Source organism: Macrotis lagotis, chromosome 4 (assembly GCF_037893015.1).
Source record: "Macrotis lagotis isolate mMagLag1 chromosome 4, bilby.v1.9.chrom.fasta, whole genome shotgun sequence".
NCBI classification, from domain to species: Eukaryota; Metazoa; Chordata; class Mammalia; order Peramelemorphia; family Peramelidae; genus Macrotis; species Macrotis lagotis.
In genome coordinates this window covers 40,743,650-40,800,919 of record NC_133661.1, presented here as the reverse complement: position 1 = coordinate 40,800,919, position 57,270 = coordinate 40,743,650, and the positions used below count along the sequence as shown (strand labels likewise).

The following is a 57,270-nucleotide window of genomic DNA, read 5'->3' as shown; positions in this document are numbered from 1 at the left end:
GAGGGACAAATATGCAAGTACTTTGATGACAGGAATTCTCCTTTGGGCCTTCACTTCTCCATCCCCTTCCAAGGTAGTACCTAGAACATTGTTGAGTAGAGAACATAGAGAAGAACACTGGAGGTAGAGCTACAGGCCTGGGAGTGAAGTTCCTGCTCTGCCCTTACTACCTGTGTGACCTAGAACGAGTCACTTCATAGATCTTAACTTCCTCACCTGTAAAATAGCTGCTCTTTGAGGCAGAGCATATTAAATAATCCTGATTGGACTAGGTGACTTGGAAACATCTCCAGGTTATGGGGGAGCATTTTCAGGCAAGCTATTGCTTATACTAATGCCTCCCCCCTCACTGATTGACAGGTAGATCTAAAAACAATGGGATCACTGAATCAGCATAGCTTTCAAAACTATATTGGGGAAGAAAAATTAGTTTGCTGGGTTTTTTTGGCTTGGGTTCAGAACTCAGAACTAGGAACAATAACTGTTCATTGTAGATTCTCACTTCATTTAACGAAAACTTTACTAAAATTCCAAAGCTGCTCCCACAGGGAAATGGACAGTCTTGAAGGGTACTAGAAGTTTTCAAGCAGAAGCTCTCTGACAGAGACATAGTAGCAAGATTTTGTGTTAGATACTGCACTAGATGATCTCAGAGGATCCTCCCAAATCTGTGAAGGTTAATTTGGCCACAGATGCCCTCCCCAGCCATAAGCACAGACCAACCAACCCCTTATCATTAGACAAAGATCATGCAGTCATTCAATTCTACAGATTTATTAAGCACCTGTTTTAGCAAGAGAACAGTCTCTGTACTCACTCAAAAGTACAGGTAATACTAAGGAATATTAGAGGGATGGAGACAAGGGCAAGATTAAACAATTTGCTCCAGGAGAATTTTAGGATCACAAGACAGACATCCACTTCATACCTCTCATTTTCCCTACATTTTTCCTATAAGAAAACCAAGGCCCCTCACCAAGAGTAAATAATTTGCTCAAGGCCTTGTTTGTATAAAAGGGTTAGATCTCAAATTCAAACTTTGGCTCTAAAAAACCAATCCTCCTTTCATTGTCCTGCACAGACTACAATGTTACCCACAAGCATGAATCAAATGTCAATACATTGACATTATAGTTCAAATCCAGCCTCAGATCCTAACCGTGTGACCATGGACAAGTCTTAACCCTGATTGTCTCAAAATAAAAAAAGGATTATAATGAATCAGAGAAGAAAGAGAGCATTAACAACCCTATGTAAGGCTTCAGGAAGGAGGACACCCCTGAGTAGCTTTAAAGGAGGATAAAAGTCCTGAAAAGGAGTGATTAGAAAAGAATATATTCCAAGTATCAGGGGGATAATTTGTTTGAATGCACCAAAGTGAGAGATAACCTCATGGGTTTGGGGAATAATCCAGTTTGGCTAGAATGTAGATTGTGCTGAATTAAATGTGAGATGAAACTGGAAAGGTAGCTATATTATAAAGGGTCTTAAATTCCAATCTGAATGGCCTAATCCTTTCCCTTCCACCTCTAGGCATTGTTGCTGTGTTGTTTCTTCCATCTCTAAGAATAAATTGATTCTGGGAAGAAGTTTAGGAGGTACTCCAAGAGAAGTGCTTGCTTGGTCTGTTTTCCACTTTCTTATGTGTTCACTAAACAATGTGGCCATTGTAAATAATGTTTTTGAATTTGAAAAGTTGTTCAGACAGAAAAGAAATTCCAGATTCAGGGTGGGGGCAAAAGTCATAGGTTTCATATTTTTGTATTTTATAGCAAAATGTCATTTTCATCCCTTTAGCTTAAGTTCCAAACTGGATCAGTCTGGGTTTTTACTTGACTGACCATTTAGAGAGTAGAAGCTGCCATGGGAGAAAAGTTAAATTGAGCCAATGAAGGAAGGAGTCAGGTGGGGATAATGGGATCAAAAACACAAGTAGAAGGGGTAGCAGTGATAAGAAGGTCTACCAGTTTTTTCTGAGATTGGAGAGAAATAATGGGTGAAGACAGAAAAGGCTGTGGAGTAGTGAAATAAGGGACGTTAGCATGGTCAACCCATATTCCATCACAGATAATGACCTCTATGAAGAGGACTGCAGGAGAAGTTGGTCTAGAGCTCTTAAAGAAGAAAGTTTGGCCCAATCATTTTGAGGAGTGTCGATCAAGATAAAGTATCAGGATTACTTAACAGCAATGAAATTGAGGTCAGAGAACCTGAATTTGGAGAGGAGTTAGTATTGGCTGGATGACTTTGTCTAACTGCATTCCTCAGTTCATGAACAGAATCAGAAAGAGGATATGGCGAGTGACCTAGAGTAGATGATTGCCAGGGCTTGACTAGCAGGAAAACAAGGAATATCAGAGCCAGAGGTAGAAACCAATACTTTGTTGTATTCTTTAATGATGAGATCAAGACCAAGGGGAGAATAGCGAGTTAAGAAGAGAGATGATGGGCTGAGAAAGTAGGGAGGAATTCAAGGACTGGAGGTTACTTTATGGATAATGAACAGATTTAAGAGAAGTGAGGTAGATAGAGGTAAAGATAGGAAATTATGATTAGAGGAGCGAATTTCAGAGTCCAAGATTGCAGAGACAGCACAGTGATGGGGTGGTGCCAAGTATGAGATGTGACTACCACATTGAATGGTCAGGTTGACTGGGGCTGAAAGTCAAGAGTTGAGGAGGTGGATTAACTGGAAGGACAGGATATTCCAGGGGATATCTGTGTATATTGAAGCTACCAAGGATAAAAGCAGGAGTTGACATGCAGTCACAATGGAAGGATGATTGAAAAGGAGAGTTAGCAAGAGTCCAGCAGATGGCAGAAGCAAGATTCAATCTACAGAATTAGCTTGAACATTGGCCATAGATGTAGAGGTGAAAGCAATCTCAAGCATTGTTTGACTTAATCCTCTCATTTTACAGATAAGAAAATTGAAGCCCATAGAGGTTAAGTGATCTAACCAAGGTTACCCAGGGATTAAGTGGCAAGGCTAGGATTTGAACTCAGGTCCTCTGATTCAAATCCAGCATTTTTTCCTATTTCAACAGAATGAAATTACTTATATACACAGAATATGCTTTTCAGCAAAATGATCCCCAAATTGAGCAAAAAGGCTGGTCCCTTATAAATGGCTACCTCTTGGCCTTCAAACAAAAGCTACAAGACCTATCCCTCTAAAATAGGGGTCTGTGTATCCACTTATTATGAGGGGGGTCAATGACCATTTAGCACTGATTTTGAAAAAATATTTACTTTGAAGGTGTAGCCAAAACAAGCATAGAAATACTTCCCAGTATATCTTGGAAGGGAACATCTTTTTTCCCTTTGATGGTGGGGGTGGAGGGATGAAGGAGGAACAAGGTTCATCTTGGCTCAATACTTGTATGGCATTGGTCCCTTTGAGTTTATGTCCAAAGGCAAGATCTCTTCCAGATGAATATTTGTCTCAGTTTCTCATGGGCAGAGAACTCAAAGGATTTCCCAAAGATTGTTCTTTGTTCCTTAGGGCAATAATGCTGGGCTGGATGCAGCATTGATTCTGGGTTCTGACTCTACCTTTCCTTTCACTCATTCTTCCAATCTTCACTGAAATACATAAGGGAAGGAATCACCAAGATCTCTTTTCCATCTGAATGTTGACTTGGCTTGTGTCAATACTAGCTTGTCAGCTTTGTAATGGCCCCAATAAATTCCTTTATCTGAGTCAATAAATCACAAGATAAGAGACTTCTTGGAAGAGAAGAGAGAAAGCCTATGTTTGTATGTAAATATTCCCTCTCCAGCCTAAATGGGATTCTTATCAAAAGGAATTTGAAGCAAATATTATAACTTATGAGAGAATCATAATGAAGAGATATGTCATCTATATGAAATCTCAGTTTTGTCTTAACTGTTTTATGCTTTTTATGTCCTTTTTGTATTAGGGTTGGTATCTTTAAGGGCACTATCCATTCATAGGTTCAGTAAGATTCTAGAAAATAAAGCTTCATGGATAAATTAACTTTTTGTTATTTCATTTTTAGCCTAAGAAAATTAAGGTTAAGAGCCTTTAAAAATGAGATAACGTGAGTCAGGTTCTTTGCAAACCTTAAAGAAGGCTTTGGAGGCAGCTAGGTTGCACAGTGGATAAAGCACTAGCCCTGGAGTCAGGAGTACCTGGGTTCAAATCCGGTCTCAGACACTTAATAATAATTATCTAGCTGTGTGACCTTGGGCAAGCCACTTAACCCCATTTGCCTTGCAAAAAAAAAAACCCTAAAAAAAAAGAAGGCTTTGCCATTGTTATTATTATTGTTGTTATTAAAAGATGCTTGTTGAATTGCACTGAAGTGAGAAGCAGGGTTTAGACCCAAGACAAAGTGAAACCTCTTCGGGAAGGGAGATTCATACCCGTCACCAACACATAGAGACAGTGTGATCCTGAGAAGGTCACTTAACATTTTGGTGCTCCTAGCTGACCTCTGGTTCTGTAAGTTAGAAGGACGTTGAGGGAACTTGTCCTGGGAATTACTCACACCGATGAACTTATAGGACTTGAACTAAAATAAAAATGTCCAAAGAAAACCCACAAACAAGAATGGTACCTGATCTCAAGAAACATGATTCTACTGGTGAATTATATGAGAGAGAGCAGATAATTTCTGTTCTAGAGAATAGACACTTCAGCCAGGTTCTCACGTTGCTCTTCTGGAGCACATTCACATTTGGAAAATCTATCTGGTCAGTCCTCTTGTGTTTATTTACCCTTAGGTCATCTAATACTGGAATCTATTCTCAAAGATTTAGGATGATGGGAAACAAAAGATAAATCTGCAACCATCATTTTGCATATCACTCTTATCAAGAGTGTGTCTTCTCTTACAGAATGTTTTTTTCTGTTACATTTGTGAAAGAAATAAAGTTTCATAATAGTCCAGGGATCATTTTTACTTATTTTCTGCTTGAGTCTGCATAGCTAAAGTGGGGCATGACTGTAATCAGATCTACTCTTTTGGAAACATTATTGACCACTGGCAGCATTGTGAATTGATTTAACTGTTCTAGAAAACAATGTGGAATTATGCAAGAAAGTTACTAAATTATTTATCTCCCATGACCCAGCAATCACATGACTGGCAACCTGAATAGTCCATGGCAAAAAGAAAGAACTTATATGTACAAAAGGATGTCAGCATTATTTATAATAGCAAAGTACTGGAATTAAACAATGTGCCCAACAACTTGGGAATGACTGAATAAAATCTGACATACAGATGTAATGGAATGTTTCTATATTGCAAAGGATGACAACCATGAAGAATTCAGGGAAACATGAGAAACCTATATGAAATAATGCAGAGAAAAGAAAGTTGGAACAAAAGAACAATATTCACAGCAATTATAACAATGTAAATAAGATATAACTTATGACCCTTCACTCTAAAGACTGACCTAACAGAGATTGGATTCAATCTTGGAGGTAGTACCCCTGAAACATAACTGTTTCATTTTTGCCCTATCCAGGATTTTCACTGTAAATTTCAGAATATAGGTCATGTCTAGGACTACACAGATATGGCTAAAAGGGTCTTCAGCTCCCATGCAAGTACTCAAGGTAACAATGTGTAGCATCTTCTGTAAGATGCTCCGACTTCTCCTTGCACTTGAGGATTGAGTTCCCAGAGGGTCATCTACTCTCAGATCTCCAGAGTGTATACTATAAAAAGAGTATAACAGTACTCTTCAAAAAATATAGCCCATGAGCCCATTGTTGTTTGTCCTTCATTCTCGAAGAAGACCATGGGATCAGGGAGGTGATACCGTACTACCATGAGCCCCTACTGGTTTATTTACTATTAATAACCAACTTGTAGATTAGCTCTTTAAAAAGGTACTTGCACAAATGGCAATAAATAAAACATCGTCCCATTACCATGGGATGTATTCTCCCACAAATACATATGTATATGGGGTGAGTGACAAATACTTGAAATACAACAATGGTAGTATGACACATAAGGGAATTCACATGTACTGAACTGCAGGACCTCAGTGTCCTTTCTTTAATTAATAGAGTTTTCATTCAGCATGGGGCTGCTCATCCAGGCTTGCTCCTCACAGTATTTCTGTTGGACAGATTAAACCAGTGATTCTATGGACTTGCACAGGTATAGTCTCCATACCTTCAATTTAAGGGTCAGCTGCAATCTTTTACCTGGATACTACTATCATTTTCAGAAAGAGTAGAGATTTTTGCATTAAGGCTAGCAGTTCTCTCCAGTTCTGTTCTTAGTATCTCAGGTCTGAGATTCATCACTTCCCAGAGAGGACATAGGCAAATAGATATTTAACCTTCCTGGTTCAGAACTGGTTTCTCTCTGTGAGATACCTCACACTAACTTACATTGACCATATTTATTTCTCAATTTATTCATCTTTGCTGGTCTTATCCAGGCAACGGTCATTTGTCCAATAGTCACCAAATAATTCCAGGTTCTAGATCCCACAGTTGTTTGTAACTCTCAGGACATCCTATTGGTCTACCCAAGTGCTAGCTGTGGGGGAAAAGCACCTAAGCAAATCTATGCTCTAGGGTAAATTCATATGCAAATAATAGGCGAAAGTTTCTCTTTATGAAGTACAAATAAGTCAACTCCAAACTGTTGCATATTTTATAAGCTCTAGAGAAGTAATTTAGGGAGTTTGAGAGATCAAAACTATTTGCATAATAATACTAAGATATTTCAATTTCTAATAAGGTAAACACTGATGGATGATGGATATAATCTACATTAAAAGGGAAGGCCTTAATGATTTTTAAGGGTGAAAAATGTCCTGAATCCAAAAAATTTGAGAACTGCTAAAAAAAGATCATATATATTTTAAAAAAGGCCTCATACAAATGGCACCTGAGACATACACCTGTAAATATATGTGTGTGTACCTTGCCTCCTATGAGCTACAATTCTGTAAACTAAATATTTGCTGGTGTGAAAGGGGTATACTTTCACAAATAAATATGATTCACAGAACTGTTTTTATTTTACTCCACTTTAAAAAAAAAGCAAAAGAAAATTTAGGACTCATAAAAGGCTCAGTAAAATTGTGCTCTCTCCCTGTCTACTTCATTTTCCCTACCACTCTGCTTCTAAATACCCCTTATGGATAATCTTCTGAAATTATGATGTAAGCTCCTGGAGGGCAGAACTCTGGTGTTTCCTTATATTTATTTCCCCAGAAATAGTACTCTGCCTGATACATACTATATGCATGACCTTGGAAAGTCACTTAACCTCTCTTAGCCTCAGTTTCCTTGTCTGTAAAAAAAAGAATAATTTTAGCAGCTCTTTGTGTTATTTTAAGGATCAATTGGAATAATAAATGTAAAGCACTCTATAGATGCTAGCTATTATTACTATTAATAAATATTATATCTCTAGTTAAATTAATTTATTCAGTCCTGTTTGACTCTTTCTGATCCCATCTGGAGTTTTCTTGGCAAATATAGTGGTGTCATTTGCCATTTCCTTCTCTAGCTCATTTTACAAATGAGGAAACTGAGGTAAATAGGATTCAATGACCTGTCCAGGATGGTAGAGCCAGTGACTGAGGCTGAATTTTTAACTCAATTCTTTCTGACTCCAGGTCCCATACCATCTAGCTGCTACTTAAATTAATTACTATAAAAAGTAAAAGCATTTTTTTTTTAGCCAGTTACTTTTAACTTCCACCAGGATTCTTTGGTCCTTCTTAAAAGACTATATGGTTATCATGTAACCACTCCTTTCTCCTGATTCTCATTTTTTTACCCTTTTTTTTTAAAAAAGGTCAGATTTCTTGACTTTATTATTACATAACATGAACATATCACCATTCATTCATCTAATTTTAGACATTTTAGTTATCTCCAGTTTTTTGCAATTACTATGATGAAAATCTTTGAACAAGTAACATTCTTTAGACATCTATTCATTTAACCATCATTTATTAAATGTCCATCATGTGGGAAATGCTATTTGGTAGTGGAAAGGATACAAAGATAAATAAAACATTAGTTTTTATCCTCAGGAAGCTTATAATCTAAGCAGGGAATTGTGACTGACAGAAGTAGAGTAATTTTGTTGTTTGTCTGTCTATCTTTATTGAAGAAAACCATGCTATCAGGGAGGTGATGTCATGACAAGCACATGAATTAGATGGGGGGGGGCTGTGCTAAGTCACCAGCCTCACCCTCTCTTTTAGAGTCATCTGGTTCCAGTAGCCAGATATGAATCAGGAGGACTGGAGAGGGCCCTGGAAGGATGCAAGGCAGTCAGGGTGAAGTGACTTACCCAGGGTCACACAGCTAGTGTGTGAGTTCACATTTGAACTCAGGTCCTGCTGACTCCAGGGCTGGTGTTCAATCCACTGCAGCACCTAATGGTAAACTTTACAAGAGTGCCAGAAACAAAAGATAACTATAGTGTAAAACAATGTATTAAGATCTTAGGAAAAGGACAGAATGTTTTATAAGGGTCAGTGAAGAAAGGAGTTTGTTTCTTGGGCTCAACTTCCTTAAAAAATCTTTCATAAAATCCCCTGGTTACAGACTTCATGAGGAACAAACAGTATTAGGTCAACTTGTTTTAGCCCTCCAGAAACTGGTTTTAAGAACAAGACAAATTTTTATTAACATAGATGCTTACTGGTTCTTCCAAGCTCTGCAGCCAAAAGCATAGGTATATGGGGGGAGATGAGGAAGTTCATCTAGGAAGGGCCTCCCCCAGAATGAGAACTTAGGACACATATTTATAGTAAGTAGACAAAGGACCATAGAAGGAATAGCAGCAGCTATATCTGCCTCATTTCAGATCCCCAAGAACCCTTTCAAGGAGGGGAGAATACTTTTAACTTAAAAAGGATCAGGATGTCTGGACCTAACAGTCACAGACCTACATAAAACATGAAATTCTCCTGTCTAGAATATCCCTGCCACCCTGTCACAATAGAGAATTTACAGTTGCTATCAGAAAGATAATCATAGAAATATCTTGTTTTCCAAGGAGGACTTTGTCAGTCCCTGCTCTTGGTCAAAGTGGCACCACAAAATGTGTAGGATGTGAAGGGTGTGATGGGGAGGACAGATGTAGGGGGCAAGGAATCAAATTTATCAAACAAGATGAGTCTTATGAGCTTATTTGGAATGCATGGGAATCTCATGGGGGAAAAAGTCTACTATCCTTCTAGTAGTAAAAGTAGTCTTATCAAAAGTTAGGAGACTGAGCCACCTGTTTGGAATACAAGGGGCTTTCTTCTAAAAAAAATTTAAGAATAATAGTCTTTTTAATATTTCTTAACCCTGAGAGGACTTCACTAGGAATATTAACCCTGAAATGGTTTTATTGGGAATATTCCACTCAACCAAATAATAGAATCATATCTGGTTTCATGAATCTTTACCTCATTCATCTATCTCCGTAGCTTTGTGAGAAATTAAAGGATCCTAAATTAAACTGGAAAATATAGCTAGTAATAGATGACAAAGCTAATTACTTGGTTAGTTGTTTAGAATTCTAGGTAAAATGGCAAATATCTTATACTTCAGTATTTGCCTAGGAGATAAGGACTGCATATTGTGTTGACACTGGTCATCTGAAGTAATTATAGAAATCTGCCAAAAATAACTCCAAAAAACTAGAGACATAAGGAAAACTATTCCTATATTTTCATATCAGTTCCAAGCAAGGTTATGTAGATGGCCAATTGCAGTGAGTAAGACTTAAGTCAGCCAGGTGGGAAACTGTAAATATCATTTTTTGGGAAATTGAGGCAGAAGAATCATACTTTAGACTGTGTCAATAGTTGTTCTCCCAGTCTTTCCTACTAGAACCCCAACTGCAGTTAGTGCATGTCAAAACTCCAGGGCTTGTTGGCATCAGATATCATTGGCCCAACAGCATTCCCTTGATGATCTATCTTAACAGGAGGCAGATTCAGAACAATGTCAGTAACAATATCAGTTGTTGGTTGATCTTTCATTATCGAAGAAAACCAAAATGACATCATTACATTTGATGACAGTGTGTTCAATAGCGGCTGATCAGACCAATATGATCTTGGAATGTTCTACCACAGGTGAGACACAGATAGTTCTTGCTAACATCTGGTTGCTTATTCTAAACTTACGTAAGTCATATTTTGTTTTTCTTTTGGGGGAATGGCAAGGCAATGGGGTTAAGTGACTTACCTAAGGTCACTCAGCTAGGTAATTATTAAGCATCTGAGGCCAGCTTTGAACTCATCTTCCTGACTCCAGAGCTGGTGCTCTATCCACTGAACTAGCTCTGGCAATGGATGTGTCAACCTCATTGTCAATGTGTACCTCCTTGGAAAGGACACTGCCAATGTAATTGAACTTGTCCATAGTACTGAAAACTTTCCCATTTGCTGTGATCGATGGTTCTACAGATGGATGGTGTGTGGTGCTGGCTGATGTAGCACCTGTGTTTTCTTGGTGGTATTAACCTAAAATGAGCACAAGCATCACAGAATCGATCTAGACTTTATTGCATCTCAGCCTCAAAGGCTGCACTGATGCACAATCATCTGCAAACAGAAGATCCTGCACCAACCCTCCCTCCACTTTGGTCTTGGCTTATGGCCTTTTTCAAGTTGAAGAATTTACCATCAGTGTGATAGTTGACCTTGAGGCCATGTTCATCCTCAGTGAAAGCATTTGATGCTGAAAACATCATGCTAAAAAGCATGGGAGTGAGGACACATCCTTGATTCACTCCACTGATGCCTGGGAAATCCTCTATCTAGAACTCAGGCATGCATACTGTCATGAGACTGAAGGACAATATTGATGAACTTCTCCTGGCAACCAAATTTTGACATAATTTTCCATAAACTCTCATGATTGACTGAATCAAAGACCTTGGTCAAATCTACAAATGTTGTATATAGACCTCTGTTCTGTCCTGGAATTTCTCCTGGAGTTATTGGGCAGTAAACACCATTATCAACTATTCCTTGACTCTTTCTGAAGGGAGGTAACCATCTTCCAGGTGAAGGATCAGTCTATTGAGAAGGACTCTGGCAAAAATCTTACCAGCAATGACTAAAAAAGAAATACCCCTGTGATTGTCACAGGACAATCTATTCCCTTTATCTTTATGGACAATGGAGGCATCCTTGAATTCTTAGGGGATAACCTCTTCATGCCATATAACCTGGAAAATTTCAATCAGTTTTTGGATGAGCAATGGACCCCCCCCCCCCCATAGATCTCAGGTGGAATAGTTCTTCTACATGATGATCCTCTCATAAGTTATAATATTTGCTTCAAATTCCTGTTGATAAGAATCCCACTCAGGCTGGAGAAGGAATATTTACAAATAACCATAGGATTGCTCTCTCCTCATCCAAGATCAATTTGTTGGCCCAGGTGAAGGAATGTGTTGGTGCTATTATAAATCTGATCAAGGGAGTATTGACATAGGCCAAGTCAACATTTAGATGTAGGCAATAGGGGCAGCTAGGTGGCGCAGGTTCATAATTCTTAACTGGAGGTTGAAAAACAATTTTTGATAAGAAACATGTAATTAGACAAGTATTAACTTAAGAATTAACTGATTCAGTATTGCAAAGGCAAACTTCCACTTTTAGTACCCTGAAAATAGAAATTTTGCCATGAGAGCTATGATCAGGGACATGGTTAATCAGATGGACAGATTTTTTTTCTATAGGAATGTCCAATATTTTCCAAGATAACTTGCATACTTTATTTTCAAGTATTCATTAACCTTAGATTTTAGATGTTGCTTTTGAGTTGCTGATGTTTCTTTTAAATTGTCCATTTAAGGACACAGTAAACCTAAGAATGAAACTTCCAAAAGAACATTCAAAGTCCCACAGTCTCATTCATCACAATAAGGTGGATCAAAGGAGTTTTCTGTTATGTTTTGAGTCATGCCCATCCAGAGAAGAATGATCGTTACCAATATTTCCATTAACTTCAGAAAAGGCCTTTCTTTCCTTCTGACCTAGGGATTTATCAGTTATGATTAACAATCTTTTTTTTTTTAGTTTATTTTTTGCAAGGCAATGGAGTTAAGTGGCTTGCCCAAGGCCACACAGCTAGGTAATTATTAAGTGTCTGAGGCCAGATTTGAACTCAGGTACTCCTGACTCCAGGGCCGGTGCTCTATCCACTGTACCACCTAGCCACCCCAAAATTTTCTTTTTAAATGTCTATGTAAACACTTGATCTAAATGATAACTTCAGTTAACTATCTCATAGTTTTCATAAGCAAAAGCCAAATAACTTTAAGTCAGTTTTTTTAATAGTGTAGGCAAAAGTTAGAAGTTTATAATTTCTTAAAATTATAATATTTTAGAATAATACAGCACATGGTCAGTAAGAACAATCTAGCTAAGTTTCTTGAATTTCTTAATCCATGCATTCTCTCCTTCTGTTTTCAATAGTACAATTTCTAATATCAAACTGTTTAATTTGCCAAAAAAGTTGTCCTTACTAATAATCACAGTTGATACAATTATTTACTATCCTTTACAATTAGGAATAAAACAATACCATAAACAATATTATGCATTTGAAATTTGAAATAAAACTCCTTAATTTAAATACATTCCCAGATTACCTTACACAAAAAATTCAATCAAGTTTCCTTACACACAAAAAAGTAATCTAGTATGAAACAAATACTTCTGATTAAAGTGATAATCAAAAGTAAACAATAGAATTTGCTTTATGCCAAAATTTTACAGTCATATGAACCACAGATATAGGTCTTATTTTCCCCTTATAGAACAATAAACCAAAGTAGATAGACTCTTCTGTCATCAGAAAGGAATGCCAAATAACAAATATCAGGGGACACTGTTCTTATTTCCTTCAGGACTGAATTTTGCTTAAATTAAACCAAATCTGGATTTATAACAACTTATTTTCTAATATAGTCTCTTCTCTCCTGTATAAACACATGCTGAAATACAAATAAAGTTTTATAAAGCTATTTTTGACTCAGAGACCTGGGGAGTTGTTTTACTGTTGGCAGGGTATGGTCAGCTCCCCAAGCAAAAATTCCAAGAGAATCAGTGGAGCTTCCTGTGGATTTTAACCTGAAAATTTGGTTATCTTTTACTCCTAGTTCAAAGCTGATTACACACATGACTTAAAAGGAAAACTATTTTCTTCTGCAGTTTCTGGCTAACATCAAATTACTGCACATTTTTAATCATTCTAGCATGGGTGCTAGACCCTTCTTAAAATAATGACAGGACAGCTGACTGGCAACATAGATTGACCACTGGTCTTGGAGTCAGGGGGATGGGAGTTTGAATCTACTTGACTCTTCTTAGCTGTGTGCCCCTGGGCAAGTCACTTAACCCTGACTGCCTTGAATCCAGGGACATCTCTAGTCATCCTGATTCACATCTGGCCATTGGACCCAGATGACCCTGGAGGAGAAAGTGAGGCTGCAGCCTTAGCACAGTACCCCCTCACTCAAATCCAATTCATGCCCTAGTTATGGCATCACCTCCCCTGATGCTGTGGTTGATTAGAAAATGAAGGACAAACATTAAAGTAATGATGCCCTAAATTAGACAATAATCTACTGCTGATCATTATTTTTACATCAGTCATTTTTTATTTTATTTTATTTAGTTTTTGGAAGGCAAATGGGGTTAAGTGGCTTGCCCAAGGCCACACAGTTAGGTAATTAAGTGTCTGAGGCTAAATTTGAACTCAGATCCTCCTGACTCCAAGGCCAGTGCTCTATCCACTGCGCCACCTAGCGGCCCCTTACATCAGTCTTTAACAAAGTCAAAACCCAAAAGGATAAAAGGAAAATTCTCATTTTAAAGCCTCCATTTCACTTAGAATGGGGCTAGGATAAATTCAGTATCATCTGGATCTATTTCCAAAATGTTATCAATCAAAGTTTCAATTTATAATTTCAATTATTTAGCATTATGTTACACTTATTCCAAGCAGTTAATACTAGAATAGGATTCACTGTTTCCAGTTTCTATTCTGGAATCTTTATAAATTAACAAAGGTTTGACTACCCCTTAAGAATATCCCCAATTTTTTTTGGCAAGGCAATAGGGTTAAGTGACTTGCCCAAGGTCACACAATTAGGTCATTATTAAGTCTCTCTGAGACCAAATTTGAACTCAGGTTCTCCTGACCCTGGGGTCAGTGCTCTTTCCACTATGCCACCTAGCTGTCTCTAGAATTTCTCAAATTAAAAAAAAAAGTATCTCATTCAGAAACCCTTCCTTAAGACCTAGCAAAGACCCTCCAATTTCTCAGGGTTAAAACTGAAAAGTGTTTTGTTTTTTGTTGTTTTTTTTTCCAGAAAATCAACAAGAGGGGAAAAGGGAAAGGGGGGGGAGTGGGAGAGAGGGAGGGAGGGAGGAAGAGAGAGAGAGAGAGAGAGAGAGAGAGAGAGAGAGAGAGAGAGAGAGAGAGAAGTTATTAAAAGGAAAAACTTTTGCAAACCTGATATAAACTTTCTCACCTGTGTTTGTATGTCAGCTTCTCTTAGTTTTTAGGCTTAATTCTGTTTTGAGATAAGCCAGTCAGGACTGGTCAAAAGTAAAAGCTCAAGAAGGGTCAACTAACTTTAGGGGTGATCTCATTTTTTATCACACTAGGGATGTTAATCCTATTGACCCTTGCCTACCTAATTACAGGTATCTCTAGAGAAACCCTGTCCACAGAAAATCTATGAGGTCTTTGCCATTGGAGCAGAGTCTAGAGAGGCAGGGGCCATCAGTCCTGGTTCATGTTTGAGCAAATGAATCTATAACTAATCCCATCATTTGCCTCTCTTCCCCTGACCTTACCACTTCCTAACTTTTCTACTTCTTTTAATGACAGTATCTCAGATTTGTAGTCATAATTTTTGACTATTCCTTCTTTTTCACCCACATAGCCAATCTTGTCAAATCTTTTCTTTTCTAAAAGATCATAGGATCATAGATTTAGAGTGATAAAGTCTTACAGCCTTCCTTCATTAATTGTAAGCAAGCTAGTTTCAACCCTTCTCTCTCCAAGACTTCTGAAATACTCTTCTAATTGGGTGTTTTTTGGTTAATTTTGCCTCTAGCTTATCTCCCCTTTCCCAATTCATCTCCCATTCTAGGGCCAAAGTAATCTTCTCAGTGCTTCTCTATAATCATACCTTGTCTATTAAATCTCTCTTCCTTCAGGAAGTAACCTGGATGCTACCTCCTCTCCATCCTCTCAGGTTAAAGTGATCTCCATGTCTTCTTCCTCATATTTCTCATAGCCACACGGACACATCACATTTTGCCAGGATCATACTCATCTCTTGAAACACAGCTATTTTTCTAGGTGATTCTCCCTTTGCTTCAATTAGACTGTCAGTTCCTTGAAGGTGAGATCTGAGACAATTTAGCCAACAGAAGTCAAGGACACTAATTAATCATTAAACTCAATTCAACAAGCACTAATTACACTTATCTTGTTCATAGCAATGGGGAAACAAAAGAAAATTTCCTGGCCCTCAAGGAGCTCACATTCCATCCTAGCCTTTCTATACAATGCCAGCTCTGAGCCCAAGCAAGACAGGTAGATAGAAACAACAGTTAGGTCATGAAGTCTTGAGTTCAAAATTGGCCTTGGACACTTTCTTGCCTTATCACATCACCCTGGACAAGTAACTTAACCTCTGTATCATTTTCCTCATCTCTAAAACACCTACGTCTCTGGATGGTTGTGAGAATCAAATGAGAGAGCAGTGCCAACCTCAATAATGGCAAACTTTGTGAACCTTATGAAATCCAGCTGTTATTAATATTAGAAAGGGGCTTGTAAGTTCTTAAAGTTAAGGGAAAACATCAAGGAATGCTACATATTCTGCAATGGTACAGATCCAAGTACTGACGCCTCGATAAGTGAGGTACAAATTGAACTGGATTCGGGGTGATGTGAAAGTTATGTTTCTGATCCCAAAGCTGGTCCGGGTTCATAAATCCGAATGTTGGCTTCTGCCTTCCTCGGGCTCTGCACTTCATCACCGCTCTGCCTCTGCCTGTGCCTACAACCCGGCTTTCTCCGCTGGGCCAACACTCAGAGGCCATCCTGAGGCTGCAAGCAGCCGCATGCCTGTGTCAGGAACCCACCCGAGCTCTGCGCTTAGGCTATTTGGGGAGGGGACAAGTCCCGGGGTCCTGCCCGTCTCCGACACAGCACACTGTCAGGGCTGACCTCGTGGGGGTCGTGACGTCACCTGACGGGTGCCCCCCCCCCCCAAGACCATGACCTTTGGGTCTTTTCTACAAATGCCCCATGTTGCTCAGGTCAGACTCTTCTCACCATGTCCGGCCACGGTCAATCTTGGAGAATAAAGCTTTCCTGCATAACCTCAAATTTCTACCGCTTCATTTTAAACCTAAAAGTTAAGAATTTACAGCAAAAATCCCTAGCCGGACACTATCTGAGCCGTTAGCGCTCCGTGCCTCAGTTTCCCCAAACGCCTTTGCCCTCCCGGGTTTCTCCCCTCCCCCAGCCTTTGCACTGGACCGCAAGCGCCTTGCGGGCAAGGAGCCGCGTCGGACCCGCGTCCGCCGTGCGGGCTTAGTAACTACATTTCCCAGAGTGCTTCACGCACTTTTCAGTCACTCAGCTGACTCGACAGCCGGTCCTGCCAGTGGAAAGGGAGAGTTTCTCGAGGTGAGGCCGGGCGGCCAATGGCCGGAGGGCAGGGGCGGGCGTTCCGGACCGCAACCTGCGTACGGCTCCCGGTCTCCGGACCGTGGCCTGGCCCGAGCGGGGCGGGGCTGCCAGGACATCCCTCGGCTCCGGGGAATTTCCCTTCCTTCTCCATCCCGGGTCGGGCCTGGCCCTGCCCCGGGGGTGGTGAGTGGATCCGGGGTCCGGAGACGGGGCTCGGGGATGGGAAGAGGCGCTGAGGCGGCCTCGGGCCTCGGGGTGGGAGCCGGAGAGGAACGGAAACGGAGGGGGGTGCCTGCGCATGCGTGAGCTCGGAGCGGAGCCGGCCCCCGCCCGCCGCCTGGCGGCCCCGGGCCCGGCTGCGGCGGCTCGTCCCCGCGGGGCGGCCTCGGCGCGGCCCCGGAGCCCGGCCTGGGCTCCCCGGTCCGCACTTTCTGGCTCCTCCGCGTCGTGGGCCCGCCCCCGAGCCGCCCTGGCAGCCGCCTGGACCAATGAAGAAAGGAAGCTCTTAAGACGCGCAGCCGTTGAACCAATGGCACGAGGGCGGGGGCGGGCGCTCGACGTCAGCCGCTCTGCCCGGTCCCCGCGGGCTCGCCCCAAACCGGGCGGAGGCCGGCCGGACCCTGGGCTCCGGCCCCGGCTGTAGCCCTTCCTCTGGCCGGGCCGGCCCGGGGGCGGTGAGTGGACAGCGGCGGGCAGGCCCGCGGAGGGCAGCGCCGGGGAGGGGGGCTGGTGGCTCGGGCCGGAACACTGGGGAGCCGGGGGGGGGGGGGGGGAGGGCAGAGGACGCCCCCAGCCCCGCCCGAGCGCCCGGAGCGGGGGCGGGGCGGCCCCAAGGTCAAGTGTCCGGCCCGGGCTCCTTCCTCTAGCCGCGTGTGCACAGGTGCGCAAGGAGCCCCCTCCCCAGGGGTCTGGGGGCAGGGGCGCGGCGGGACTGGGAGCTGCCCTGTGAGAGCGCTTTAAGGTTTGCAGACACCCACCTGGCAGAGAGGGTGCGAAGCAGCCCTGGGGCTGTAGGGCGTGCAGGTGCATACGCCGATCCGCATGTGCAAGTCAAGAGTAGGAGCATTCTGATGGGGCTGTAAAACGGGCGGCCACATACCTTCATATAGACTATGAAAATAAAAAGAGCATTCCAACAGCGCTTTAAGGTGTGAATAAAAATGATATCAGCTAGCAGGCTTCTAGTGTTGTAGGGTTGGCAGGCGCATACATTAATCCAGATGTACAAATAAAGACAAGAATAGGAGCATTCTAAGGGTGCTGTAAAGTGTGCAGTCACATGTCTTCATATAGACTATAAAAATGAAAAGAGCATTCCAACAGCGCTTTAAGGTTTGCAAATACATTTATTAATATAGATGGTCTGAATAAAAAGTGTTGTAATAGCGCTTTAAGGTTTGCAGATACTTATATTAGTATAGACAATATGAATAAAAATACTATCAGCGAGCAGTCATAGTATTGTAGGGTTTGCAGGTGCATATATTAATCCACATGTACAAATAAAAATATGAATCGTAGCATTCTAATGGTGCTGTAAAGTGTGCAGATACATATCCTCATATAGATTATAAAAATAAAAATAGCAGCATTCTAATAGCGCTTTAAGGTTTGCAGAAACTTATATTAGTTTAGGCGGTTTGAATAAAAATAATACCAGCTAGCAGGCTTCTAGTGTTGTAGGGTTTGCAGGTGCATGTATTAATCCAGATGTACAAATAAAGATAAGAATGGTAGCATTCTAATGGGGCTTTAAAGTTTGCAGAGATATATATATATATATCTTAATATAGAGTATAAAAAATAAAAATAGCAGCATTCTAATAGCTCTTTAAGGTTTGCTGACACATATATTAATCTAGATGGTATGAATAAAAATAATAGCATTCTGATGGGGCTGTAAGGTTTGCAGATACATAGCTTAATTTACAGGGTATAAGTAAAAATAATTCTAGCATTCTAATTGGACTGTAAAGTTTGCAGATACATATATGAAGATGGACAGTCTGAATAAAAATAATAGCAGTCATTCTAATGATACTGTTAGATTTGCAGATGCATAGTTTAACAAAGACTATATAAATAAAATTAAGAATAGCAGCATTCTAATGGCACTGTAAGGTTTGCAGATGTATATATTAATATAGACAGTATGAATAAAAATAGTCACTAGCCTTATAGCACTATAAGGTTTGAAAAGAATATATATATAATATGTATATTATATATGTATATTATATATACATACATATATATATATGTATAGTACGTGTGGATGGGTATGTATGTAAATATGTACTCTTACTTGATCCCCACAACTCTGGGGAATAGATGCTATTTTTACTCCCATTTATAGTTGAGGAAACTGAGGCTGATGATGATTATGCATTGATGCTATTATTGAAGCAGTAGTTGAACTTAGAGATTTCTGACTCCACTCCAGTGCTCTCTCCACTGTGCTCTCTAACTATAAAGTGAATAAACATAAATATATACTAAGTCATTAAAGAGAAGGTGAGAAAGAGCATGAGTTGTTGGTGGTTGGGGTGGGTTGAAGGAGATGGAGCTTGAGTTGTATCTTTGTTTTTTTTGGGGGGGGAAGGCAAGACAATAGGGTTAAGTGGCTTGCCCAAGGTCACACAGCTAGGTAATTATTAAGTGTCTGAGGCCTAATTTGAACTCAGGTCCTCCTGACTCCAGGACTGGTGCTCTATCCACTGCGCTACCTAGCTGCCTTTGAGTTGTATCTTAAAGGAAGAATGGGATTGAGGTTGGGGTGAGGAAGGAATGCTGTCTGAGCACTGGGGATGGCCTCTGAAGTCAGGGACTGGGGAAAGAGAATGTCCTGTGTGTCTGTGGTGGGAAGGAGAGTAATGTCCATTGAAGTTGGCCAGGTATGTTGAAGCCAGGTTGTGAAGGACTTTAAAATCACACAGAAGAGTTTGTCGTCTAAGCAACAGGAGGTCACTGGAATTGTCCTGAGACAGGTAGTTTTGCTGCAGTAGTCTAAGAAAAAGGTGAATCACCAAAACTGAGGCTGGAAAGAAAGGACCTGGGTGTCAAGATACAAAGGACAAGATTTGATAAGCCCTGATTGACCACTTAGAGAGAAGGAGGATAATGCTATGCACATGAACCTGGGAGACTAGAAGGCTGGTGACACCTTCAGCAGGAAGAATAAAGTTCAGGGAAGAGATTTGGGGGAAAGAACAAGGTCAGATTTGGACACCTTTTGATAGTTAATATCCTGTTGCTTCCCGGAAAGCTGTGGCCTCCAATTTTCTAAAACCACCTCTGTTTCTTTAATGTTTCTCTTATCCTTTCAGGCATGTACACTATATATGCAATCTTTGTAATTTAAAAGTCTGAAACTAATTCAGGACTCAGAACAAGGGGATGTCTAAGGGTAAAGACCTTGCATGCTGTACTCCCATTCACGCTTTAGGAATAGAATGTCATAGCTGGAAGCTTCTGGAGAGATCAGTTCAATTCAACAATATTTGTTCACCACCTACTCTGGGCAATATTCTGTACTAGGAACTAGGGACACAGAGGTAAACGTGACAAGACTCTGCTTTTCATCTTAGAGAGGGCAGGAGCTGACAGCTATCCAAATGACTTCTCTGAGAATAGAGATATGGGCAAATTACTAGGAGACATCTGAGCAGAGGATGGAAGATCATGACAGGGGTATAGAGTGGTACAGGGAGGGTCATTGGCCTGTTTATACATGAGGTAATTGAGGTCTAGAAGTGTGAAGTAACCTGCCCAAGCTCACACATTTAAGGAGTTTTCAGCAATTGAACTCAGGTTTCCTTGCTCCCTGGGCCTGTTGTATGTTAGAGATCATCATCCTTTTAAGGCAGAAGAGCCCCTTCAGGTAATAGTCTTAAAACATTTACATATGCACATATGGGTGTGTATGTATATAAATATATAGGTATATAGTTAGGTATGCCTGTATTTATCTACTTTTTTATTTTATGTAATTTATAGTAATTTCATCCCACAAAAAGAACAAGTGGCAAAAAAAAAAAGAACAAGTGGTAGTTTATCTTCAGAAGACTTTGGTTATAATGTACATGTGGTCTGGAAATTGGAGAGAGAATCCTGAAGTTATGTGTGGGTATATCCACACGGAGAGACACACAAATATGTACTGACATACATGACTATATGAGAAAAAAAACTCACAATATCAAAGTGAATTTCTTGGAATAACCATTAGTCACCTTTAAAGCCAGGCTGGTTCCAAGGATTGAAATCTGGGAACAAAGATTAGAGTGGGGAGGAGCAGGAAAGTATACCATAACAGGGATGAAGGAGAAAATGATCAGGGAGGACCTCTGTGAAACGTGTTGGAGAAGAGAAGGTTTAGTCTGGAAGTATTTTGAGTGCCGGGTGATTGATATGCAGAGACAAAACCAAGATTGTCCTTGTTCTTAAGGAACCTAAATTCTACAGGGGAATCCAAATATTCACAAATAAGTAAATGCATGATATCGACAAAATACTGTGCCTGGGTATGATGATGAGGGGAGGATGACTTGTCCAAAAAGGCCTCTTGAAGGTTGTTGTGCTTGGGCTGAGTCTTGGAAGGAACCCAGGGTTCTAAGAAGTAGAGGAAAGGAGGGAGTCTATTCTAAGGCTTTGAGGGAGGGGGGAGACAGCCTGTCCACCAGCATTATATGCTCGCTGTGAACCTGACCAGGCTTTAGGTACAAAGAAATGCAAAAACCTCTCTGCCCTCTGACATTCTAAATAGAAGAGGCCCCATACAAATATCTATTTAATTTCCAGGTTCTGTGTGAGTGCAAGGAAGCTGATCTCCTGTGGGAAACTCCCAGTGTGAGGGGGAGCTGGGCTGAAGGTGGGCTTGGAGCTGAGATTGACTTGGAAGAAGGCCCCTGAGCCTTCCAGGGATGGGGACAGCTGTTGAAAAGGCAATGTGGAGTACCAGGGATGGCAAGGATGCCTATGTGTAGCCAAAGAAGGACACAGATGGGAGGAAAGTCCAAGAAGACTAGAAAGATGAGAAGGACTTGGACTGCCAAACACTATTTTATGCTTGATCCCTGAGGTAAAAGCCACCAGAATTTATTGAGCAGGGGAATGACCCAGTCAAAACTGTGTTTTAGGAAAATCACATTGGCAGCCCCAAAGAGAATGGATTAGAGTAAGAGATACCCAACCAGGCAGACAGAATGAGAGGGGTGTGAGACAGCTTGAGAGTGTCCCAGTGTGGTGGCTGCAAGAGTGGAGAGAGAGACAGGGACACTAGCTATGTGGGGTTCTTTGGGGTTTTTGTTTTTGTTTGCTTTTATTTATTTTTCCATTTATTTGCAAAGATAGTTTTTAACAATTATTTTTTAGTAAAGTTTTTAAGTGTCACTCTTTTCTCCCTATTTTCTGTACCCCCCTCCTCCTGTGAGAAAGCAATCTAATATAGGTTATTCATATATAACTGTGTTAAACATACATCCATATTAATCATGTTGTGAAAGAAGAATCAAATTAAAAAGGGAAAAAACCTACAATACATAAAACAAATTTTAAAAATTGAAAATAGTAACCTTTGGTCTGCATTTTGTTGCCTTCACAGTTCCTTCACGGACCGGATACATGAGTTTGTGAGCCTTACCTGGGCAGGTGATGCTCCCAATACTGAGGGAGGTTCAGAAGAGGGGAGCGTTGGGGGGAAAGGAGTGTTGTGCTAAGCAATTTGAATTCACAGTGAGTCTGTTTGGGCAGAGGAAGGAAGTGGGTTATAGATAAGGAAGAGCAAGTGAGGTCATTTTTGGGGAGCCTATGTATAGTGGGTCAGGGAAGAGGAGTGATGTATGGAGCCAGATTGCAATGGGCTTCAAATGCCAGAGGAACTGGTGTCTTATCCTAAAGCTGATGGGCACTGACGCTTCTTGAGTGGAGGAGGGATGTGGGCAGGCCTGTGCTGTGGTGTCATAACTTGTTCTAAGTGAAGAATGGATTGAGAGGAAAGGACCTGAATGCAGGAAATCTAATGGGGAGAATGTTGGAAGAGTCCCCATGAGGTAATGAGAGCATGTACTGGCCTCTTTGAGATAGAAGAAAGATGAGAATGTGATGGAGAAGCTGAAGAAGCAGATCTGGCAACCAATTGGATAAGGATAGTGAGTGAGAATGGACAGTGAAATCCCTGGAAATGACCCCTGGGTTCCAACCAAACCTAGTTAACTAGGAGGGCTGTGTGTGTGTCTGTGTGTGTGTGTGTGTGTGTGTGTGTGTGTGTGTGTGTGACTGTGTGTGTATGTCTGTGTGTGTGTGTGACTGTGTGTGTATGTCTGCAGATGTGGCCTAGGGGTTAACTTGTTGACCTGACTGTCCTTACCCATGAGGCTCTTATAGCAGTGCACCTGCCAGACTCTTAATAGACTCCCACTGATGGATTGCAAGGAAAGGGCTCTTAAGGAAAGTGAATGTGACAAAGGTGGTTTAAAAAAAAGGAGCAACTATAAAAGAGTTTTTGAGTTTACAGGGGAAAAAATTGAGAAGGGTACCCAGAAACAATTCAAAATGTTGTTCCTACTTAAATTTAATATGCATTTTTTTAAACTACACAGAACGAGTTATTGTTTTCTATAACAAAAGTTATTGTTTTATGTACAATATTTTATTTCTGATTTTCTGTATTTTTTATTTTTCTGTATTTTTTGTTCAATGATTAAGCTAATAATAAAAATTAAAAATTTTGAAAAAAGAATAGTGGTACTCTTGATAAAAATAGGTAAATTGGGAAGGGTTGGGATTACAAGGAAAGATAATGAGTTCTGTTTGGATCATGTTGACTTTAAGATGCCTATGGGATATTTAGGGGGAGATGTCAAGTAGGCGATCAGGAAGATCTGGAACCTTCTACATAGAGGTCCATGGGAGCTAAAAAAAAGCACAGTATGAAACCTTGAAGTAGACTTATACACTAGACTCTGAGCTTCACCTTGTTTTGTGTCCTGGATTCCTTGGGCAGTCAGGTGAAACCTATGAACACCTTCTCAGAATAATGATTTTATAAATGCATAAAATAAAATTTATTCAATTACAAAGGAAACAATTTACATGCACTGAAATAAAGATGTTATTTTTCCTAATCCAAGTTCCTGGCCTCCTTAAAAAAATCTATCCACTGATCCTTTGGGGGGAGAGGGTTTATAATATCAAGTTAAAAACTGCTCTAAAACATCTAGGCAAGAAAACAATGTATCAATTTATGGATTGATTAGATACAATTATATCTACTGGATAGCAGAATAAGAGATCTAGGGCCAGGAAGGACTTTAGACCAGCTAATACAGCTCCCTCCTTTTTAAAATGGAGGTCTAGAGGAAGTACAAGGTCACACAGGAAAATAGAAAGAGGATTCACACCCAGGTCCTCGTCCTGCACCATGCTGCCTCCTTGTGGTTCCATTGACCACGTTCATATGTAAACCCTTGGAAGGCAGGGACCATCTTTTACACTCCTTTCAGTCTTCTAGGTAATTCCATAAATATTTGTTACTTTGAATGATCTAGTGAACTGATAGACAGCCGTGATTCCCTAAAGCATTTTATTCTCCCTAAAATAACATTTGCTTTCTATATCTCTTCTAGTCTTGTTCCCTTTATTATCAAGACCCTAATTGCACAATTTCTAGTTTCCCTCCATTGAATTTCACTATTTTCTTTTTTTCTTCCTTTTTTTTTTTTTTTTTTAAAAGATCAGTTCCCCAGTGTATAAAGATGACTTCAAATTCCTGATTTCATAAAGCTATAGAATAGAATGGTCCTCTGGGGAAATTCCTTTGGAATATCACTGGATCTGTTCCTAGGGATTGATACTAAACCATTGATGACCCTTTAGAGTCACATTTAGAATGAGCTTGTATATAAATCACCCTTACATAATAGTGGATAATACAGTTAAAAATAGCTTGTTGCCTATGTAGTGAGATAGAATAAAAAGTTTACTTGAAGTGAAGATTTTCCCCTTGAACAAATGAGTGAAAAAACATATAAGTCTTTACTATGCTAAAAACTGAAGATTCAAATAAGAAGGTTAAGGTAGTCCCTGATTTAAAATATCTTAACATGTTTTGTTCCTTACAGAATTCTTCTTAACAATTGCCCAAATTCTGCACTAGGAGAAAGATTGGAGCCCTTTGCACTGATGGGGAAGTTGGGCAAGGAAAAATTTATGGTGAAAAGTTTCTACTGATTAAGACTAGGAAACTTCAAGTCCTATCTTTAACAGAATAAATATTTGAGAATTTATCAATTTATTAATAAATCTCTACCCTGAAAGGTAGCTGATGCTATTACCATCAGATCCATGGCATGAGTAGCACTGATTGTCAGAAAACAACTTATAGAATATGTTGGAAAATAATAATATTTTTAACAAGAATGTTTAAATATGAATAAAACTATTGATTAAAATATTAGTAAATGATTAATTTTAAATATTAGTGACATTAATATTAGTGATAGTTAACATTTATGTAACACCTACTGTGCTAAGCAGCTTACAAATATTACCCCCCTGTGAAATAGGTACTATTATTGCCCCTCATTTATAGAGGAGGAAACTGAAGCAGACAGTTTAAGTGACTTGCCTAGGGTCACACAGCTAGCAATTGTCTGAGGCTGGACTTGAATTCAGGATTTTGATGCCAGGTTCCATCCACTGTGCCACTCCAACTATACAAACTGAAAAATGTGCTAGAATTGGCAGTAGAAAACCTGGGTTCTAGACCCATCTTCTTCACTTGTTTACTGTGGAATTTTGAACAAGTTGATTCTCCTCAGTTTTCTCGTCTTCAAAATGAGAGATTTAGACAAGGTGTTCTCTCAAGGTCCACTGAAACTCTTAATAGTCTGTGGCTGAGTCAGTTTCCAGGAAGAAGCAGATACTAAGTTAAAATCTCTTGTTTTAGGGATTGATGACACTGGATGATGTGGCTGGGGACATCCGGGAGGAGTGGGTTGTCTGGACCCTCTCCAGAGAATCCTCTCCAGGGTTGCCATCCAGCAGGCATAGAAGAATGGACTCTCAATGGGTATGGATTTCTTTTTTTCCCTTTAGATTCAATTTTCCTAAGGACTTTAGGGATACTGGTCCTTGGTTCTCAGATTTTCAGTGAGTTGTCCTTCAATTTTTCCATAATTCTTCTCCTTGTAGAGAAAACCCAGCTATCAAATATAATAATCAGTGTCCAAGCCAAAGTCTTTCCTAGGGTTGACAATCATGTTATCACTTCCATGGACACAAATAGGACCTTAGTGCTAGAATTTTTCTCATACCTAAGTTCTGTTCTTTAAGAAGAAGGAATAGTGGAGCTTGTCCTTTGGATTGGAAGTCACAAACACTACCATTCTCTAGGAATTCTAGGAATTTAGTTTATCTGACAGAGACAAACAGGACCTGAGTTTGGGGCATGGAACCAATAAACATCATAAAACCAATAATTCATGTCCATTTTCATGAACAGGATTTCCAGACCCACTGTGATCTCCCACCTTGAGCAGAAAGAAGAACCGTGGGTCCTAGGTCTCCAGAGCCTGGAAGAAGGGGAGGTCCTGAGAGAAGCTCACACAGGTGAGGAATGAGCAGAAGCCCAAGACGGAGACAGTGTTCACAGGAAGGACTTAGAAAACTTCACCCCACCATCTTGGCTGGATTGCCACCAACTTAAATTTTTGTAGTAGTAGTAGATTTGTTATTTAAATGAGCAGAGTGGTTTTTTAATAGACCATTCAGTATTTAACATTGTTTTTCAGTCTGTGAAAGACAGTAGAAAATAGAAATGCTAAATTTGAAGCCAACAAGGCCTGGGATCCAGCCTCTCCACTGACACATGGTATCTATGTGAGCCTGACAATTAACTCTCAGGAGTCCTGGCACTGTAACATGCCATTGTATAGAGAACTTTCTCGCCCAGGAGGTTTTCATACTAATGGAATTGGAGGCCAAGCCTTCTCCCTTTTAGTCCATATTATAATAACTGAAGTCTGATTGATATTGCCCAGACTGGACATCTATGGATATCCTTAAAGTTTTAGTGTAGTTTTAAATTTTATAACTTAAGAAATATAAATGCTACAAACTTAGAAAAAAATTTTGAAAGATTATTTGAAATCTTAAATTGCAGGGACAACTAGGTGGCACAGTAGATAGAGCACTAGCCCTGGAGTCAGGAGTACCTGAGTTCAAATTTGGCCTCAGAGTGGCAGCTAGGTGGCACAGTGGATAGAGCACCAGTCCTGGAGTCAAGTGTACCTGAGTTCAAATCCAGCCTCCAACACTTAATAATTACCTAGCTGTGTGGCCTTGGGCAAGCCGCTTAACCCTTGCAAAACAAAAAAAGAGAATGAGTCTGACCTATATCTCCAGTTAAAAAAAAAAAGCAAGTTCTCTGACATTCAAATCTGGCCTCAGACACTTAATAATTGCTGTGTGGACTTGGGCAAGCCACTTAACCCCATTGCCTTGCAAAAAAAAAATCTAAAAAAAAATTAAAGAAAAAGAAATCTTAAACTGTATTTTATCTTACTGAAATTATTTAAAATCTTAAAGTGTATAATATCTTACTGAAATTCAAAATAATCACTGTTTTTGCTGTAAATGACATGCCAGTATTCAAACTTTGTATAAACTTATCAACTGTTGCTCAGTGACTGAAAGGATTGCATTAGTAGTGCTAGGCTTAAGATCATCCAAAGAGTGAGTTTTTTGGGGTTTTTTTTTTTGCAAGGCAATGGGGTTAAGTGGCTTGCCCAAGGCCACATAGTTAGGTAATTATTAAATGTCTGAGACCACATTTGAACTTAAGTTCTCCTGACTCTAGGGCTGGTGCTCTATCCATTGCGCCTCCTAGCTGCCCCTAAGAATGAGGTTTTAGACAAAAGAAAAAATCTATTGGAGATGGATCCAGTGACTTAGGTGGCCAAGAATAAACTCTTCTACACCAATCACTGGTCTAAGAAAATGTCACCAGTAACTGTCTCATACATAATACATGATGAAAGGGTTCCCTCTTTTGTTAAAATTAAACTTTAAAATATGATTCAAAATTTCAGAACCAGATAATTATAATAGAAATTTAAATAATTAAATGATGTGTTTTTATAAGTTTGTAGCATTTCTTCTTTTGGAGGTAATTAAAGCTTAACATTTCACTAAGACTTGGGACACCCTGTGTTATTAAAGGGACTAAACTTATATCCCAAATTACATTTTTAGTTGATTTTTTTCCTGGCCACCATCACCCCAAAAACCTGGCCATCTTAAATCAGTGTTTTCAGTGGATCATGTTCTATAGATTTAAAGTGAATTTTATTGGAATTTTCTGCAAAGATATACATGTCATAGATACAGCAGTTTTAACTTCCTTAGTGGAAAAGGAAATAGATGATTATCTATTATCTCTTTTCACTTTTTCAGACTTTGAGCACCAGGTGGAAAAACTGAACCAGGAAGTTTCTGAGGCAGCAGAACTTTTTGGGCCATCTTCGGGAAGGCCCCCAAAAGATTTTTCTCAGAATGCTGATTGGGAAAGAAAATGGGAAAGGGAATATGTATTAGAAAGACCTTTCACAGGGGAGGGACAAAGGGAACTCCTTTCAAAGGAGAGACATTTAAGTAAGCTCCTAGGTAGATATGTAGGTGAAAAACCCAATGTGTGTGCTGAATGTGGAAAAAGCTTTAACCAGACTTCTTATCTTATGAGACACCTGAGAACCCATACTGGAGAGAGGCCATATAAGTGTCTTGTATGTGGGAAAGCCTTCAAACAGAGCTCTGACCTTGTCACCCACCGTCGAACACACACTGGAGAGAAACCCTACAAATGTAACGGGTGCGAAAAAAGCTTTGGTGACAGCTCAACTCTCATCAAGCATCAGAGGACCCACACAGGCGAGAGACCCTACCAGTGCCCAGATTGTGGGAAGACCTTCAGTCGGAAGCCACACCTTATCATGCACCAAAGAACCCACACAGGAGAGAAACCCTATAAATGTCTAGAGTGTCAGAAAAGCTTTAGTCGGAGTTCAAATTTCATTACCCATCAAAGGATCCATACAGGAGAGAAACCTTATACATGTAATGACTGTGGGGAGAGGTTTAGCCAGAGCTCAGATTTGGTTAAGCACCAAAGAACCCACACAGGAGAACGACCTTATAAATGTCCTGAGTGTGGGAAAGGCTTCCGAGACAGTTCCCATTTTGTAGCGCACATGAGCACTCACTCAGGCGAGAGACCCTTTAGCTGTCCCGAATGTGATAAAAGTTTCAGTCAGAGTTCTCACCTTGTCACGCACCAGAGAACACACACTGGGGAACGACCTTATAAGTGTGACGATTGTGGGAAAGGCTTCACTGACAGTTCTGCCCTGATTAAGCACCAACGGATCCACACCGGTGAAAGACCCTATAAATGTGGGGAATGTGGCAAGAGTTTCAATCAGAGTTCACATTTTATTACCCATCAGAGAATCCACTTGGGGGAGAGACCTTATAAATGTCCCGACTGTGGCAAGAGCTTTAACCAGCGTTCACACTTCATAACACATCAGAGGACGCACACAGGTGAAAAACCATTCCAGTGCACTAAGTGTGAGAAGAGCTTTCGGCAGAAAGCACATCTTTTATCCCATCAAAACACTCATTTAACTTAAGAATTACCCATTAGTTGATCCATTTCTCTTCATCCCTCTCCGTAAACCCTTTAGTGAATAACTTCTGCTCCCCCAAATAGAAGTCCCAGAACCAGTCTATCCTGACTGCCTGCTCCTCATAGGAGAGAAGATGACTTTAATAATGCACAGAGAGGACAGGCAGGAGGGATTGGATGCTGGTAGCCAGTGTGTGACACATAGTGGTTTGATTAATGAATATTTGCTGCTTGATACTCAAAAGAGACAGGAAGCAGATGTGAATTAGCTAAATTATTCCTAGTCCAGGCCCATAGCCTTTAAAATTTCAGTGTGTATCTCAAAGGGACTTACTTGAAAGCAAATCAGAATTTGGCTAAAGCTGGGAAAGGGTATTATTGGTTTGGATATCCAGGCATCACTAGGCTAGCTGTGTCCTTTTTATGACAAGAGGAAGCAGGGTGGGCTGAAAAGACAAGGTGTAGCCTGGAAGACTTTTAGAAGCTTTTTCTAAAGCTTAACTCACACTGGTCCTTGGTGGACCCAAGTTGATCATAGTTTGCTGATCTCATTTTCTGAGGCCTATAAACTATTCAGCATACCAAAGGCACTTGCAAGAGGACTGAGGTTGGGTGGAATTTAAATCATCCAAAGGGTTAAGTGATAAAAGGACTCCAGAAGAGCCAATATTCTCAATCTGCAGGGAGGTTTGTTCCTTAACACCAATAATTATGTGTGTGTAACCCTGAGTCACTGATTCTATGCATTTTTGTCTCCCTCTACTCAACAGGAATAAATTCCTTAAGACTTAAGAATGCTTTTCTTCTGGGTTCTGATTAACACTTTAAAAGGTATCTATTTCTTTTGCAAGAAACAATTTCTTATAGATGATGAAACAAAGACTTGATTCCTTCACCGTTTCAAAGTTAGGATGGACTGAAATCATTCAAAGAGGAAGGCTACTCCTGAAAACTTCCTAAAAAGTAGCTACCCTCCACTCAGACACCTGAAACAGAGACTAATCCATCTCCCAAGGTAGGCAGTTCCTCTTTGAGACCGCTCTGATCATTAGCAAGTTTTTCCTCGGGTCAAGCCAAAATCTGCCTTTCTGTTACTTCTGTTACTCCTAATCTTAAATTCTAAGACTAAGAGGAGAACAAGTTAATTTATTTCCTGTGATTCCATAAAATGTATAAAGTTGGCTTTTATACTCAACTAAGTCTTCTCTTTTTCAGGGTAAATAGTCTTGATGCCTCCAGACCACCTTTGTATGGAATAATCCCTGATCCCAGTCATCTACCTAGTCCTCTTTCACAAGGCAAGCCCTAGCTTGTTGTTTCTAAAATAGGGAATTTTGCACAGTATTTCAGAGGGCAGAATACAGCAAGATTATGACTTCTCATTCTGCCCATGATGCTTCCCAGTGCAACCTAGAATTGCATTAAATTTTGACTGCCATGTCTCCCTTTTGACTAATTCTGCTTCTAGCCAACCAAAATCTATCTTTTTCATATGCTTTCTTCTATCTATGCTTTTCTTATATATGTGCAATTGATTTTATTAAACCCACATTGAAACTTACATTTATTTCTTATTTTCAGTGGGCTGCAAGTTGGAACCCATCCACACTTCATTCTGTGTGATTCTTGATGATATTCTTTCATAGATTCTCCATAGAGGATGTATATATCCAGCATGTTGGATGTCTTCTTCCTCTGGGTCTTTTTATTTTTTATGTGTTCTTTCCTGTAACTACATGCCTGACTTACATACATCCTCTCCCCACCATACATATGGTATTATCAAGGATGATACCCCATCATCTTTTATGACACTTGAATATGGATCATCCTTGGTAGCATGCTGCAGCTTGTTCATCCCCACCGCTTGTCTCATTTTTTCCTTTAGCTTTAACTGTGACTTTGACTAACAGACTGCAGTCTTTCAAGAGTTATATTAATATTTCATTACTAGGAGACTTTAAAAAATGGATCTTTGCTGCAGCGAACAGCATAGAATCATTGAAAGCATTACAAAAATTTTCAACTACACTTTGTCCCACTGTTTAACAGCTAGAATTGTTTAATTCTAGGCCCCTCACTGCCCTCCTGCAATATGTGTTTCACATAAGTATGAATGAACTTGCCATTCAGCTCTATCTTTGTTGGAGCAATAGACATTTTTTGTCTGTTTAATTTTTCCCATGTGGGTTGTTTTTCCTAGATTGATAAGCTGATCATGAATCTTATTGAAGAGGTCCTGAGATATTTCATAGTTTGATTCAGACAGAATAATAATCTCTTCAAATAGGGGCTTCCATAGTTTGCCATCTCTAGAGAATCCCCTTTCCATTTAGATCATGTTCATGATCTTCATGGCAAGCACTTTATGTTTTTCCATGATAGTAAGCTCCTTAACAGAACTATCTGGTTTCACCCAAAGTGTGAGAGATTCCCTAGAAGTGAGCCTTTAAGGATACTGGTTCTGTCAAGTCCAATTCTTTTTTTAATTAACTGGTAGGGGAATCTAAACATTTCTGTGCCCTTTCAGTCATTTATGTGACCTCAAGGATGGATCTACTAGCTTGACGTAAATTTAGCCCATTGTGCTAGCCTGTTGAGACTTTTATAGCTTGATTTCATCATCCAGCATATTAACTGCCCCTCCTGTCTTTCTTAAAGACTGTGACTTTGACAGCATTTGATAAGTAGGCCATCATCCAAGTCTTTCACAAAAAACATTAAACCAGGACCAAGAAATCTCACATGCTCCAAATTGACATTGTCCCATTAATAACAACAGTTATTAATTAAACTGTTTCAAATCCAGTCATTCTGTCATCAGCTTGTCCACAGATTTAGTATGAGGTTCTGTTAATACTTTGCTAAAAATATGGGCGTATTGTGTTATTCCCAGAGAGTCTTTAAAAAAAGAGCTTTGCAAGACACTAAGCAAATGTATTTTTACCAGCTCTTATTTGCTGCACTGTCTCTCTCCAAGACCCCCCATTATTCCTTTCTTAGAAACAGGTAGAGAAAATCAAATCCTAATCTTGGATTATATCTTAACCAATTTTTCACTCCTAAAATCCCTTTTGTTTCTTTTGGTCTTCAATTATCAATGGTTACTCAGCATGGAGCAACCCTAAGAGCTTTAATTTCATCCCTATGATTTCCAACTCCTGTTAATGTTTCCTCAGTTCTTTGTGAGGTAGTAGTCCCCTAGTCTAAACAAGTTTGGGGAACTTCTTCATGGCATCCTTGGGGGTATATAACCCTGAAGAAGCAATGGGTCCCTCTGTTAACATGAGATCAACAAATTTCTTTGTTGGTACTCAGAAGTCTTAGCAGTCATCACTGTAGATCTCTTCCTATAGCCACTACTGGCAGCTCTAGAGTCACGTTTTCATTTTGGGGAGCAGAAAGAGCTGTTTCCCCTTTAGAGAATTGAAGCTTACTCTTAATTATAAGAGTTTCATCCATGTTGATGAGTGCCAAATGTTCATTGGTTGTCTTTCCCTTCCTTTTACAGCACATTCCTATTTCCTTACATATTAGTCTTCCTTCTTTTTCTTTAAAAGACTTGTTGCACTCAAGGAAGATTTTTATTTCCTCTGGTAACAAGGAGAATACAGTGGCATTCCACCAACTCTCTTATCTTGCGTAATAAGGAGACCAACCTGCACTTTGTACATACATACATAGCTTGTGCTTGTTTCTGATTGAAATAAACCATATTTTGCAGGTTACTACATAATTTCCTTTGCCCTCTGTACTTGTGGGAAGTAAAGCCCTCAGTGCCATCTTTTATTTTGCTTAAGCTTCTTATTTGTTGTATTTAGATTCCTACCTTTTTCTCCTGAAGAAATAAGGCCTGCTCACCTGGTGTTGGTAGAAGCTTTCAGACAGAGCCTTGAAGTAAACAAAAATTGTCCATAGTTGATTTTTGCAAGATGTGGTTACTCTTATTCTTTGCTCATGATCAGATTTCTGATACCGCCTTGCTAGCTTTCTGTTGTCGTTCCTCTTCAGCTAACAGAGCCAGAATTTGGCTACATATTCAGTTGTCTTCCATCCTTTGGCTAAATATCACCTCTAGAATTTGGTCAAGCAGGCAGTGACCACTGGATAAAGTATTTTAAGGAGGCTTTATCGCACCCTCCATTCAGTCTGAGCTTGAACTTTATCTGGCAGTTTAACCTATTACATTCTTTGTTACCAAGCCAAGGGACTGTGACCTTCATATTAAGAACCAAGAAATATGAGTAGGTTTAAGAGGCTGGAGAAACTATGGGTGTGTCACTCCTGAAGAGAAAAAAATTTCCTGAAGGGAAAAAAAATTCAACATGGAGCTATTTTAATCCTCTGAAAACAGAGTATGAGCAGTGCCTTGGGATCTTGTGAAATCTTAAAATTGAATCACACTTTTCTATTGTTTCAATTATGTGACTGATCCTGCTGATGTTATTAAGTAGGAACATTGTTAAAGTTGAGTCTTCAGCTTCTATCCAAATTTCCAGAGCTTGAAGATTTTTTTCAGGGACGCAGTAATTTCTACCTTGAGCTTCCTGAGTGCACTATCGATATAATTTTCAGATTCCCCTTTATTTGCTTCCTTTTCCACTCCTACACTAGGAATCTGGGGGCTCAACAAGTGATTTATTGCTCAGGTGGCCATGAAGAAACTGAGAGGATTTCCATCTCAGTGCTCTAAAGAGAGAACTCTCATATTTCTGTTTGTTAGAATGGTTCCATACACCCTTTGGGGACATATAAGAGACATAAGTATACCATTTTAGGTTTATCTGTGCTTGCCCATAGATCTTTCTTTAAAAGTGTGACCCATAATGTTATACAGCAATAAGTTACAAAAGTAGAAAGGCTGGGACTGAAGAGGCTGACAGGCAATGGAAAAAATGGTTAAACTGGTTTGTTGAAATGGAGCCTGTCTGTAGATCGGTGTTGAAGGGTAGTGAAATGTGAGGCCTCACAACCCTGGGGCAATTTGAGGGGAAGGGCCAAGTCACCCCACAAGCCACAGTGCAACCCACAGAGCAAAGGCCCCCATTGGCAGAGCCTAAGTGACGCAACATACCTTGGACTCCCACAGTCAAGAATGGGTCAAGCTGAGCATATTCTTCCAAATAGATTTCCCTGTCTGCCGTGTTGCACTCAGGGTTGTGGCAAGAAGATGGAAGCCCCAAGCTTCCAAGTGGTAGAACAGCCAACTCCTCTCCCTTTCCACTCCCTTAGAGAGACACAGCCGTAGTCCAGTAGCTTGTGTCTCATGGACCATTCAGAAGAAGGCTACAGAGGACCACTCTCTTTTAATTTGCAGTTCTTCCTGCAACCACCTCATAACTAGCCTTTTCTCAAGACAGACAGGTCTCCAACACAGAATTTATACCTGGAGTCCTTGAGAGTTTGCAATTGTCTTTCAGTGTTCCTTAATCAGTATTTATGTCAGTGTATCCAACACACCTATCATGAGTATCTTAGATTGTAAGCTCTTGAAGGGCAAGGAACAGGACCAGGTGACTTGCTTTTTTTTTTTGGGACACCCAGATCAGTACTGTATTCATTGGGTACTTAAAATAAATGCTTTTGACCATGGTGGTGAAATTTACCTTAAAAAAAGTAGTATTGATATTTTTTGGTTTTTTATACCATAGACATTTCTTACTTTTCTGCTTTGGATCCTCCAAACCCAACCATCGAATCTTACCTTGACACAAAGAAAAATATTGTTGTTCAGTTGTGTCCAATCTTTGTAACCTCATTAGGGGTTTTCTTGATAAAGATACTGAAGTGCTTTGCCATTTTTCTTTTCCAGTTCATTTATAGATGAGAAAACTGAGGCAAACAAGGTGAAGTAACTTACCCAGGGTCACACAGCTAGTGAGTGTCTGAGGCCAGATTTGAACTGAGGAAGAGGAATCTTCCTGATTCCAGGTCTGGCATTCAACCTACTGTTCCACCTAGAAACTCAAAGAAAAGTAAGTATGTACTTCCAAGATAGCCACAATTTCATTTATGGTGACTTCAATCTTGATCTCCTATGTCTTTCTTTTTTGTTTTTTTGCAAGACACTGGGGCTAAGTGACTTGTTCAAGGTCACACAACTAAGTCATTATTAAGTATCTGAGGCTGAATTTGAACTCAGGTCCTCCCAACTCCAGGGTCAGTGCTCTATCCACTGCATTATCTAGCTATTTCCCCTCCTACTTCTTTCAAGAGGGGGGGAAAATTTTCATGAACTGGCCTCAAACAGTGTTTATTTACATTTACCTTTACCTTTCATTTGCTTTGTGGTAGTAACTGTTTTGCATTGTTTTGGTTTTGATTTCTTCATTCTTATTTGTTCTCATACATCTCATCTTTCTCTGAATCCTTTATTTTTTAGGTCTTTGCAAGGCAATGGGGTTAAGTGACTTGCCCAAGCCCACACAGCTGGGTAATTATTAAGTGTCCAAGGCCAGATTTGAACTCAGGTACTCCTGACTCCAGGGCTGGTGCTGTATCCACTGTGCCACCTAGCTGCCCCTGAATCCTTTTTTTAAGACCAAAAATACATCATATTCACAAACCATGATTTGTTTATCCATTTTCTAAAGCATTGATCACCTACTTGCTGTGTTGCTACCATAATACCACTGAACTTTTGATGTATATGGGATCTTTTGACTCAGGGATAGAGCCTTGGATTTGGGATCAGGATGACTTGGGTCTATACCTAGCCTCAGACATTTACTATATGTGTGACCCTGGGAAATTCACTTAATCTCTTATTTGCCTCAGTTTCCTCATCTGTAAAATGAGGATAATAATAGCTCTTAACTTCCAAGATTGTTGGGGGGATCAAGGGGGATATTATTTGTAAAATACTTTGCAAAAACCCTAAAGCGTTCTATAAATGCTAGCCATTATTAGCTATTAACTTCTTTGAAGGTATATCCTTAACTTTTTTTTAATTTGATATTTGTCTTATAGGATTTAAGATCATAACTGAGTGTGAATGGTCCAAAAGCCTTTATCCCAAGAAGAGGATGAAGAGAAATAGCTGTGTGTTGAGGGTTAGGACTCCCAAGTCTGTTTGGAACCCTAAAGGGAATGAGGGATATTAGTGGATTGGGGGTTCTGGTAATGTGACACAGTTTCCCAACTCTTTGAAGGGTTGAAGTTGATATGAGATTTCCTTCATCAGACCAGATGATTTTTTTCTGAGATCTGCTTTGAGAAAGAAAGGGAAGGGTCTCAGAAGAGATCCTTCACATTGCATCTCAAATGCCAGATCATACCTTTTGGTTCCTGGGTTCCTGACTAATCAACAAGATCCCTCAGTTCTTTAGGGAATAGGGAACATAGAAATAGGTTTACATAGTCATGGTATACCAGTTGTTAAGCAAGAACCAGTGATCTCTCCTTGCCCCAGACCCTCCTTGACAGAATAGGCTACCACTTTCAGACCTCATCTTGAGTATTGCCTTTACTTCTGGGGCTATATTTTGGGAAGGATGTTTATAAGTTGGAGCATGTCCAGAAGAAGACGTGTAGTGGTGATACATGCAACCATACAATATAATGATATTTGAAGGAACTGGAGATACTTGACCAACAGAAGAGAAGAAATAAGTGGAACATGTCTGCTAATTTCAAATATCTGAAGGGTCATTACATGGAGATATATTTATGTGCACATATATACATACATTTAAGTGTACATACATACACTTAAATTTATTATGTTTGGTATAGCAGTTGGATAGAGCATCAGTTTGGAGTTAGGAGGATTGGAGTTCAAATCTGATCTAAGACTTAACATTTACTAGCCGTGTGACTTTGGGCAAGTCACCTAACCCTGAATGCCTTGTATCCAGGGCCATTTCTAGTCATCCTCATTCATATCTGGTCACTAGACCCAGATGACTCTGGAGGAGAAAATAAGGCTGGTGAAGTTAGCACAGCACCTCCTCACTCATATCCAAGTCATTTTCTTGTCATGGCATCACTTCTCCACATCCTGGTCTTCTTCAAGAACGAAGGATAAATATCAATATCATCGTCGTCATCATTGTCATCATCATCATCATCATCATTATCATCATTCTGTTTGATCCCAGAGTTGGGGAATAGGATCCTTGAGTAGAATCTAGAGGTAGACAATTTTGGTTTTATATAAGGAAAAACTTTTAAATAGAGTTATCCCAAAGTGAAGGGCTAAATTTGGGTTTACTATTGCTGGAGACCTTCAGGTGGATACTACAGGAATTGTATAGGGTATTTGGAGTTAGAAGCTTCAGCCCTTATCTACCTTTCTGGCCTTTGATTTCATTATTTGTAAAATGAGGGGTTGGACTGTATACCTTTAAAATCTAGCTCTAAATCTATGATCCTATGATAATGGAAATTAGAGAGGAGATTACTACTACAGATTAGGGTTGAATTAGGTAGTATCCTAAATTCATTCCATTTCATACTGTGACTCTATGAGAAGTCCCTCAGCTTGGACACATCAAACTGAACTCAGAATTTGGAGAAAAGCTAGGTATCAAAGGTATAGAGTCATCCTATGGTGACTCATTTTGAGTCTTTTTCCTTTCTGTGAAAAATAAAAAGGATGCCCATGGCTTATCTGGGATCAGTGCAGAAGTCACCACTAGATACAGGATGGTAACAGCTATTTGTTCTGACATATTGGTGGTTAAAGAACTGAAGCAGACTCCATTAACATCACACACTGCAAAAAGATAGTGGGCAAGTGGAAGCTACAGGTAGAGAAAGATTTCAGCATGCAATGACCCTCTTTGCCAGATACAGGATGAAAGTAGTGATGTCAGTTCAATTTAGCGTTTCTAAAATTTTGACTATAAGCTAGGCCTTCCACTAAAATCCTTCACCCAGTTCCTTGTTATGTCAAGTGGAAACAATGTTGGGTTTTCAAAGGTAAATGCAATATAAGTTCCAGTAGATCCTAACAAGAATTGTTTTTTGGGTAGGGAGCAGATATGCCTGAGGACTGCCTGCCTAAATTTGAAGAGACTCGTTGGCCAGTTGACAATATAATGGTTAGTGTTTCAGCCCCAACAGCTCTCAGAGGTCTTCCACTACATCCCAGAGGGATTGCAGTCTTCCACTGTAGAATAAATAACCTGTACATTGGCCAAATCAAAAATCCTTAAAGTACTGAAGACAGTATTCTATCTGCTGTGGTCATTCACTCTCCTATGGCCAGGCTTAATGATGTGAGGACTACAGAAATTTATAGAGCCCAAAGATTTATAGAGCCTAGGCTCATCTAATCCATTTAACCCCTTTATTTTATGGATGAGGGAATAGGTCCCAAAGGTAAGTGACTCATGGATTTGAACTTGGATTCTTTCATATCAAATCCAATACTCTTACCTCTCTACTTGATGTGGAGTTAACTATCCCTCTTCCTAATCATCTCAGTCTTTTCTGGCATGCAGGTTCATCCTCATTTCTTCTTCTCTTTGAGTCAAAGTTATCCCCTCTACAACTCTTCTTTTCCCAAGGCAGTTTTGATCTCTCATGGAAGTTTTAGGGGAGTTTTGTGGAAGCCACAGATGACAAAGTCAGCAAACAATCATACAGAAAATGTTTAGAAACTCAGAAATGAAAAAGAAACTCAGAAATGCATAAAATACATGCATAATATTGTATAAAATTAACACATTTTATCCTTTAATACTATAATAATTCATACTGCTTTTATGGTATGAAGAGATGGCCAAAACATTTTACACAAATTTTCCAATCTGTTGGGGGCACCATGCCCCTAACCCCTGCGATGTGGAAAGGATAACTAGAAACAAGACTAGCTAAGCCATAAGGATCAGTATAGTCTCATATTGCCTTTTAAAACCATATATTGACATTATGTAGATTCTGTTGTACTTTTTTGAATTTTTCCCAAATCCATTTAAATCTGTTTGAATAGCACTCATCCTGTTTGCTACGTCTGCCCTAGAAGATGCTCAGGAAAGGTGAGAGATTTATTTGAGCATATCACTTCTCTCCTCCCCACCCCAGTTGTCTTGTCTGGACTCCTAGAAAATTCAACGACTTCATTTATTACATCATGTTCTCTGTAACCCCAATAATAAATAATAAATCATTTGTATCTTGAAATATTTGCATGTCAAGGTTGATACAGTTTTTGGTGTAGGTCCATATGGTGATGAATAGGGGCAGTTTTCTGGGAAGTTTCTTGAAGATCTAGAAAGGACAAGAATTACAAAGCATGGATTGTTAGCACTGGAAGAGACTAAGTCATCTAGGCTGACGGACTCATTTTACAAATGAGAACACTAAGTCCCACAGAGGGGAAGTGTCTTCCTCACTGAAAATGTCAATATTTGTACATTCTGTGTGGGGAAGAGAAAAATCTGTTAACTTTCCCTATTGACAACTGTGAAAATTTTTCCAACTTAAAAACCCCCAAATTTATTCTCATCGGTTCATAGATTGTTCTTTCGTACACTATAGGGGAAAAATCTATTCCATAAGGCCCACGCATTTAGAATATGCTCCTGACTGAGGCTTTAGGTATGAGTGTTCAAGAGGGTTGGACAAGTTAACAAAAGCTGGCGGGGCGGCTAGGTGGTGCAGTGGATAAAGCACCGGCCCTGGAGTCAGGAGTACCTGGGCTCAAATCCGGTCTCAGACACTTAATAATTACCTAGCTGTGTGGCCTTGAGCAAGCCACTTAACCCCATTTGCCTTGCAAAAACCTAAAAAAAAGATTCATTATCCCTACATATTCAGATCTCTCAACTCAAGATCAGGGAAGCCAAACTCACCCAAAAAGTTAACAAAAGCCCATATTTCTGCCCCCTTCAGATTCCTTTCACTTTCCAATTCTATAAAAATGAAATTGGACTGGATGAATTCATAGGGTTCCTTACAGCTTCAAATCCTCTGACTTTTGTATGAATGCACTGAGGTCCTTTAGTCAGCTGGGAGGTCAAGATGAGTCACAGTATGACATAGTGGGATGGATAGAATATTAACTGTATTTTGTTGGAAGTCTATAACTGTGTGTAGAAAGTTGTGCTTTTGTCATAATCTGGTTGTGTGAACCTGAGCAAGTAACAACTTCTCATAATCTGCAGGATTATGACTCAGAGAAGGTACTGAATGATCTGCCATGCTAAAGAGTGTTTTCTCACTGAGCCATTCCTATATCAATCAAATCACCCACTCCCCTAAAAACAGCATCTAGAATGTAGGAGATGACAGTTGCTCTGTACTCTTCCTCAATTTTATACAATGGAAGGGATTTTAAGAACCATGAATTCAGCTCCCTCATTTGCAAGCAAAGAAAATAAGTCACTGAGAAGTTCAATGACTTGCCCAGGGTCACTCAACTAGTAAGAGTTTGAGGTAGAATTTGAACTGAGGTCCACTTGATTCAAGTCCAATGGCCTCTCCATTAGAACATAGGACATAAATAACCAAGAGTATGTTCAGAGTAAGATAAATATGGTGGAAAGATTAGAAAACCTGCCATTAATGACCAGTTGATCTGAACATAGAGGAGATACGTTATGACTGCAAGTCTTTGAAGGTTTCCATGTAGAACACAGATTAGATCTGTTCTTTTTGACTTGGAAGGGCAGAATGAGGGCAACACCTGGGAGTTTCAGGAAGACAGATTCCAGTTGGAAATAAAAGAAAACTTTGTGACTTTTGGAGTTTTCTCAAAGTAAAACAAGCCGCCGCTTGCTGGATGCTTTCTCACTAGAAGTTTTCAAACACAAGGTTGGAAGATATTGTAGAGGAGAAACCTATTTGAATACCAGTTGGTGAAGGAGGCAGCCTTCCTGGGGGACCCTTTCAGCTTTGAAGTTCTTTGATTCTGTGTTTCCTTTATCGGGTTCTGTTTACAGTGTTACCTCTATACCTGTCTTAACAATAGCCCCCAGGAGGAAAGTCTAGTTTGAAGTTAATGTCATATCAGAAAGATATTTTCAAGAGTATCATATGGTAGTGCTGTAGTGATCTGGTACGTTTAGCTTTGAGTTCAGGGGCATTATGCAATCACAGAATCTTAGTATGGGAAGGGAACTAAGCATTCATTTAAACCAACTTTCTCCCATTGATAATCACCAGAGTAGTCAGGATGTGGCAGGGATCTAGTCTAATCCCTGATAAGGGCCTGGGGTCCAGAGAAGTTGTGACTTACCTAAGGTCACACAGTGGTAAATGGCAAAACCAGAATTTGAATGCAAGTTCTCCAATTTCAAATCCACTGTTCTTCCTTCTGCACCATCCCACCAGATTTGGGTTTTTGCTTTCACTTTATTGCTAACTCGCTGTGTGTCACTTCATTTCTGTTTTTTCTTCTGTGAAGAGAAAAAATCAGACTGGATGATATTCTAGTTTCCTTCTGGGAGACTGGTTCTAGAAAATTAGTGATGAGACATTTCCTACTTACCAAGGAAGCATATTCCATTTAAGAACAGCTTAGGATATGAACTTTTTTCTTATTTTAAGTTGGAATTCATCTCTCTGCAATTCCCCCAAGCCACAATGATCTTATCCCTATGTGGAATATAGACATGGCCATGGGTGCCTTTAGTGGTTGAGTTTCAGAGACTGGGGTGATTGAAGGAGTAGAAGCTTCTCAGAATAGCTCTTTTTCTCTCTGGTCTATAGAAGAGTTACCAAAAAGAACTGAAAACAAAGCAGATGTTCTCAATTTGAGAAAGTTTATTTTATGGTACATTGTTGTAATGGGATATCACTGAACTTTATTTTTATTTTTTGTTTTTTTAGGTTTTTTGCAAGGCAAATGGGGTTAAGTGGCCACACAGCTAGGTAATTATTAAGTGTCTGACCAGATTTGAACTCAGGTACTTCTGACTCCAGGGCCGGTGCTTTATCCACTGTGCCACCTAGCCGTTCCCAAATCACTGAACTTTAATAAGAAAATGATGATTAGATAAAATTCAGAAAAATGTGAGAAGAGTTCTACGAACTGATGCAGTAAAGAAAGCAAAACCAGGAAAACAATTATGTAGTAATTACAATAATGTAAATGGAAAGAACAGTAAAACAAAGTTATATAGTTGTAATGACAGCTTTATCACCCAGAAGAGATGAGGAAGTATGTCTCTATCTGTGGAAAAGGTAGAAGACTAGGGTAGGGAAGATTGCATATATTGTCAACTACAACTGATGTATTGATTGGTTTTGTTGAACTGGTTTTTCTTTAATAAATGTAGTCCTTATAAACTAAGGATTCTCATTACACTTGCACTCACAATGATGAGTCAGATCCCCAAGAGCAAATCTACATTTCTTCTTCAGAGTTCTGAGGGTATTCCTAAAGAATTGGGGCTATGTCTCTAATATTATCGGCTCATCCCCCTATTCCAATATATTCTTCCCATTATTAGCTTCCAATATTTAGTTCCCCAATTTTATTTAGTCTCAATTAGATCTTACAAAGGGATATTTCCTGAGAAGATATAACTAAAAGAGAAGCTATAAATATTTTCCTCCACCACCTGAGGCACACTCTCCCTTATACTATCTCAATCCCAGAGGACAGTGGATTCAGTTGGCTATGGCTACAAACATTCCTCACACCAAGGTCACTTCCAGATTTAGCATAGCTGTTGAATGAATCATTGGTGTTGCTTCTTGTTTACCTTTGACTTATATTGGGTCAAGCTGGTCACTTGGAACTTTACTCTTCATTGTCTGGCTTTCAGGAAATTCTCTGCATAGATTCCAGTCCTAGACATTTTATTAAGGTGTTCACTCTTCCAATCTTTTGAAGCTCATAGGATTGTAACCCTCACCCATACTTAGCCCCCTCAAACAAGAAAGAGCAAGTGCAAAGGGGCAAAGAATAGAGGGCAGGCTGCATGGCAGCCTCAGGTGGGGAGGACCTGAACTCTCTCCCCATCCAAAGGCTTACTTGCATATCTCTAGCACCAGCTAGCTAGGAAAGAGCTGGGGCCAGAGGTGGCTCTGTTTGGCTGGTTAGTGCCATTCTGGTTCAGCATTCAACCAACAATCCATCTCTTCACCACATGGTGGGGAGTAAGGTCCTAGAAACATCTAGAATCACCTTTGGCCAGGACCCCCATTACACAAGAAAGGGAAATATGTTTGGAAATTAATGTAATGTAAAAACAAAATGAAGAATAAATATATTTTAAAGGTAGGGATAGAGAAGCAAAGCTAATACCTTTTTTGGTCTCCCTTTTTGCCTTCAGAAGACAGACCATTGCATAGCAGAGCAGACTTGTATAGGGTGAGGGAAGAAGGAGGGAAGGGAATTGTGGCCATGCCATGCCCAGTTTTCTCCTTCCAGAAGCAGGAAATAGTAACTTGTGGCAGAAGCACGTCATTAGCTAAATATGTTTGCCCAGGTAGTGGTTAGAGGAGAAGGAAGAAGGCTGGAAGAGGGAAGGAGTAGGAAGGATGTAGGAGAGGAAGAAAAAGTCTTCTTTTAGTTTATTTTTAATAGAGGGGTAACTCCTTCAATCAGAATCTGTCTCCCCATCTCTCAGTCAACCAAATTATATGGGGGGAGGGGTAGCCCTAGACTCTGAAATCCAATGAGCAGAACATTTGTGGGCATGCCCTCATTTCATAGAATGACATCCTTTAGGTTACTGTATACCCTATAATCACATCAGATTGATTGGTAAACTCATCAAATCGATCAGGGTCTCCTAGATCAACTACCCTTACAAAACCATGTCTCAGATTGCTCCTTTCATGTACATTCTGATCAGACTTCAGCTGCAGCAAAAGAGGAATAATTAATCACCCCAGAAAAATAGGCCTTATTACTCACATTTCATCAAGACCCTCTGTCCCTCTGATTGGAAGACTGGCAAGAAAGCAAAGCACTCCTCTCCAAGTCTCTGTTTAAAGAGGGCTCCCAGGCTAGCCATCTCTTCATTTCCCACTAGCAGCATCCTTTGGATTAGACTCTATCATGTCCCTTTGTGAGGTAACTTCTCTCCTAGATTCTTTCTCTCCTCCATCCCTTCTTAATGCCTTTTATGTTATTATTATTATTAACTTCTTGACAGCAGGAACTTTCTTCTATCATCCTTAGAAGTTAGCACAGTCCTGGCTCCATAAAACTTGATTGAATGACCAGTCAGATATATTTAGATTATGATGTCCACTTCTCATGTGACTTGCAGAGTATTTTTGAGAAGGGCAATAAGGATGGTAAAGGATCTTGAGAACAAGTCACACGAAGATAGATTGAAGGAAGTGAGGAAGCTTAGACTGGAGAAGAGAAGACTTTCCCAATGGGACTTATCAGTCATTCAATAAACATTTATTAAAGGCCTTCTATGAGCCAGGAACTATACCAAGTGCTGGAGATACAAAGGAAGGCAAAAGATAGTCCCTCTTGGGCAAGTCACTTAACCCCATTGCCTTGCACAAACAAAAAAAAAATAGTCCCTATTCTGAAAGCACTCACTATCTATGGGGTGAGAACATGCAAACAACTATGTACAAACAAGCTATAGAGTAGAAAAGCAGGAAATAATTAAAAAAGAGAAAGCACTAGAATTAAGAGGTGTTGGGAAACATTTCCTATAGAATATGGGATTTTAGCTGAGGCTTGAAGGAAGTCAGGGAAGCCATTAGGCAGAGACAAGGAACGAACATATTCTAGGCACGGAGGACAGCCAGAGCCAAGAGATAGAGTTGTATTTGTGGAACAGCCAGACCAGAACTGACTGGGAATAAGGTCTAAGAAGACTGGAAAGGTAGGAGAGCTAAGTTATGAAGGGTTTTAAATGTCAAATATTATTGTTCCTGTAGGCAATAGGGAGGTTACTGAGTAAGGGGGGGAGACATGATCAAGCCAATCCTTTAGGAAAACCATTTTGTCACCAGAATAGAGGATGAATTGAAGTGGGAAGAGACTTGAGGCAGATAGATACCCCATAAGGCTACTGCAATAGTCCAAGCATGAGTTGACTAGGGTGGTAGTAGAGTCAGATGTCACAGAGATGAAAATGGTAGATCTTGGCAGTAGGTTGGATATGGGGAGTGAGAGGTGGTGAGGGATCCAGGATGGGGCAGATGGCATTGCCCTCTACAGTAAAAGGGAAAAAGGAGGGGAAGGACTTAGGAAGAAAAAAAATGAATTTGATTTTGGATGTGTTGAGTTGAAGACTTCCCCCTGCTTCACAAACTGTCACCTATTCTCTGGTGAGAATTAGGAGCAAGACCTTCCTCTGATCCATATTGCCACTTCTATCTCCTACATTAAATGTTCCCCAAAGGAATCCTGCTAGGGGCCACTCTGGTTAATTTTCATCTAAGTCAACATAATAAGACAACTTCCACCTACTGCCAGCCTGATCTCCTACCTGTAACTCAGAGAATATCTGGTGCAAAGAGAAGCAACCTTTCCTTTGACCTCAGGCCTTCTGTCTCATATTATACCTGTCTCCTGAAGGAGGAGGAAGAGGAAAGATGGTGGAGAGAGCAGGATGTCTAACTCTGGTGCACCGTCTCCTTCCATTGGAGGAACAAGAAGTCTTGAAATGGGGTCTCCCATCTGTCTATATGATCATGTGCCTTCCATTGTGTGCTGTTCCTGTTTTTGGCTCAGTCTTTAGTCTCTTCTGAGAAGAGGAATGTTGCCTTCTACTCAATGATAGACATTCTCACACATCCCAATGATTCTGAACCATTGGAGGTCCTCATTTGTGAGGAATGTAGGGCATTTGGCTTCCACAGAATGTAAGAGGAAATTGTTAGTTTAAAATGCATATATATATATATAAATATAATATTTTAAACTAACTATATATATGTGTGTATTTTATACATATACATATATATCTATATAGACATATATATGTATTTTAAACTAACATTACAAAGACTGGGGTCTGCCTGTGGCTATTGTGACTATATGAAGGTATGTAAGTGAAAGAAATGTCCCTGACCAATCATTAAGCTGAGTGAGATGCCCTTGTCCAACATCAAGTCACTTGAAAAGCTAGCTCCAATTAGTCAAAGGTTGACCTAGGGTCCTTGTCCTTTGTAAATGCCCTTCCTTAATGAAGTCCATACATATGACTATACACTCTCTTGTACTCATCAGTAGAATGACCAGAGCTGGGAAAACATATTAGAGAGTGCTATGGGGTGAGCATATTGATTAGATTGTCACCTTGATGATTCAGGCCAATGGCTGGCTCAGAGGAGAGGAGAAAGCCTCTCAAACTGCATAAAAACTAGACATTGGGCAGCTAGGTGGTGCAGTGGATAAAGCACCAGCCTTGGAGTCAGACTGGGTTCAAATCTGGTCTCAGACACTTAATAATTACCTAGCTGTGTGGCCTTGGGCAAGCCACTTAACACCATTTGCCTTGCAAAAACCTAAAAAAAAAAACTAAACTAAAAAAAAACCTAGACATTGTCACAAATTGAGGCCCTTCCTACTAGGGGAAATAACCCTTTTCTTCAGAATAATTTAATTAATAAAAAGATATTTTAATCTCTCTGGACTATGTTTTTATAATTATGAGCCATTTATAACATCATTCAAGCCCCATTTCCTGTCTCTAACCTACTGATTCCTTACTTCTATTCCCCTCAACCTTCCCACCCCAAAGTCTCAAATAAACTCCTTCCACCATGCCTTTTAAAATTCCTGTTCTTCAGGCAGCTCACTCCCTTTCACAGGAAATCTTTTCTTCTCCCTTTCCTTCCATCTTTTAGCAATCATGGAAATCTAGTTCGTCACAATCTCTTTAGCTACCCTTCAGCTTCACTCAGTTTCCTTGGCTTCTTGCTCCCTCCTCTTTGCCACTTCCAAGTTCTCTCTCCATGTTCTTCATATCTACTACCTAGCCAAAATCCTAGTGTCTGTTATCTACTACTGTCTGCAGATCCCTAGGTTATTTCCTTTTCTTCCTCAATGAGTTTGGTACTTAGCTCACAATTTTTCCCTTCTCCTCAACCTCTGCCCTCATACTAGGGGAATTCAAAATATGTATTCTTCCTCCTTCAATCTCCCTATCTCCTTCAATCTCCTTCAATCACCCTAACCACTTAGCTCCTCAACCTACTGATGACCCCCCCACCCATGACCCTCCACCCTACCTCTACCACACAAAAGTATGGTTATACACTCGATCCATCCACAGATTCATCATGTACCACTACAATATTCAGGAATCCCCAAATTCCTTTATTCCCCTCTGCCTCATCATTATCTATTGACTTTCCATCTCCCCCTCTGCTCTCCCTTGCCAAACCTTACCATTCCTCTATATATCTGTTTCAAATCCTTTGGACCCCTCAGTTCTCATTTAGGCCATCAACTCTATTGTTAGCAATTAATGCAAAATAAATATTTATGGACTAATTGACTGATTGAATCAGTGAGACATGATAGCTGTCTTCAAGTATTTACTTAACTGACTTATGGGAGAAGGATTCAATTTAAGGGGGGGTGGAGTAAGTAGATCAAATGGTCTCTGACATTTCATCTCTAGAGCTATGATCTATGACCATTTGGTTTGGCTACACAGAATAGAGAGTCAGGATTAATGGATGGAAGTTGCAAAGAGATAAACTGAGGCAAACTTTTTAAGGATAAACTTCCAAACAATGAGTTTTTCTCATCATGTAAATTACTTCTTGGGAATCACATAAGTTCTTTGCTTTGCAATTTTTTTTGCTTTTTTTTGTTTTGTTTTTTTAGTTTTTGCAAGGCAAATGGGGCTAAGTGGCTTGCCCAAGGCTACACAACTAGGTAATTATTAAGTGTCTGAGGTCAGATTTGAACTCAGGCACTCCTGACTCCAGGGCCGGTGATCTATCCACTGTGCCACCTAGCTGCCCCAATTTTCTTTTTTTAAAGAATATTTTATTTTTTCCTATTATATGTAAAGATAATTTTTAACATTCATTTTTACAAAATTTTGAGTTCCAATTTTTTCTCCCCCTCTCCCTCTCTTCCTTCTTCCTAAAGTGATAAGCAATTTGATATAGGTTATATATGTTTTGCACTTTCTAATGAAGTTATTATTCAGTTCTGTGATTTTTAGTTATATAGAGGCAGTTAGTTGATGCAGAGATTGAGGCTCTGGATTTTTTGTCTCCAGGTCAGAGCTCTGACATTTACTAGCTATGTGACTTTTGGCAAATTAGTTATATATCTGTGTGCCTCAATTTCCTCATCTGTAAAATGGAGGCAATAATAATGCTTACTTTCCAAAGTTCTGGTGAAAATCAAAAGAGATCGTTGTTGGGTCAGCTCAGTGGTGCAGTGGATAGACTACTAGCCCTGGAGTCAGGAGGACCTGAGTTCAAATCCAGCCTTAGAATTTAATATTTACTTAGCTGTGTGACCTTGGGCAAGTCACTTAACTCCATTTCCTTGAAAAAAAGGAAAAAAGAGATCTTTGTAAACCGTTTTATAAACCTTCAAATAAATACCAGCTAGAATTATTATTATATGTGTTAAATCCATGCATCAAACTCTAAATTCCACTGGGTCTAAAATAAACTTCATATTTCTCCTAATACTTGGCATGCTGTTCTGCACACAGAGGATGTTTAATAAAAGTTTGTTGAATCTGTTCATTGAGGAATGAATATTCATCTTGTAAATTTGTATTAGTTCTTTTAATTTTCTCACTATCTGATTGGTATCTTATAATGTGATATAAATATCTAAGAGATTTTTTACAGATTTTTTTCTCTTTTTCCCTTTCTTTCTTTACCATTGAACAATTTAGAGAAATGGATGCCCTCCTGAAGGCATGCATTCTTTTGAGGACTGCTGGAAACAACCCTGGCAATTAGCAGAGACCATTTATAACCTTGAGTCATTTGAGTAATTATAGTCCACATTTATATAGCCCTTTAAGTTTGCAAAGCACTTCCTATATATTATCTCAGTTACTCCTCAGGACAATTCTGTCTGGCAGGTGCTATTATGATTTCCATTTTACAGTCAAGGAAACTGAGGCTTGGCATTGAAAAAATATCCCTGGGGCACTCAGCTAGGAAGTATATAATCCAGGTCTTCTTGACTCCTAAATCCGTCTCTGCCTCTATCCACTAGGCTAGATTGCCTTCCAGGAGCCTAAGAATATTAACTTGGGGGCAGCTGGAATGTTTTGCTGGCTCCTGGATAAATGAGGAGGCTTCCTTGAGGAAGAAGACAGCCCTGCTGCCTGTTGGAGGGGTTGTCACATCAGAAACAGGAATCTGTTAAAGGACTTTTTCTGTGTCGAAACAGAGAAGGGGAACCCTGCTTCTAGGCAAACTATTTTCAATTTTGTGGAGGGGAGTTGTGATGAAAGGGCTTAACCGCAAGAAGAGGAAGTCCTTGGCCTCATACCACATTACAGGAGACATGACGATGTCTTCTGCCAGACTTGATAGATGACTCCTAATGACAAAGAAAGGTGTTGCCTCAATAGAGACTTTCTGGCTTCAACTGATCAGAAGACAGCTGTGTGGATTGGGGAGTTCCAGATGGGGCTACTTCCTGCAAGGGCTTCAAGAAAGCTAGGGTTCCTATGCAGCAAATGACAGTAAGCTAACTGTAAGAAATCAGCATAGTGAAACCATTTATGGGCATCTACAATAGAAAAATCTTCATTTGCCCCTTGATCAACTAAGAATCTATATGCATTGTTGGGAAAGGGACTGTCTTCCTCAGTGAACCCAGAGAACCCTTCCACTGAGTCTGTAGGACACATCATCGTTGCTCATATCCTCTCTTTAATGGTTCCTTTTTTTCTGGGTTGTTCAAGCAGCATGGGGACCAGCATAAAACCATGTAAGCTCCTTATAACCCTTCCTAGAGACTTTTCATTTAGGTCTACTCACAGACACTAAGGGATGGGAGTAGGTGGGAAATCAACCCCAGACCACCAGGGCCAAGCCTCTGCAAGCTTCTTGGAGTCAATCTCTTCCCCATTCATATATAAATAACACTGTTCCTTTACAAGGATACAAGACTGGTCTGACCGGGCTAGACTAGCATGAAAGGCAGTGTAACTCTGACTTAAGCTCCTGCTTCTCCCCACTAGGATTCATCTCCAAAGTAGGAACCTGATTGAATTTCTCCACCCTTTTGCTCATTGCTAGTGGGTTGCTCATTGAAGGGTTTCTATATTGTCATAAGATCACAGATTTTCGAAATTAAAGGGAGCTTGAAAGCCATCTGACTCAACCAACCTCCTCTTGTGACAGATGATGAAGTGAGGTTCAGAGTGGTGAACTCTGCCCAAAATCTCCTGAGTAGTAAGTGGCAGAAGTAGAATTTGAACATATATTTTTTCCTTACTCAAAACCAGAGTTGTTTTCCATTTTCTCATGCTGTTTCTCAAGTATTCTATTTTGTTTGTAATAATTATTTTATGTTTTCTTTGTTTTTTTTGAATAACATTGGCCTTCTTTCTTATTGTATAACAGGGGCAAGTCCTATGGGGTATGGGTTCAGGCTCAAGGGAGATGGACATATGCTCCCTTGGATCCCATGATGGGATTGGGGAGGGGGGATGATAAGGCTGAGCATGTGTTTGGTCCATTTCTAGGAACTCAAGTTCTGAACTAAAGATACCAGAGGCATCTGGTCTTTACCTGGGTGCCAATCCAGCCTTCACCACCCATAGCTATCAAAAATGATTGACGGTTGAGTAAAAAGGAGCAGATTTTAAGGGAGATTTTAAGGAGAAGCAGATTCCAGTACTTCTATCTCCTTTCTGTTCTGTTGAGTGTATTAGAATTCAAGCCTTCCCTTGCACTTCCAGTAAGTGGGGAGGGCAAAATCTTCTCTCCCTCTTCCCTGCTAGGAAAATGAGCACATGACAGCAAATTAACATAGGTCCAGGTGAGACTGAGACTGGACCTCAAGAATCTGGCTACCTCACCTGTTTGTGTTTTCATTTCCTGAGCATAGGTGGAAGTTCTGGGTTCTTCAGACAGTTCTGGCTGCCCCTGTTGTAAAGTGCTCCCTGAAGCCAGCTGAGATTTGTAACCAAAAGACTTTGCTAAGAGAACAAGAGATGAGTATTTGTGTTGAGGGATGGTTTGGGATCATGAATAGCAAAAATTAGTTTCCCAAAGTAATCCAACCCATGATCTTCCTCTGGTTAAATTCTGGGGCTAGCAGTGTCCACCAGCAACACTGTCCTGAGAACAGGTATTGATGTAGTAACTCAATGAACCAAGCTCTCCAACTCTATGTCACAGCCTGCCCAACAGGTATATTGATTGATTTTGTTTTTTCTATCTGGATTGCTAAATTGATCCCTTTTGAGTTAGTCAATCAATAAAAATTTATTAAACTCCTTCAAGAGAGTCAGTGAATCTTTCTTTAATGGATATTCAAGTTCCTAATATTATTATTAGACTAATATTATTAGTTTAATATCTTCTGATAATAGGAGCATCTAGAATATCTCACTTCACATTGAATGGTGAAGACCTCTTCTATTTGGATCTTGTGCAAGACAGCCTCCATTACGGGGGCAAACATCTTTGCTGTGTGTTGGGTTATTCTTCCTTGATATTAATAATCAGAGGTTCATCTAATAAAGTAATCTCTGTGGTTACTTCCAACAAAGAATCTTTTTTTTTTTTTTTAGGATTTTACAAGGCATGGGGTTAAGTGGCTTGCCCAAGGCCACACAGCTAGGTAATTATTAAGTGTCTGAGCCCAGATTTGAACCCAGGTACTCCTAACTCTGGTGCTTTATCCACGACACCTAGCCACCCTCCAACAAAGAATCTTAAATGATCTTAATATACTCTTTGAAGCCTCCTTGTTAGAGAAGAATCTTTAAGACTTTTTATTTGCTTTGTGACCCTGAGTAAGTCACTTAACCCAATTGCCTCTCTCCCAAACAAACAAAAGATTATATTTTGCTCTACAGGATCAAATGCTGTCTTGTAATCAACAAAAAATAATCATATTCAGGCCAAAAGCATATAATAAGTAACTACCATTTGCCCAGCAAATGTTGGGATAAGAAAAGAGGCAGAAGCACTGTATTGTTCTCAGGGAGCTTACATACTAATTAGGAAAACAACATACAAGCAACTATGTACCTATAGGATATGTAGAATGGCTGAATGGTAATCTTGGAAAGAAGGCAGTAGCTAGCAGGGGTGGGGGGAAGAAGAGCGGAAGGGAACTGGGAAAAATCTTCTAATTAGCAAAATGTAGGTTTTGAGCTGAATCTTGAAGGAAACCAGAGAAGCTAAGAGGAGCCAAAAGGAAGATATGGAGGCTTTCCTATCAAGGGCAACGGTCCACAAAAACTCATGGAGTCATTAGGTAAGAGAATCACGTGTGCAAAATAAATGTATGTCAATGTGGATTAGTTATAGAGATTATGGAAGGGACTAGAGTATAAGAGGACTGAACAAGTTACAAGGGTCCAAGTCAAGAATGGCTTTAAATACTAGAGGATTTTATATTTGCTTCTGGAGGTAATAGAGAGTCACAGAAAAACAGGAACAAGTGAACTTACATGGTCAATTCTGGGCTTCTGGAAAACCATTATGGAAACTTTTTTGGAGGATGGATTGGAGTGGGGAGAGGCAAGGAGACCAGTTAGAAAGCTATGGAAATGGCCTGGCATAGTGGTCATAGAGGTCTACATTAGGGTGGTGGCTGCGAGTGAAGAAAAGAGATATGAGAGGTAGAAATCACTAGATTTGACAACAACTTGGATATGTGGGTTAAATATAAGTGAAGTGAGTTTGTTATGGGGCGATAGAGATGATAGTGTCCTGGATGATAATAGGAAAGGAGACAGATTATGGAAGAGGCTGGAAATGAAGACAATTCATACTGTTTTGGACATGTTTAGCTTTAATGTTTATTGAAAGTCAAAAGCAAGATTAGGGTTAATATTTAGATTTAACATCATCTTCACAGAAATAATAACTGGAGATCATTAGATCATCAAGAAAGAAAGGATGAGAGTAAAGAAAAAAGATTGTTTTGCAGTTTGGGGTAAACAGAAAGAGAGAGAGAGAGAGAGAGAGAGAGAGAGAGAGAGAGAGAGAGAGAGAGAGAGAGAGATTGGAGAGGAGTGTGGTCAGACAGGTAGGATATAAAACAGAAGAAAGTAGTGTCACCTTAATTTTAACAATTAAGGGACCATTGGTAGCTTAGGGGAGAGTAGTTTCAGTTGAATGAGAGATTGGAAGCCATATTTCAAAGGGGTTAGAATTGAGTGAGGAGAGAGAAAATGTAAGTACTTACAGTTTAGATAGTTTTCTTATAAAGTTAGTAAGAAAGGAAGGAGAGATATAATACTAGCTAGAAGGGTTTTTAAAGGATGGAGGAGACATAGCTATGTTTGTAGGTAGCAGGAGAAAAAGAGGGAGAGATTGAAGATTAGAGAAAGAATGGAATTGATAATAGGGTCAATGTCCTGGAAAAGATGATAGGGATGGAGTTAAAGATGCCTTAATGAGAAGGGTCACTTCTTCATGCAAGACAAGAGCGAAGGAGGAGATAACGAGTGTGGAGTGGAGGATACCGCGGGATCTTCTGTTCTTTGTGTCTTTCAGCCAATTTCATGATTGTAAAATGTGGTCTAATCACTTGCAATGAAAGTAATTTTATTGCATATTCATTCAGATTGTTTTCATAAAGATATTATAAAAACGAAAAATCAGGCATGGTAATTATTGATATTCTCTCAATCACTTTTGAGGGAATTGAGGTCACTCATTGCATTTTCCATATGATATTTTTCTCTGAGATATCTTATAAAAGGTTTTCAAGATTGTGTTGCCTCCAGCCAAGACTTCCTTAGGGTCTCCTTGGTCTATTTCCACTTCTCTTCCTGACTTTGTTTTCTTAAGAGCTATTTCATCTTCCTTATATAGCTCATTGCGGACTGAGGAATTTAGGTCCAAATGTGACGTCAGTGATGTTGAAAATAGACTATTATGGGGCTACTGACAAATTTGTTCCATTCTCTTGATTGGTTGTTATGCCATGTTCAGCCATGAATACTCTTGAGATGATGTGGCTTAGTTGGATCTCCTGCCAAGCCTCCTGTAGACTTGTTTTTACTTTTTTGCCCTGTAATAGGAGGCAAACTGGCACATATTCTTTCACTACTCTCTTACACAGTATTTGACAAATGAGTTTAATAATAAATACTATTTATAGAGCACTTTAGAGTTTGAAAAATGCTTTACACATATTATGCCATTTTAACCCCCCCCCACATCCCTGGGATGTATGTGCTATTATCTCCATTTTTCAGAGGTTAAGTGACTTGTCCAAGGTCTCACAGGGTCCAAGCTCAAATTTTAACTCAAGTCTTCCTGATTCCATGTCTCCCTATCTACCTAGCTCTTGATTATATTCTGATCTGGTGCTGTCCTAAGCTGTAATATTCTTGTTTGGCAAAGTGATCAAGTGTTTACTGGCTAAGGCACTTTTTCATCTCTTGCACAGGAAATGGAGCTAAGTCAAAGTCATTATTTTTTCTTTTCCCATGTCCCATTTTTCAACTACATTTTGGCAGCTACGTGACAAAATTAACACAACACTGGGTCAGGAAGAACTAAGTTCAAAACCAGTCTCAGATACTTAGTAGCTGTGAAGTTGACCCTAGTGCCTTAGTGAGAAGGGTCATGCAAGATAAAAGTGAAGAAGGAGATAACTGGAGTGCAGAGAGGGGGGATGATACCTGAGGGATCTTCTGTTCTTTGTGTCTTTCAACCAAATGCATGATTGTAAAATGGGGTCTAGTGACCCTAGACAAGTGACTTAACATCTGTCTGCCTCAGTTTTTTCATTTGTGAAATGGGGATCATGATAACATCTACCTCCCAGGGTTGTTGTGAAGATAAAATGAGATAATAATTGTAAGCACAATGTCTGACACATAGTAAGTTCTATATAAATGTTAGTTATAATTTCTGTTATTATATTCTATATTATATTTCTATTATATATAGTTACTTTGAATTTGGTTCATTTAATGTTAATGATGTATAGATAGATCTGAGACTTCTGAGTACTGTGGAAGAAAACTGTCTCTGGGGTCAAAGGCCCTAGATTCAAATCCTATCTCTGATGACTACTACTTACGTGACTTAGGAGAAAGGTCTAAGCTCCCTGAGCCTCAGTTTCCTCACCTGTAAAATGAAGACTAGATCACCTTTGCATTGCTTTCCATCTCCAGATCTATGATCTTGTGATCCCTTGCTTTCTTTCATTTCTCAAACCTGACTCTTATTTTCCATTATATATATATTTTTTCAATCTTCTTTTCTTATGCCCATTTTGTCTTTGAACATCAGAGCATAAATTGATTTGATTTGAAGGATTTTGTCCAGAGTTTTGTTGAATTTTCCACCTCTTAGTCCTCAGTGACAGATGGTATTGCATAAGCATCCCTTACCCTTATTTTGGTCTTTTTGCTTGTACTCATCATGAACAATTCAAGACAAGAGGACAAAATATCCCTTGAAATTATGCTTCTCGTTGCCTTTCAGGGCAGGAAGAAACCAAATCTTTTCTTCTCCAAGAAACTCATCATTGGGAGTTCTCATGATTCTGTAAGACTGGTATTCATATCTCACCAGTATCCTCTGTACCTTTCAGATTGACCCCATGACTGGAGGACAGGGCCATAGGTTCCAGGGCCACTATTTAAAGGGGGGGGGATCAGTGGCATTGCTTTTTGACTTCTCTGGGACTCTCCCCTTTTCCCTCTCTGCTTTTTTTAGCTTTCTTTGGGTGCCATCTTTTCCCTTCAGACTGTAAGCTCTTTGAGGGCAGAGACTATTTTTTAAAATCTCTATTTGTATCTTAGCACATTGTGCCCCTGATAAATATATATTGACCATTAAACTCCTCTAATTTCTTTGTCTTTCCCAAGAGAACCTGTGAGTCAACTCTTCATTTGGGTGCCATTGTTTTTTGGTTTAATATATCATGAAAATATAAACATAAATATCATGATATAAATATATTATGAAAATATAAATATAAATATCATGAGAATATAAATATCAGTTCCTCCAAGAGTTTGTTAATTTGCTAGCCATTGGCACAATTAGCATAACAGCAATTAAGTTAAAGTTTATAGACAGCCCAAAGACTATGTCATTGTTAGCACCCTTTATTTCCTGTTCCACCATTTATACGATGGTTACTAGAAAAAATAGAAAAAGGTATTACACTGGATTGGCCATTTTTTAACTTTTCCTTGTTTCTTGCAGCATTATAGCTAAAGAATTCATTATTTACTGGTAATGAGTCTCTCAATATTGTTGGAGTTGGTCCTTGGCAGACTGTTGCTAGAACCATACCTGAATCCTTTCAGTGCTTCTGTTCCATTTGCATCATCTCTGAAGATCTGGGGTCACCTTATCCCGTGATGAAGCATCAGTCTCACAAGACACTGAAGCTTCTTTAAGGCAGGGACAGTTTTCAATTCTCTCTGTGTATACTCAGGGTCCAGTATGTTGCAGGTGCTTGCTGAATTAAAGTGAACTGAAATCATGGAAATCTTCTGTACACAGTAGAAACACTTTAAGGATGGTTTCCAAGTTTAGTGAGTCAGCAGACCACTTTCTCCTCTCTGGTGGGCACTCCCTTCCCTAGAGACCTGTAGAGTCCATGTGACTCACAGTAATATTCTAGGTTGGGGCCACAAGCTGTAGAAATGACTGGCATCTGAGCTCACAGAGATTGAAGAGAACCTGCCCTCTATGGGTCACTCCCCAATAAGGGACCCATATTGTCTTCATGACTTATAGTACCACCCTGGGTGGGGCCCTGGCACAGGAGGAGGACTGAAGGCTTGTTCTTCCACGTCACTGTTCTCCACTAAATTGCTCTTTCATCAACTCTCCTCTGTTCCAACTCCATGACGTTGAA

General features: G+C 39.8%; 1 protein-coding gene across 4 annotated transcripts; it reads left to right on the top strand.

The window, feature by feature from the left end:
• The first annotated feature begins 16,770 nt into the window (after positions 1 to 16,770).
• Positions 16,771 to 39,963, top strand: ZNF774 (zinc finger protein 774). Of its 4 annotated transcripts, XR_012477723.1 has the most exons (5): positions 16,771 to 16,876; positions 25,641 to 25,763; positions 26,196 to 26,302; positions 28,148 to 30,393; positions 30,594 to 39,963. XR_012477723.1 is itself a non-coding variant. In XM_074232605.1 (4 exons), the coding sequence occupies exons 2-4, from the start codon at positions 25,657 to 25,659 to the stop codon at positions 29,380 to 29,382; spliced, it is 1,449 nt and encodes a 482-aa protein (XP_074088706.1). In that variant the 5' UTR covers positions 16,771 to 16,876; positions 25,641 to 25,656; the 3' UTR covers positions 29,383 to 39,963. The 4 variants fall into 4 exon arrangements, 3 of the variants coding, with proteins under 3 accessions (XP_074088706.1, XP_074088707.1, XP_074088708.1); XM_074232605.1 differs by having other exon boundaries at positions 28,148 to 39,963; XM_074232606.1 differs by lacking the exon at positions 16,771 to 16,876 and adding an exon at positions 17,269 to 17,367 and having other exon boundaries at positions 28,148 to 39,963.
• The last annotated feature ends 17,307 nt before the right edge of the window (positions 39,964 to 57,270 follow it).

Coding starts and splice junctions, on each gene's coding strand:
- ZNF774 (XM_074232605.1), top strand. CDS start 25,657: ATGATGTGGCTGGGGACATCCGGGAGGAGTGGGTTGTCTGGACCCTCT. Junction 25,764..26,195: donor GAAGAATGGACTCTCAATGG/GTATGGATTTCT, acceptor TTTCATGAACAG/GATTTCCAGACCCACTGTGA. Junction 26,303..28,147: donor CCTGAGAGAAGCTCACACAG/GTGAGGAATGAG, acceptor TCACTTTTTCAG/ACTTTGAGCACCAGGTGGAA.